Here is a 72,089-nt window from a genome sequence, read left to right as displayed (position 1 = left end):
ATGAATCTTAGAACGCCATTACGCTCCATTTTGTCTATGCCAAGTTTTTTGTTAGATCCAAGTACTCTAAGTCTTTTCTTATAGTCTCTTCCAAAGTTTTTTTAGGTCTTCCTCTACCCCTTTGGCCTTGAACCTCTGTCTCGTAATCGCATCTTCTAACCGGAGCGTTAATAGGTATTCGTTTCACATGTCCAAACCACCGTAATTGATTTTCTCTCATATTTCCCTCAATTTCAGCTACTTCAACTTTACCTCGGGTATCTTCATTCCTAATCTTATCATTTCTCGTGTGCCCACACATCCAACGAAGCATTCTCATTTCTGCTGCACTCATTTTATGTATGTGTTGATACTTCATCGCCCAACATTTCGTACTACAAAGCATTGTTGGCCTTATTACCGTCCTATAAAAATTTCCTTTGAGCTTTAGTGGCATATGACGACCGCACAACACACTCAATGCACTCTTCCACTTCATCCATTCATCTTGTATTCAATAGTTGAGGTCTCCATCCAACTTTCTGTTCTTTTGCAAGATATATCCTAAGTAGCGAAAGCGGTCGCTCTTTGGTACTTCTTGATCTCCAATTCTCACCCCTAACTCATTTGAGATTCCTTTCGCACTGAACTTGCAATCCATACTCTCTGTCTTTGACCGACTTAGGTGAAGATCTTTAGATTTTAACACTTCTCTCTAAAGGTTAAGCTTCACATTTACTCCTTCTTGAATTTCATCTATCAACACTATATCATTTGCAAAAAGCACACACCAAGGAATATCAACTTGAATATGTCCTGTTAACTCATCCATTACCAATGCAAAAAGGTAAGGACTTAAAGATGAGCCTTAATGTAACCCTACAGTTATGGGGAAGCTTTTGGTTTGTTCTTCATGAGTTTTTCGGTAGTCCTTGCTCCATCATACGTATCTTTTATAGCTTGGATAGATGCTACTTATATTTATTTCTTCTCTAAAATCCTCCAACCAATGTCTCTTGGGACCCTATTATACGCTTTTTCCAAATCTATAAAGACCATGTGCAAATCTTTTTTCATATCTTTATATCTTTCCATTGATCTTGGTAAGAGATAGATTGCCTCTATGGTTGAGTGCCCTGACATGAACCCGAATTGGTTGTCTGAGACCTATGTCTCTTGCCTCAATCTATGCTCAATTACTTTCTCCCAGAGCTTCATTGTATGACTCATTAACTTAATACCGCTATAGTTTATGCAATTTTGTACGTCGCCCTTATTTTTGTAGATAGGCACCAAAGTGCTCTTTCACCACTCATTTGGCATCTTCTTAGTTTTCAAAATCTTATTGAAAAGGTTTGTGAGCCATGCTATACCCGTCTCTCCCAAGACTTTCCACACTTTGATCAATATATCATCTGGGCCCATTGCTTTTCTATGTTGCATCTTTTCCAAAGTTACAACCACTTCTTCCTTCCTAATTCGGCGGTAGAAGGAATAGTTTCTACACTCTTCTGAGTTACTCAACTCCCCCAAAGAAGTACTCTTTTCATGTATTTCATTGAAAAGATTATAAAAATAACCTCTCCATCTGTATTTGACTACGTTTTCTATAGCAAGAACCTTTCCATTCTCATCCTTGATGCATCTTACTTGGTTCAGGTCTATTGTTTTCTTTTCCCTTGCTCTACCTAGTTTATAGATATTCAATTCTCCTTATTTGGTATCTAGTTGCTTATACATATCGTAAAAAGCTGTTAGCTTCGCTTCTCTCACAACTTTCTTTGCCTTCTTCTTTGTTATTCTATAGCTTTCACCATGTTTGTCGGTTTTATCCTTGTATAAAGGTTTACAACATTCCTTCTTAGTCTTAACTTTGTCTGTACCTCATCTTTCCACCACCAAGATTCCTTTTGGTGTGGAGCAAAACCCTTGGACTCTCCTAGAACCCTTTTTGCTACTTTTGGATACAACTAGCCATGGAACCCCACATTTGGCTAGCTTACCCCTTTGTATCCCAAACGTATTGGATGATTACTTTCTCTTTGAAAATGATTTGTTTTCTCCTTTTAGATTCCACCATCTAATCCTTGGGCACTTTAAGATCTTGTTCTTTTTTCTCTCTCTTTTGATATGTACATCCATCACCAAAAGCGATGTTGATTAGCCAAGCTATCGTCCGGTATAACTTTGCAATCCTTACAAGTTATACGATTCCATTTCCTTATTAGAAGAAAATCTATTTGTGTTTTTGAAGACCTACTTTTGTAGGTGATCACATGTTCTTCTCTCTTCTTAAAGAAGGTGTTGGCTAAGAAGAGATCACATGCCATTGCAAAATTCAAGATGGCTTCCCCATCCTCATTTCCCTCCCCAAAATCATGGCCACCATGAAAACCTCCATAGTTGCCTATCTCCTTGCCTACACGTCCATTTAAATCTCATTCTATAAATGCTTTTTCAGTCTGAGCGATTCCTTGCACTAAGTCTCCAAGGTCTTCCCAAAATTTCTTCTTCAAACTTGTATCCAACCTTACTTGAGGTGGGTATGCACTAATCACATTGATGAGTTCTTGTCCTATTGCAATCTTAAGTGCCATAATTCTATTTCCTACCCTCTTGACATCTACAACATCTTGTGTCAGGGTCTTATTCATGATCATGCCAACACTATTTCTCGTTCTATTTGTGCCCGAATACCAAACTTTAAAACCTGAGTTTTCGAGATCCTTTGTCTTAAGATCAACCCACTTAGTTTCTTGGAGGCACATAATACTTATCCTTCTCTTTACCATTACTTCCACTACTTCCATAGATTTTCCCATTAAGGTTCCTATATTCCACGTTCCTAAATGCATTCTACTCTCTTGACCTCTACCCTCATGTCCTAGCTTCTTCACCCTCCCCCGTCTAATAAGGTCAAAGTACTTCTTTCGTGTACCCTGTGTAAAGTTGATGGTAGCATATGCTTCCAAACAACTTTGAGTGGAGTTGTTAAAAAAGAAGTTTCTATGGCCCCCTTGCTCATTTAATATTGCATCTAGGCATCGATGGAGATATAGCGACCCATGCTCACTTATCACTATGCTTGGGCCACATAACGCGCCACTTATGGGTGACTGTCTAGCTTTAGCACAATTTCGTTTATGATTCATTATCATAAGGATTTGACGTAAGATAAAAGTGCCAGTTGCCGACTACCTAACACCCTCCCCCTCCTCCTTTATCTGGGTTTGAGACCGATAAAATAAGATAAACTTACACAAGCGGAATTTGTTAAATTAGGACCAAAATGACAAACATACCCTTTACTTGATATACAATGAGTCAAAATGATTTCACAAAAATTGATGGTATTTTGATCATTTTATCCTTTTTTAAGGGATATTTTTCACGGAATGACCATAATGATTGATGACAAACTCAGAGACCACTTTTATCAATTTCAAATTTCAGGGACCAAAGTGAAGAGTGATGTCAATCTCAAAGACCATTTTAGGTGAAAGGTTTTTTTTTATTTTTTTTATTTTTTTTTTACAATTACGATTCTTATCATGGATCGTGGACACAAACATTATTGTCCAATATTATTTTTTTTTTGTTGAACTGGAAAATATCATTAACCATGCCCGCAACCAAAGGGTAACAGAAAGCCATGGTGGCTAACATCAGTAAACAAGAAGTAGAAACAAGGGACAAAAAACAAGACACAGAACATCACCATGTCACCCTTAATCCTACCTAAACAAAAACTAAAACAGAGGGCAAGGGAGCCCATCTTTGTTAAGAATATTTACAAATGAAGATGAAGGTCTTCTAACCCAGACAAAGTTGCACAACTCCGCACCAGCATGCGACGCAATAAAATCCTCAGCTTCATTGGTTACCCGAGGCACCCAAGACCAGGCACAGGAAAAGAACGCGTTCCTTTCTATACTGATTTCACACAAAACCGAAAAAACATGCCATGAGCCTTCCTAGATACAACCATTCAACCACGTAATAATCGCCTTAGAATCTGATTTAACCATAATGCAAGAGTAACCCCGCTGCCAAGCCATTACGCATCCTTCTAAGATTCCCCGAGCTTCCACCATAAGGGCAGAAGAGGCACAGATCCTCATTCTCCTCACCATTAAGCAGCGAGACCCATAATCCTTTATAACAATCCTAATATGGCAGCCCTCATCAACCCTATTCCAATTAGCATCTACATTTACCTTGATGACCCCAAGTGAGGGAGGGGTCCAAACTCGAACATCATTCCTCTCTGAAACCCGTAGAGCCCGCTCCCTTGAATGAGCTTCCAGGAAAGTAGAGCTAGCATTCTTAATGGCCTACACAGTATGAGTTGGGGATGAGATTCTCGAGTTACAGACTCCATTACACCTAGCTTTCCATATAGACTAACACGAGAATGCAATATTTGACTTTGTTTTCATCCGCTCCACCACTCCTCCAGGCAAACTGCACCAAACAGAATTAAGCCAAGAATGTAGGGTAGTCACCTCACTTTTCTCCACCCTAAACCCCAACGCTCCACCAAACCACACCTGATCCACCCAAGGGCAAATAATCAAAACATGCTCAATCGATTCCTCCTGATCACCACAGAAGAGACTGATAGGAAAAAGCGCACACCGCCGTCGAAATAAATTTTGATTAGCAACTGTTGCTACCATCAGAGCTTGCCACATGAAGTTCTTAACTTTAGGATGAGCCATAACATTCCAGATGTATTTCCATACCCTTGAGTCAATGGACATTGATGAAAATGAGCGATGGCTTTGGGCCCTCCAGTTTGCTGTATAGATTCAATGGTAACCTGACTTCATGGTATATCTTCCCCATCTGTTAACAGGCTAGACTAGCTAGTCCACTCGTTCGACACATCCAATAGGAGTGTCAAAGATAGCCTGACGATCCTATGCCACCACATTTTGGATGATAGCCTCATGATTCCAACACTTGAAGATTGGCAAAATAAGGTCTGAGACACATTAATCAGGATGCACCGTGACTTCTGAGGCAGGAAATGGATGCCCCATAGTCACAGACGGGGTTCATCAATCAGACCAAATCCTCATTTGTTCACCACTCAAAATCTGCCAATGAGCTCCCTTAGCAAGGATATTCCTTCCTGCTAAAAGACTAGCCCACACCACGAAGCCCTCCCCCCTTCTGAGCCTCAAAGAAATAACAATCGAGAAAGCAACGCTATTTGATAACTTGGTCCCAAAGTGAGTCTGGAGAGTGAATGAGACGCCAACATTGCCTGGCTAGAAGTGCAAGGTTAAACTTCTTCAAATTACGGAAGACCATGCCCTCATCTTGCTTCGGCATCCCAAGTGTTTCCCTACTCACCTAATGAATTTTCCACTCCCCCACTTTTCGTTCCCACCAGAAATTGGCAATAGCAGCATCAATGTCATTGTAAATGTTGTCGGGGAAGCAAAAAATATTCATCGGATAGGTAGGTATTGCCTGCATGATAGCTTTTATGAACATCTCTCTACGGGCTTGGGAATAGAATCTTTGCTTCCAACCTTGAATATTTTCCATAACCTTATCTTTCACTAAGGTTAAAGCATCTTTTTTCAACCTTCCTTACATCATTGGAAGGCCTAAGTAATTCCCTGGGTCCATAACCTGAGGCATGCCCAGGATCTCAGCCAACTCATTTCGCAACCCTTCAGGAGCATTTGCCCGAAAAAAGATTAAAGATTTTTTGCATGCTTACCTCCTGACCAGAGGTCGTGCAATAGGCATTCAAAATGTAGCAATTAATCAGAAAATCCCGGAGGAAAATAAGCGTGTCATCCGCAAACAAGAGATGAGAAATAGTAAGCCGGTGCATGCTCAGCCGTATGCCTTCAAGGAACCTATTATGCACCACATCATGAATTAATCTCGACAAGACATCCATGACGACAAGGAAAAGGTAAAGAGAAATAGGGTCTCCCTGTCAGAGTCTGCGGAAGGGCTTGAAACGTTTCCCAGGTTGGCCATTCATTAGGACCGAAAACTCCACCGTGGAAACACTACCCATAACCATATTAATCCACCAACTATTAAAAATCATTCAAACTATCACCGCTTCCAAGAAGTCCCATTCAATTCTATGATAAGCTTTGTTCATGTCAATTTTCATAGCAAGCTCAAATTTTGTTTTTACCTTCCGAAGCTTAAGGAAATGGAACACTTCATAGGCCACTAGAATGTTATCTTGGATATGACGCCTTCCACAAAAGCGTTCTGGGCCGGGGAAATGATTGCAGGCAGCCACAACTTTAGTTTATTAGCTAATAGCTTAGAGAAAATTTATAGGAGTAGTTGCATAGGCTAATAGGTCTAAATTGGCCCACCGATGTCGGGTTTGTGATCTTTGGAATAAGCACAATGTGGGTAGAGTTTAACTTTTGAGGATTATGTCTCCCACCCGCAAAGTACTCCACCATCCCCATCACATCATATGCAATAATATCCCAGAACTCATGGTAAAATATCCTCTGAAATCCATCCGAGTCAGGTGCCCTTAAGCCACCTATCTGATACGCAGTATCATTCATTTCCTATATAGTAATTTGTCGACTGAGGTGAGAGTTGATCTCCTCTGAGATAAAAAGGGTGAATGCACTCAAGAACCTGACCCCACTCCTTTCGGCCCCTCGTCGTGAAGTGGTCTTGAACCACCCTATTAATACCCAATGTATCCTCCATCCAAAGCCCCTGCCCATCTTGGAGTTTCTCAATTCGATTAAATCTTCATCTTTGGACAGTGGTTTGATGGAAGAAACGCGAATTAGAATCCCTTTCCCTTAACCATTTGATCTGGGAACGTTGCTGCCAGAATGATTCATCATGCTCCTCCGTGGTGAGTGTTTCCTCACCGGGGTCTGTCTTTCTTTTCATCTTGTTGGCAGCTAAAGTATTTGTGCTCTTTTCTAGAAACAAAGTATATGTGCTAGTTCGATTTGGTTCTGATTGTGGTTTGGAAATATCCTATGTTGAGTTATCTTTATTACTGTCAACAACCCACTGTTGGGTATTAATGGAGAGTTATGAGGGTTTGTACTACAAATTAATCAATTGGATGATGTGGAGAGGAAAAGGGACAATAACCAAAGGGTTAGAATTTATTATAGAAGGTAAGAGATTTAATGTTAAGGAAAGAAGAAGGGTTCAGAGGTACTATTTGGCAAGAGTAGTGGGCATTTTGGCTTGTTTGTTGTGTGTGTAGGTGTTTTCTGAGTGAGTACAAAGGTTATTCTCATCTACTGGGTATGTACAAGAGTAAAACACAGAGCTGGACAAACTGCATTCGGGTCCCTTTATTTTGTAGATGTTGGGACTGGGAAATGGATCAGTCGGGATTGGATTTGCTAATGATGCGTTTGAAAGATTCATTAGAGATCTCGAGTATGAAACACGGTGTGAAGCTTGTTGGTACGACCCTAAATGATCAGCCTCTCAATAAGTGGTGGGGTTAGAAACATCCTTACAAGTGCTTGGAGGGAGTTTGGAAAAGTGAAGGTTAACTGGGTTAAAGATACTACCTTCGTCATTATCGTGAAGGATGAAGATGTAGCTAACCAGATCATTGGCCTGGTGCCGTAGGGTGTAATGAATAAAAACTTCTCGATCAAGAGGTGGCCTAACAACCTTGCATTTGAGGAAATTAAAATGGAGTTGGTACCATTTTGGATGCAAATTAGAAGGCTTCCCCTTAACATGTGCTCGTAGACAAATGCTAGGAGATTGTCAATGGAAATGGGTATGTTCATGGAGTTGGAGAATCTTGATTATGCTAGGGGTTTCCTAAGGGTCAAGGTTAAGGTCAATACAACGAAGCATCTGGTCACGGAATGCTGGTTGCCCAGGCGAGGAGATATCGGCTCATGGATTGACTTCAGTTACGAGCGGCTACAGGAATTTTGCTATAAGTGTGGAAGGATAAGGCACGTTAATACGGAGTGCTCATACCTACAAGCAAGGGGTGAAGCTATGGGGTATAAAGAATGGACCACAGCTAGGAGCCAAGGGAAGTTAAAGATGCTCGCCGGGGAAACCTAACTTTATCGGGTGCTCGTAGACAGGCAAACGAGGTACAACAAAGGTATAGGCAAATGCTACGAGGACTCCAAGAAGGTGATGAAGATGGAGCACGTGGGAGTGGTGCGTTTAAGGTGGAGATCTCTGACATAAGACATGATAGAGGTAAGGGGTACACAATCCAAGAATCTCAATGACTGAGCACCCTCTGCTGCGGTTCTGGCTCTTCACAGCAAGAAAAAGTCATAAAGGTTACTTTTGGTGGTATCATCCCAATAGGAGCTTAACAATTTCGGGTGGTAAGGGAAAGATACGTGGAAATATAGTTCTTACAACTGAGGCTTAATCATAGATCCAGGAGAGATGGGGTAATTTTAAAAGAGTTGGATGGAAGTGGACCAGTATCAGGACCCATGGCCCATATTAAAAACAAGATGGGGGAGTGGACTCAGGGATGGGTCATCCACCCCTATTACCTTAACCCAGGCCGAGATGGATATCCCACTACCTCTATTTTCGGGTACTGGAGGAGAAATGGAAACAGTGCAAAGGAGTCAAACTACAGTGGGCCTATAGTCTTTGAAAGATGGTTGTTTTTTCGAAGGGTTGGGCCTGAAGAAGAGTATTACGGATGTAGGGGACGACATGAGACACAAAGACTGGGAAAGAAGCCGTGAGTTAGGAAACCCTTGGAGACACGTGGGGGAAGGAAGAAAAACAGGTTTCATAGAATGCCTCTAAGAGAACAGTGCTCTGTATTAGAGAAAGCCATCCTAGCTAAGAATGATTTGCATGATGTTCGTGTTATGGAGGAAGACAACATTTGGGACTACTTGGATGAGGCTGCAAGGGTGGAAATAGAGGAGCTCAGGGCTAGAAGAGTGGGAAAGCAACCTCGGGGTGGTGGCGGCTGGCCTCAAACAGCTGCAAGATTGCCATGATCTACGTGGTCTTGGGTTTGACACTGTTCGGGCCCTAAATGGGCTGATAAGGAAGCATAGACCCTATGTGGTGTTCTTATAGGAAACAAAAATGTAATGCCACATATTGGATGGTATTCGAAGTGGTTAGGCTATAGCAGGGGGTATAACGTCCCCCCAGTTGGTTTGACGAGAAGGTTGAGCTTATGGTGGTACGAGTCAACCGAGGTGCAAATTCTTTTTACAGCAAAATACATAATTCATCTTGCGATATGGGAGGCAGAGGAGCGCGAATGGGTCCACGAGTCCTAGCTATATGGCACCCCGTATAAGCCAAAAAGAGAGAGTTATAGAGTTGGTTGTCATCTGTGTTAAATCCAATTGATGGGCCTTGGTTTTGTGAATGGGATATGAATGATATCTTGTAGGAATTTGAGAAGCAAAAGGGTTGTGATGATTTCCACACTAGGCCTTGGTTTCTTCATGAGTTTATGACGAATATAGAACTTCTTGACCTTAGGTTTTGTGGCTCAAAATTCATATGGAGAGGCACGAGAAACAATAGCCTTGTCCAATAGAGGCTCAATCATGGACTTGTGAATGGAAGTTGGCAGACCTGCTGGCCCTCGACCATGGTGACCCATGGCATTATGAGGGGCTCTGATCACTGTCCAATTACTGTCAACTCGGATCCCAGCCGAGAGAAAAGAAAAAAGGTATTCTGTTTTGAGGCTTTCTAGGATAAGGAAAAAGGTTACAGGGAGTTGGTGAGCTGAGTTGGTGTAGAAAGGGAGAAAGAAGTAAGAAGGATAAGGTGGAGAGATGGCTGCTGCACCAAACCTCATGTAAAGGGAAACTCATGAATTGGAATAGAAGTAGATTGAAGTGTGCTCAGGATAAGATTGTTGTCCTTATGTCCTGGTTGGGGAATCTCCAAAAGGATTGGGAGTTGAACGTTGAGGAAATTAGAATCCAATATTATTTAGTTTAAATATGGTCAAGCTAGCTTATGAATATTCCTTGGATTAATAGCTAATATGAAATTTGATTTAAATTTGATTAAGGGTATCCACCAAAAAGTTAATTAATTTGAAATATAGATTCTTGGAATCCATATTGTTATAAATAAGCAAAAGTTAAAGAGATAACTTTTGCTAAGGACATGAGCGAAGCAAGTGCAAAATATCACACTATAACTATAACACAAAAGTATTGTAGAGGAGGTGAGAGATGCTAATATTATTTTTCTTGCTTTCTTTCTTTTCGCAGTGTACATTTAGATAGCACACAGAGAGTTCTATTTATAGAGTAACTCCTGTAACTACAACCATCCAAATACAATGATGATACTTTTGAAAGTATTAAACACTATTCCTAAGTCTTTATTCATTTGAGTGGGAATTCACCCACTAATTCTACAACACTCCCCCTTAGATGCCCACATATCAACATCAGTTGCCTCGTTAAAACCTTGCTCGGAAAAATCCAGTGGGAAAAAACCATAGTGAAGGAAAAAGAATACAACTTTACTTGGATTGTTGATAGAGTGTTAAGCATGCTTATGTTGCCTCGTTAAAACCTTGATAGGAAAAACCCAGTGGGAAAAATCCTAGTTGAAGGAAAAAAGTACAACATGCAATTATCATGGATGCTCCCCCTGATATGTATCTCCCTTTGATTCCGCATTCTTCAAATTTAGTTGATTGGTAAGTCGACGTAATCCGATACTCTGCACTAGCTTCTGAAATGTGCACTTTGGTAGAGATTTGGTGAACATATTTGCTAGATTTTCATTGGAATGAATTTGTCCAACTTTAATAACTTTAACCTTCTAAAGCTTATGCGCATTGAAAAACTTTGGTGAACATATTTACATTATCTTCATGGATGATAGTTGGAGTGTCTGTCTTTGAAGTTAGACCACATGAATTCTGGATATGATGGATCACTGATCTTAACCAAAAACATTCATGACTTGCTTCATGTAAAGCAAGTATTTCCAAGTGATTGGAGGATGCAGCAAGTAGTGTTTGCTTTGTTGAGCGCCATGAGATCGTTGTATCTCCATTAGTGAACACATATCCAGCTTGTGAGCGGGCTTTATGCATATCAGAGAGGAAACCAGCATCTGCATATCCAGCAAGGATCTGGTCATTTGCGGATTTTTCTAAATAGAAGAGACCCATGTCTGTTGTCCTATGAAGGTATCGCAAAATATCTTCGATTCATTACCAATGACAAATTGTTGAAGTAGGGCTATACTTTGCTTGCAAGTTAACTGAAAAAGCTATATCTGGTCTAGTACATTGTGCTAAATACAATAAAGCAACACTCAGATATGATACTTCTGGACCAAAGACCATTTCATCGTCTTCTTTTGGACGGAATGAGTCTTTCTTAATGTCCAAAGAGCGAACGACCATTGGTGTGTTAAGTGGATAAGCCTTGTCCATGCCAAATTGCTTAAGGATTTTTTCAATATAAGCTGATTAGTGGACCAAAATTCCACCAGCACAATGCTCAATCTGCAGGCCAAGACAATATTTTCCCAAGGTCTTTCATTTCAAATTCGCTTTTTAGATATTCAGCAGTTTTATTGAGCTTTTCAGAAGTTTCAACTAGGTTCATATCATCGACATATATTGCCGCAATAGCAAATCCAGAATTGAATTTCTTAATGAACACACAAGAGCAAATGACATTGTTGATATATCCTTTTTTGATCAAATACTCACTGAGACGATTATACCACATTCGTCCAGAATGTTTCAGCCCATACAATGATCGCCTTAATTTGATTGAGAGCATACCTCATGGTTTGTTAGCTATTTCAGGTAACTTAAGTCTTTCCGGGACCTTCATATATATATATATATATGTCAGTATCTAATTCTCCATATAGATACACAGTGATGACATTCATAAGTCGCATGTCAAGTTTTTCTGAAACCACTAAACTTATTAAGTAACGGAACGTAATTGCGTCCATTACAGGAAAGTATGTCTCCTCATAATCAATTCCAGGTCTTTGTGAAAAACATTGTGCAACGAGTCATGCTTTATTTCTTGCAATTTCATTTTTCTCATTGCACTTTCTTGTGAATACCTATTTGTAACCATGGGATCTACATCAGGCGAAGTTTGGATTACCGCTCCAAAAACACTTCGCCTTTCTAAGGAATTTAATTCTGCCTGGATTGCATCTTTCCACTTAGGCCAATCTTGTCTCTGTTTGCATTCATCAACAGAGCAGGGCTCAATATCATCACTTAATATCATTTCAATCCCACAATTCATTAGTACATGCATAATTTATGGAGATTTCTTTACTTTCATGTACTTTTGTCTCTTTAGGGACATGTGTCTCATCAAGGACATTTTCTTTTTTGGAAGTACATAATCATGAATTGTGGATTTGTCATTCATTCTCTTTTCCTGAATGATTTCATTTGGATTCAGTTGTGCCTTCGTCTTTCTTTTTCGAGGGGCTGAATCTTTTGAACTTGGGGGTCTGCCACACTTCAGGCGGGCACCAGATGATTAATTCACTGCCATTTTATTTTGTCTAACATGGACATCAATTCTTGCAGGTGCATTTGCAGCTGGCATATGTGAGTTTGTGACTTTCATAGCATCATTAAATGCATATGTTATTTGATTGGCAATACTTTGATGTTGAACGATCATTTTCACTTCATTTTCAAATTGAGTGCTACGTGGATCAAAATGAGACAAGGTGGGTACAACCCATGTCAACTCTTGCAGTTCCTCTGGAATAGTCTTTTCTCCCCCTAACGACAGGAAGATTGTCTCATTAAAGTGACAATCAGCAAAACGAGCATATCACCTGTCAAGGGTTCCAAATATCTGATGATAGATGGTGAATCAAAACCCACATAAATTCTCAGTCTACGCTGAGGTCCCATGTTAGTGCGTTGTGGTGGTGCAATAGGCACATAAACAACATAATTAAAAACTCGTAAATGTGAAATATTTGGCTGATGCCCAAACACGAGTTGTATTTAAGAGTATTGGTGGTTGGCTATAGGTCTCAATCGAACTAATGATGCAGCATGTAAAATGGCATGTCCCTATGCAGAAACTGGTAATTTTGTTTTCATAATTAGAGTGCGAGCTATTAACTGAAGCCGCTTGATCAATGCTTTTGCAAAACCATTTTGAGTATGGACATAAGGAACATAGTGTTCAACATTAATGCCTAATGTCATGCAATAATCATCAAAGGTTTGGGACATAAATTCACCAGCGTTATCAAGTCTGATTGACTTAATGGGGGTAATATAGGGATTGTAGTCACAACTTAATTATCTGAGTAAGAAGTCTTGCAAAAGCTACATTTCGAGTAGACAAGAGACAAACATGTGACCATCGGGTAGATGCATCAACCAAAGCCATAAAATATCGAAATGGTCCATAAGTTGGTTGAATAGGCCCATAAATATCCCCTTGAATTCTTTGCAAAATGATGGGGATTCAGCATTAACCTTTAGTTGTGATGGTTTAATTACCAACTTCCTTTGAGAAAAAGCTTTGCAAGGGTTATCATTTGAGATAGCAATGTGTCTGCTTAATAATGGATGTCCGTTAAAGTTGGTAATGATCCTACGCTTCATGGTGGATCTTGGATGACCCAGCTGGTCATGCCAAAGCATGTAAATATTTGAATCAATGAACTTTTGGTTCATGACATATGTGATTCAACTATCTTTATGTATGTATAATATAATCCACTAGTCAAACTACGCAACTTCTCCAATATACACTTCTGGATATTATTGGAGTTAAAGCATAGATGCTCCACATTTTCTGCACTTTTCGTTTCACTGTGGTATCTATTTGAACATATGTCTTTAAAACTCAACAAATTTCGAGTAGATAGAGTAGCATACAACGCATTTTGTATTGACAATATTGTTCCATTTGGTGACATAATTTGGGCTTTCCCTGAGCCTTAAATTACATCTGATTGGCCTGATATTGTTGTTACCCTTACTTTTATAAGTATCGAGCTTGAGAAATACTTTCGATCTTGAAGTATTGTATGCATAGTTGCACTATCTGCAAGACAAAAATCTCATTCATTTCTCATGTTTTGAGAATAACCACATTTTTTATCCATGCTTTCTGAGTAAATGGAATCACGGTTAATAACAACTTATAACAGGAAATTTAAATGCCACTTTTATTTAATTGAAATGCGAGTTTTAAACTACAAGTTCAAAATAATAAAAATACATCAAACATAAATGATTCAGTTGGACCGATACACTTCATTCCCTCTTTCCACAATAAAGTCTGAGGCATCTAGGTGGGTTGTGTTCAATTGCCCTGATAAGTTGAGCACTGGATCAGGTATATCCATTGGTCTAGCCTGGTCGAGGAAATTAGTCTCGACACCCTTCTCTTTGAGGGAGGCTTGATATATATCCACCAGATATTTTGGGGTACGACAGGTACCCGCTCAATGCCCATTGCCACCACACCTATGGCAAGCTCCTTTAGAGTTTCTAAGAGCATTGTTCACATGAGCTTTGCCTTTGTGGTGATTTACATTTTTAAAGCTCGGGCCTGAATTTTGCCTTAGAACCTTAGAACCTGGTTATGAAACTAGACACCATGAATATTGCCTTTCCCGTTCCACCGACCTCGCTTGTGGCCACATCCTCGTTTATGATTATTGCCACCAGATTATGTGGCGTTCATTTCGAGGGAAGTAGCATTCACTTCTTGGAATGGTGCAAATCCAGTAGGTCGGGACTGATGATTTTTTATTAGGCGCTCATTATTTTGTTCGGCTGCCAGAAGCACATATATCAGTTGGTTGTATTCAGTGAAGCGTCGCTCTCTATACTACTGCTGCAGGAGAACATTGGAGGCATGAAAGGTGCTGAAAGTCTTTTTCCACATATCCTCCTCAGTGATGGTTTCCCCGCAGAGCTTCATCTGGGAGCTACTTCTGAACATCGCAGAATTGTACTCAGCCACTGACTTGAAATCTTGGATCCTTAGGTGAGTCCACTCATAATGAGCCTTTGGAAGAATCACCCTTTTTTAGTGATTGTATCTGTTTCTCAATGCTTTCCAGAGAGCTAACGGATCTTCAATCGTTAAGTACTTGCTCTTTAGTCCTTCATCAAGGTGGCAATAGATAAAGATCATGGCCTTCGCCCAATCTTGAGAGGATGCACTGTTTTCTTCCCTAATTGGTTTCTCCAAGATTCCCTGCATCTAAATGGATCTTGGTATCCACTACCCAGGTAAGGTAGTTATTCCTAGTAATGTCCAGGGCAACAAAATCAAGCTTTGCCAAGTTCGCCATTTTCTTTTCTGAAAGAAAGATGAGATGTGTAAGAACTTGTAATAATATGTATTCCTGGAGGAATATAGTGTTAGAACTTTTGGTTCTTACAAATTTTTCATTTTTGATCTTCAGACCAAAATGATAAGCACTTGAAACTTCAGGCTCGAGATTTACATAATTAATGAGAAGGGTGATTGTACCGCACCATTCTTATCGAAACAAGCGTAGGATGAGCGATTATTCCGCACCACTTAAAACAGCAGGAAAATTTAAATATGCATAGTAGTTTAAAAATGCAAAGTAAGATAGACAATTATACCGCACCATCTAAAATTGCAATAAAATTTAAATTTGCAGCTCAAGATAGGCGATTGTACCGCACCATCTTTGATCGCAGTGACATTGAATTTGTAGTTCAAGATGGGTGAGTGTACCGCATCATCTTTGATTACAGTAAAATTAACATAAATAAATACTGGGTTAGTAATCAGGAACTACACCAAACAAGAAATCAAAGATATAGGTAATTGTTAAATTTAGAACGAGAAGCAGGCATAGTGGTAGTAGGTCGTTGTGAAGGTACACTATGCAGGTGAGGCAGAGGAAGAAGAAGAACATGAGAATCCTTGGAGGAAGCATTTTTTTTTCTTTTCGGTGAAAGGAGATGGAAACTAGTTAAGGTTGGAGAGTCGTGCTGATAATGTGTTATAAATAGACAAAAGTTAGAGAGATAGCCTTTGCTAAGGACATGAGCGTAGCAGGTGCAAAATATCACACTATAACTATAACACAAAAGTATTGTAGAGGAGGTGAGAGATCCTGATATTATTTCTCTTACTTTCTTTCTTTTCGCCGTGTACATTTAGATAGCACACGGAGAGCTCTATTTATAGAGTAACTCCCCTAACTACAACCATGCAAATACAAGAACGATACTTTTGAAAGTATTAAACAATATTCCTAAGTCTTTATTCCTTTGAGTGGGCATTCAGCCACTAATTCTACAACACACGTGTGTGTGTATATATATATATTTATATTTCAGATTTAATTTTTATATTATGTATGTATTGAGTCTTTATGTTGTTAATAATCCATACCTAGCTAGCGAGCATCGACATGGTAAATGTGGGCTGGAACAGGAGAGATAGATATACGGTAATATTAGAACTGTAAATTTATTGCATTTTGGAAAGGGTTGATACATGCATGATCAATCAGCCAGCCCACTGCTTGATGGCGATTCCTTTTGGTGTTACAGTACTAGCAATCATATATATAATATACTAGTGGATGACGATGTGATCGTTTAAGAGCTGTATGGAGGGGGCTTAGGCGAATCCTTGACAATGCCACAGAGTTGGGCGGTTTCTGGGAGGTTGTACTCGTCCCTGAGGGAGCGTGCAGGGGACAGGACGCTCACGTAGAACTGTTGTCCGAGGTAGCGCCTCTCCGGTTGTTCAGACCTCACGTTCCACATTCCTGCGTTGTCGAAGGTCAACATGACGGCAGCCCAGGATTTGGGGAACACTTGGATGGTGTGCCTGCTCACTCCGTCAAGAAGGTTGTAGTTCTTTCTCTTTTCTGGGGTCCACCTCCCGGGTTCAATGCTGCCCGTAATAAGAGTAGGATTGATTGAATATATGAATATGTAAGTAAGTACTATTGGCTAGGTATAAAAATGCATATATACATATTACGTAGAAGAGAGACACTAGCTATGGACTTACGCGACGGCAAAGAAGGAGTATCCATCCAAATGCCATGACTGAATGCTCTTCTCGTGGTTCTCAAAGATGATCTCTACAAAGTCACGGAAGGTCTGGTTGACAACGTTGGGTGCCAAGGTGATCTTGTCCTCCACGGTGGCTGGGAGTTCATCCTCGATTGTGTCGTACTTGAAGACCTTGTCGGCCACACCAAAGTACTCAGCCAGCTTGAGTGGGGTTTCGGATTCCACGTGGGAGACTCCGTTGACGGCATACCGGAGCTTGCCATCCACCCTGGAGGCGGAGTTGATGATCTTGATGGTGCGGGTGATGTTAATCTTTCCGTAGTGGTAGGAGCCCTGAGGATTAGGCCTGGCAGCGCTGGCAGTGAGGTTCCAGCGGAAGGAACGGAACTGGTTAAGAGACCAGGCCCATCCTACGGGAGCCTCGGGGAGCTCGGGGGATGCAGGGCCGTTACCATTTTCGTAGCGGATAATGCCTTTGCCGGTGAGCACGGTCTTGGTGAATCGGGTGGAGGCCACCATGTAGTAGTCCTTGGGCTCTTTGTCTGCAGTGACTAGCAACGAGAAGCATTGCCCCACGTGCACGTCAAGGGACTCGTAGGTGTTCTGGACGGTGTGGGAGCCCTCCATCTCGACAAGCTTCAAGGGATGGCCTTGGATCCTGAAGTTGAGGGAGTTCTTGAGCCCCACGTTGCAGACCCTGTACTTGTAGGTCTTCCCTGGCTTCATGGTGAACAGGGGCTCGTCTTTGCCGTCTCCCTTGGCGTTCTTGCCGTTGATTAGGACGCCGGCGGGTCTTCCCATGGAGCGGCCGCTGTCCAAGATTTTCTTGAGAGCGGTGTGGCTTTTGGTGTACCAGTCGCCGATCATGACGGTGTATTCATCCTCGGGATCAGCATATGGGACGGGAATGAGCAGACGACTGTTGATGCGGAGTCCACCGAAGCCGCCTGCTGCCCTGTGCATGGCAGTGACAGGATAGTACATGTAGCTCCCGATCTGATCCTTGACTTGGAAGCGGTAGGTGAAGTTGGTACCAGGGGCGATGGGGCACATGGTTCCGAGGGTACCATCCTGCCACGAATTCTTCCTCTGCTGGACGCCATTCCATGTCAAAAGGAATGGCTCATCGAGGTTGTTGAAGACGTTGAGGACGATGTTGTTGTTGCTGGTGGAGTTGATGTTGGGTCCTGGGAACTGGCCATTGATGAGAATTGCTTGCTGGGGGACTCCGAGGGGAGAGATGGTTCCGTAGGTGACATTCCATGTGAAGAACAGGTAAGGGTCTTCACCCTGGACCACCGAAAGTGCTCCGGCTGAGAGGCACAGCAAAAGCGCATACATCACGGAAGCCATCTATAGCTTTCTTATTCCTATCGATCTATTAATTTCAACCCTTTCCTCAATCAATATTTAATTAAATTCCTATCGTTCTATGGTTTTATTCGAAGAAGACCGTTGCTTCTTCTTCTACGATCTTCCTCGTTCCTAATCCTTGCCCTTTTTATACACTTGTTTCACAGTTTTTCTACCGCTAAAATTAAACTTTCCGGAATCGTCTCTCTGCTCGCCCTTCTTTCTTGTCCCTTGCATTGCGCCCGCCCTTACATTTTCTTTTCCGAAAAAATTGTAGCAATAGCCCTTGAAGCTCAATTTTAGTTTTATTGCTTGAATTAAATATTTGTAAGTATTGGTTCTGAACTTTTTATAATATAGAATAATGGTCTTTTTGTTAACTCCATTAGAATTTTTATCCATTTTTGTACCCTTAAACCTTTTTTTATAAAAGTTATAACGGAATTAGTCGAAAGGACCATTACTTCACATCATCGAATTCATATATCAATATTCACGAATTTTTATTTAAGAGACTAACACTATAATCAAGGCTGGCCCTGAGAATTTGGGGGCCCTATGCGAGCCTTCAAAATGAAGCCCTAGAGTTCTCTAACTCCTGACCCTTTATACATTGATATGTGTAAAAAAAAATTCACTAAATACATGAAATGTCTATTTCTAAATTAAATATCATTAAACATTAATATCAAAAGAAGAAAGTTATACAAATATTACTCAAATATTAATCGTCTCACGTTTTTAGATGCAAATGCACTTGTTAAGTTTTCATAATCTAATTTTTCAACTAATTCAATCCGAAAGAGAAGTCTCTACCCAGTACATCGAATTCCAATCACTTTTCTATTGTTGCAATGTTACTTATTACAATCAATAAATGAATGAATTGTTGGATTACAGAGACAACATCTTACAACTAGAAAAAATACTAGAGTGAAGAGGATAGTAATGCTCATATACACACCTAGACGGACAAAACGGATTTAAATATTTTATTATATATTATATAAACTAATTAATTTGAACATTAAAGAATGCCATTTTTAAAAAAGGTGAGAGTTTTAGCCTTTTAGGTACATAATAAAGATATATGTGGTGTGATCTTAAAATAGAGTAATAAAACCCCATAAAAATAAACATAAGGTTATATTTAAGAGAGAAGCAAAAAAGTAAAAATAAAACGGTGGTTGTGAGCTTATGCTTTTAAACATAAGACATAAGAGCAAGTCCACCCCCAAAAAAAAGCTCCAGCACCCAGCCCATTTAATTCACTCAGTGAACAGTGATAAACCTCAATGAACAGTAATAGGCCAGAGGCATCTTCACCCCTAAAAAATGCGCTGGCACAAATGATCTCCACCCCTACAAAATGCGCTGGCACCCAACCCATTTAAAATATTATTAATTTTTTTATAAAATAATAAATTAAAAAATGTAGTTTTAATTTCGGATAAGATTTTTAACTAATATTGTCACTTCACGGGTCATGATCCGAAAGTACTATCTTGTTGATAGATGTTTGATAAGATTTTCAACCAATCTCGACGTGCCACATGTCACTATCTAATTACAATAATTTAGCCAAGATTTTGATAAGATTTTCAACCAATCTTGTCACGCCATAAGTCATTATCTGAACGTACTATTTGATGGATAGATTTCCGATAAGATTTTCAACCAATCCCGAAGCAACACGTGTCACTATCTGTTTACAATAATTTAGCCAAGATTTCAATAAGAGTTTCAACCAAACACGTAGTGCCACGTGGCATAGTCCATAACATCATCCTTTTTTTTTTTTTGTCCATATTCCCTGCATCCCTACATCCATTTTCATTCACACACCAAACTCAATCCTTATTTTTTAGCTCTGAATCCTTCTTTATCGTTTTTAAATCTTGAGTTCTTACAATGTATTCGTCAAGGAAATTGTATGAGCAAAAGAAAAAAGTGTTGGCACAACAAGAAGAATTGTTCAATCTCGAGGAAGGTGGAGACGAGGCTTTCGCAATGGAAAAGAATGAGGATGATGAACATAGAAGGCTTAAGGCCTCACATTCTCGTCGTGTCATAGAAGCTGTGGGTTAGATAGCCAAATCCAGACGTGCTGCAAACTTCGATAGAAAAAAGGAAAGGCGAGGTAAAGATCTCTTGCAAGAGTATTTTATTCCCAACAGCATATTCCCTGATCATATTTTTAGATGTTGTTTTAGAATGCAATGAAGTTTGTTCGACAAAACCATGAGTGCTATTTGCAACCATGATCTATACTTTCATGTTCTAGGTCTTATTCCTGAGCAAAAAATTACGGCTGCCTTGCGAATGCTTGCATATGAAGCATCTACAGATCAAGTGGATGAGATCGCAAGGATGGGAAACACAACTGTTCTGAAGTCCCTGATACGGTTTTGCTTTGCAATTGAACCCCTCTACACCAATGAGTACCTCCAGAAACCCACGCCAAGGGACATGCAAAGGCTTATAAGGAAGGGTGAGATGTGAGGCTTCCCTGGGATGATTGGAAACATCGACTGCATGCATTGGACTTGGAAAAACTGTCCAAGTGCGTGGCAAAGAGCTTATGGCGACAGAAAATGAGCCAAAAGTATCATTTTGGAAGCGGTGGCTTTATTTGATACATGGATTTGGCATGCTTTTTTTGGTGTTGCAGTAGCTCAGAATGACCTAAATGTCCTTGCCTAATCTCCAGTGTTCGACAAATTTTTGCAAGGAAAATCGCCAAGATGCACATATTGGGTTAATGGCCATAATACGACGGAGCATACTACCTTGTAGACGACATTTACCCAAGGTGGACAACGTTTGTCAAAACAGTGCCACATCCATAGAGTGAAAAAGAAAAACACTTCACAAAGTGTCAAGAGGGCTGTAGGAAGGATGTAGAGCATTGTTTTGGTATCCTGCAAGCTAGTTGGGCGATTGTCCTGCTGGAATGTTTGATGTCGAGGCTCTTCAATCCATCATGATGACGTGTATTATTGTCCACAACATGATTGTGGAAGATGAGTATGATTATGATGTCGTCGATGAATACAAGCTGGATACGATGAACAACTCAAAAACACGTATCTACTATGCTCGTGACCATGCCGAAGATCCCATGCAACACGAGCCATTGGAACGGGATGAATGTTACAATCAATTAATCGTTGAGCAGAAAATTTCAGTACAAGAGGCATACTGGCACATAAGCCGCCAAAGTGACTTGATTGAGCATCAGTGGGGATTGCAACAAGGTGAAGATAATTAAATGAGCTTGAGGTTGAAGAATAAAGTGTATTTTTTTAAGTTTGTGTAATTTTATTTAGTGTGTGTTTTTTTTAAAGTTTATTTGGTGAGGTTATGTAATTTTATTTGGTGTTTTTTTTTTTAAGTTTATTTGGTGAGTTTATGTAATCTTATTTGATGTGTTTAAATAAAGTACAAAAAATAAATTTGAAATTACATAAAGTTTTAAAAATAAATAGAAATTACATAAAGTACTAATAATAAATAAGAAATTACACAAAGTACTAATAATAAATAAGAAATTACATATGGTACTAACAATAAATACGAAATTACATAAAGTGCTAAAAATAAATAAGAAATTTAATCTATTAATAAAAATAAATAAGAAATTACATAAAGTACTAAAAATAAAGACGAAATTGCATAAAGTACTAAAAATTAAGACGAAATTAAATAAAGTACTACAAATAAATACAAAATTATACAAAGTATGTGGAGCTAGGATATGTGGTGTTAGGATCTTCGTTGTTAGGATCTGTGTAGTTAGAACCCCATCGACTTGTTTCCGCATCTCTTGGACGCCTTATTCGCACCATGTCTCTTTTTCCGATGTCCAAAAATATTTTGAATTAGGAGACAGTCCTATTAAAGGCTTGTTCATAGTGTCATGACCTGCTTGAGCCATCATTTCTTTTCTAAGCATCTAGTTTTCTCGATTAAGTGCTTCTTTAATCATCTCATTTTCTCGATTAAGTATTTCTCTTTGTCTTTTAGTTGTCACATCACGTCTCTTAATGGCTGCTAATATTGCTGCCATAATAGTAGTTTTTTCCTTATCTCTAGCCGTTTCCCGCGCCATGTTCAATTCACCTTGGTGAGCAAGTTCGTCCATATATTTAGTGTAGTCATTTTTGGAAGAACTGCCTTTTTTCTTTGATGCCTTTTTACCTTGAGGCCTGAGGGACTGACGAGTCAGCTGGGTCTCTGGCACTTCTTCAGGCGTCCCTTTCATCTCTTCAAATGTGTCGCTTTCTTATTCGGCTGTGTCTGCTTCTGGCGAATTGTGTAAACCCATGTCGTGCATGACAACTTCTGGACCGGTTGCCACAATTTTGTATCTGGGGCAATCTTTGACATTCCCATTTGCTGAATGATTAGTTGTGGTTCTTTGCATTGTAGAATGCTTGTGCTTGTAGTGTCTATAAATATGGGATAAGATAGTATTATAAAATGTGGGTGTAGCACAAAAAAATAAATTAAAATATTGATGCGAGTGGAATACATTTAAATAAACAAAAATATTGTCACAAGATCCGCTAAACTTGTCCCACTATGCATATTACCAGAAATATAAGAGATAGCGTTTTCCCAACAAGAAAATGATGCGTTGAGTTTTTTCCAATGACCTTGAAGACCTTGACTACTTCTGGCGTCTTTTCCATGTACATTGCAAAACGCTTCCGTAATTTTACTTGTCACATCCCGGCCCGGGGCGGACCACTTCCCGGGCCCGCTCTACTACCGTAGCATGATATTGTCCGCTTTGGGCTTACCATTCCCTCACGGTTTTGTTTTTGGGAACTCACGAGCAACTTCCCAGTGGGTCACCCATCATGGGATTGCTCTAGCCCCCTTCTCGCTTAACTTTGGAGTTCCTACGGAACCCGAAGCCAGTGAGCTCCCAAAAGGACTCGTGCTAGGTAGGGATGCGAATAAACATTTAAGGATCACTCCCCTGGCCGATGTGAGATGTCACAATCCACCCCCCTTAGGGGCCCGACATCCTCGTCGGCACACACGCGACTAGGGTTAGGCTCTGATACCAAATTGTCACATCCCAACCCGAGACGGACCACTTCCCAGGCCTGCTCTACTACCGTAGCATGATATTGTCCGCTTTGGGCTTACCATTCCTTCACGGTTTTGTTTTTGGGAACTCACGAGCAACTTCCCAGTGGGTCACCCATCATGGGGTTGCTCTAGCCCCCTTCTCGCTTAACTTCGGAGTTCCTACGGAACCCGAAGCCAGTGAGCTCCCAAAAGGCCTCATGCTAGGTAGGGATGCGAATATACATTTAAGGATCACTCCCCTGGGCGATGTGGGATGTCACATTACTCCACATTTCTCGCTTATCCATCTCATTACCCGTAATCGGGTCTTGAGTTGTTTGAACCCAGCATTCACATAACGTAACACCTTCGATGAGCTTCCACGTAGTCATTTTTTTCCACAAAATATATATATATATATATATATATATATATATATATATATATATGAAAGCTTTGGTTGAAAGTGTTGAAAATACTGAAATGTGGTGTAAGGATTTATAGAAAAAAATATTTAAATATTTTTATTAATTTTTATTAACTTAATTAATCGGGACCGTTGGATTTGAAAAAGATTGAAATCCAACAGCTCAGATGTGAAATTCGATTCCAGATTTCATTATTATAATCTACATATTTATATTATTGAGATTTTATATTATTTTTCGAGAATTTATATTTATTTATTTGGATTTAGATCTTAATTAAATTAGTTACAAAGTTTGAAGTTTGGAAGGTAATTATCTAAAATTCGTTGACCTTTCGAGGTCACAAGTAACATATTCGAATAGATCTCGAACCCACGAACGCATAGGCGAAAGCCGTTTGCAAGTCTGAATTATAACAGTATAGTTACGGACGTTTGAATTTGTGAACTATAGATTGTGGGAATTATTTCATTCCTGCATGTGGGTTAAAGGTTAAGTTAGTTTAATAAAAAGGGGGACCAATCAGATTTTTAGAGGGTTATAAAGGACCAATTAGGGAGGAGAGAAGCTGACATTTTTTTTCCCTCCCTATTTCGTGACCCGTGTGCTCCACCAACCCATTTTCAAACCGGCCAATTTCAGGCCAATTCCTCCATATTCAGCTGATTTTCCTATCTCCTTACCTGTAACTTGCTCAACTATCTTCTTCCTTCCATCTCCACCAAAAATCAAGGGTTTTTAAGGTCTACTTCGAGTAGAACTCCACCGAAGAACCCAGGGGTTCTCGACGGTGATTCGTTATTCCGGTGAGTATCACCATTCATCATCAGCCTTAATCAACTTCCCTTGGACCCCGGAACTAGACCCAACTGGTGGTTGGGGCGTTGGAACACCAAGGAAACCGAATTGAAGAACACCCACCTTAGGATTTTGATGGGTGCGAGCCACTTTGAGGGCCTTCCCGGCCAAATTGGACTCGGCCACAGGCAGTGATAGAACGTGATGCCTTGACTCCTATGCTAGGGTGCATTAGCGCAGGCTCTAGGTGAATGACTTTAATATATGTGATATTGGTGATTACCTTGTTTTCATAATTGTTATCCTGTGTGGATATGACTTGGTGTTATAAATATGTTTCCTATTGAATTGTTATTTTTTTATGCTTAGCCTTTGATTTAAGTTTATGAAATGAGAGTTGACTTATATATATTGAAATATGGTTTAATTTGTTTGATTGGCATGATGTGATGAAATGATGAGGGCTAGTGGTGGGCCGTTAACCCATTGTGATGGGGATTTGTTGCTTCGATGTTGTTTCATTTCCGCTTCGTTGATCCGTTCTAAATTTAATATTTGTGCCTTATTTCCCTTGGTTGAGCTGTTGTAAATTAAGTAACTTGTGCTGGTCTTATTCCTTTGAGTCGATGGACTTGCTCTTAAGAAGATGTTGATCCCTTATTTTACGCATGGAAAATAAGTAAATCCAATGCCTTCTTTTATCCATGGAAATTAGAGGATCCAATACTCATTTGAACCTGCTAGGAACAAATACAAGATATATGTAAGAAAAGCAATAAAGTATTCCCCTAGGGATGCTATGGCCTGATTCTACTTGAGAACACAAAGGCCATGTCTTACGACAATCCAAAAATGCCCTAACAATATTATTAAGGGTAAATTATATTTTATCCCCTTAGCTTTGGGTCAGTTACAATTTCTTATAACATCTTTAAAACATTTAAATCTCATACGTTTACTACTATTTCATTTCAATTTCATATATCTGTTACTTACTTAGTTTAAATTTACCATTAAATAGTGACGTGACAAATATAAAGTGGACCCCACCCAAATTTGTTCTTGTTGTCCTGTCATCGTTCTTCCAACACCACCATCTCTCCCTTTTTGACGTCGTCGTTTACGTCGAGCACGCCTAACCCATCATTGTCACCAGGTTTTCACTTAACTGCGAGTAGATCGTGTCCGCATACGTCTTCGACCCTTCTCACCAGCTTTGGCGACGTCACACCATTGTTACCCTCAATCTTCAACGGCAAGTAATTTGCATTCTTCTCCATTCTAACCCCCTTAGCACCATCACTGTCCGAATAGAGCCTTGCATGCTGCCCTCCTCATCCTCAGAAGCCTCACCACCGTTGGCTCCGGCGATGTCACTATGGCGCAATCAGTTGCTTAACCATTTAACAGTGGAGCTCGTCGAGATCGGAGGGAACAGAGGGAAGGGGAAGGTTTACATTAGGTGGTAGGGGTGGGTGTGGATTAGATATCCCACCATGATGCCTGATTCAGGAAGAGATGACATTGGAAACTCGGATCTAAAAGAAGTTGTGGCCATCGGGAGTCTGTGCTTAATTATGTGTTCGATGCACACATTCAGATCGGCGTGGGTATCGTGCTAGTTCAAGTAAGTGCGGCGCAAGATAGGAGGAAACTTGGGAGGCTTCTTTTTAGATTTGCAAGTACGTTGACGCGGAGAAGATGATGGTTTGGAATTTTGGGAAATAAAATTTCAAAATCCATGAAATATCTGGGGTTTTTTTCGGATTGAGAGCAAAAATAGAGAGATTTTTTGCGAAGATTTGGGGAAGAAGAAGAATCAGAAGAATTGGGAGAACTAGAGAATGAGGGTTTAAGGATTGGGAGGGTGGGTGCGCTAGTGGTTATGGATATTGGAGGAGATGGAAGCCATGTGGCCATGTGGCATGTGGGAGAAGAGGGGTAGGCCCTTTTATTTTGTTTTTATTTAAATTTGTATTTAAGTTTTTTTTATAATTAATTATTTTTTTTATATGCCACATCATGAAAATATGTGGGTTATGTTTTTGCCACGTCATGATTTAGCGATCAAATTAACGGTTTGACTAATGAATGTATGAAATTGCAACAAAATACAAATTTGTGTATGAGATTGAAATGTTTTAAAGATATTGTAAGAAGTTGCAATTACACTCAAACTTAAGAGGGTAAAATGTAATTTACCCTATTACTAATCATTAGTAATAAGTAAGAGTGTAACTTGAGTGGGTTAGATGGTGGTGTTGGAAATTGACAAAAACGAACCTTAAAATTACGAATTCTTACATGTTTGTGTTATATATAGGCTATAGCGGATCAGGGATGAGTGTCTGCGTTATTCCAAACAAGTATGAATTCGAGTATTCGTGAACTAGAGCACTTTAGAATGTTATCCTATAAACAAAATTTGAACTCCTTTATCAGAGCCCACTTCGAGTATTTAGGGGCTCTGTGCAAAAATTAGATGGAGGCCCTTCATTCTTCTAAGGTTGAATTGTCAATTTAGTTTCTGAATTATCAATTAAGTGAAAATTAGGTCCTTAGACTATTTTTTTTCTTCAAAAAATCAGTTTTTGAATTATAAAAATCTGTCAATTACATCCCTAATATTAGATTCAAAGTTACTATATTCAATCTTCCCTCAATTTAAGTTACATTACTTGCATGTGATACACATTGGAGGATAGATTGGTAATTTTATCATAAATAAATAGTGTATGGAATTAACTTTGGAGGGTAAATTAGACATTAGCTTTGCAACCTATATGAAATGTTAAGGGCTTATAAGCGAGAAAATGACGGTATTACACTCTAAAGTGTGTCAAGTGACTTAAGTTAACAAAAAAATGGATAAAACAACTTTAAATATAATAGTAGGGATGACATTAGCAATTTTTAATGAATTTAGGGACTTATTTTACCGAAAAAATAATTCAGGGACCTAATTTTCACTAAGGTAATAGTTTATGACCTAAATAGGCACTTCACCCTTCTTTTAATGTTGTATATTCTTTATTGTTTATTATTTTTCAATTTTGTTATCTATAAAATTGAAATATTGCAAGTTGGCTCACCAAAAATAAGTTTGCTTGATTGGGCACCAAAAGTTAGAAGTCCTATACCACTAGCGCTGAAACCATAATTAATATTATCATACACATTTAAATATATATCACATACATATGTGTACATGTAATAAAATTTTGGGGGCCCTTCCGAATCGAGGGGCCTTGTGTGGTGCCACGTTTTGCACACCTTCAGGGTCAACTCTGCCCTTTATCTTACATGTACATGCAACGAGTGTGAAAACAATTACTACTTTACTAGTTTGAATAATGTTATAGGCTTTGTAAGTAGAGGCCAAACAAAATGGTCTTTAGAATGTAACTTGAAAGATTTTTCAAATCAATAATACATATTTTTTTCTTTTACAACCATACATTATAATATGAAAAATGAGGTGGGTAAATATTGGTATCAAACTCTGCCATTTTTAATATTCGAATCTAAGACATCTCAGTTAAAAGTGAAGAGAAATATCTTGTAATACTAAGTGAATATACATCATTTTTTATTTAAATATACCTTGATTAGTGTTTAAATTTTTTTTATTGGTGGCCATTGATATGCAAATTTATAAAAATATTGATGGATATATCAATATATGTATCAGCTGCATTCGATGGAAATAATGGAATTTTGTTCAAAAATGTGGAAATTTAAGTCAAAACTTTAGGAAATGTTGTGGGACCATGATTTTTCAAAGTCGGAGTAAGGCATATTGAATACAGTTACCTTAGAAGTCTGGTCATAGACTCAACAATTCCAAGCGGAGTTGGATAACATAGCAATGGTGCCACCATTATCTTGTTTCGGCGCAGTGGGCGAAGTCCAAGCGACTTCGCTTTGAATGACCATGCTTGTTCCACAAGACCTGGGAACTGATCGAGTATAGAATCAGCCATATTCTCTATAAGTTTTGGAGTTTTTACAATATAGGAATTAGCGTGCATTGCAAGTATTCAAACTCATAAAGAGGATGCAATATCTACTTCTATAAATCCTCTAGGATTATCCAGACTTAGAATAAGGATTTTCTATCCTAAAAATGTCTATCTCTTGACTGATATAAATACACCCTTCTAAGGTTTGTCTCTGGTAACGCAATCATCGCACTCTGATTCTTTTGCCCATTTTTAGATTCTTATACTTGTTAATAACTTGATTGTCAAAGAGCCTTTGGCCAACACACACCCTGGTCCTAGGCTTGCTCAAGGTTGTGTGTTTTTTTACAGGTTATTTGGATTTGTGCCTCCACCATCTACGACGGTGCACGAATTTGGTTCCAACAATTGGTACTTTTATTAAGAGTGCACTTATATTCTTCTCGACCAAATCACTTTAACCTATAAAGACCCCTCCCAAAAAATCACGATGTGTCTGCACCTTCACCCTGTACAAAAAAATGTTTTCTTCATGGACCAGGTGTGGGAAAGCATGCTAAAAATACGTGCGTTTGTAAAAGACCTTCGAAGAAGTTCACAAGCCAAAGAGCTAGCGAGAGTCGCTAAAGTAGTAGGACATCCTGCATGAATATTCTTAGGAAATTGGTCATTTGCAGGTATTAGAAAAGATTTTTTTTTTTTTTTTTTTGGGGGGGGGGGGGGGGGGGGAGGAGTTGAAACTTCAACAAATTTGAGCTACCAATCATCCATAGTATAAACTATAGGGTCGGGCGACCGATCGTGCCCTACTAGTGAGTGGTTCTGCAACATAATCAAAACAGGTTATTATATTGACACATTCTAGGCCCGAGTTACTGGGTTTGAACTTGCTTCATAATACCGACTGATAATTGGCCTTCAAAAAGTCTTGTGTTGGCTCTAGTGACTGACTGCTAACTAACTAGGTTTTCTAAAAGTCGTGTGTTGCTTCTAGTGACGAATTACTGAATACCGAATGGGTTCTCGAAAAATTATGCATTAGCACAAGTATAATGACTTGACCGGTTCTTGATGTAAGGATTGGTTTCCCTAATGACCCTGTCCGAGGTCATTTGTGAGGGGGCTTGTTGTGGAATAGGATCCCACATCGATCATATTTGACAATATAATATACAATTAATATATAAGTGTTTCCACCTTTAATATCACCCTGCCTTTTGTGATAAAACTCAACTACTAGTAATACGTTGTTAGGTTGGAATAATATCAGTGATGTTGGTGGTGGAACACGTTGTGACTATAAGTTTATCAAGAAATGTTACTCTTACCACATTTTTCAAACCACATTTGTGCCACCTCTCTAATACATATGAGACCCATATATGTTTGTGTGTCTACCTCTATCAGAGAGGTTATACAAATACGGTATGAAAATTGTGATAAGTGTAGCATTAGTCTCTATATATGTACGGAAAATGCTAGGTAGACCTTATTTTTTAAATCATATTTTGTAAACCACATGACATGACAATAAAGTAAGACTTTGTGATTTAATAAAGAAGACAAACGGTGAACAATCACATTATGTAATTTACAAAATGTGATTTATAAAGATGATCTCCCTAAATTGACCGCATATATAGATAGAAGAAAATAAATAAATAGGCAAAATAAACCAGATGTAAAAAGGAGTTTTTATCATTAATAGCCAAAACTTAGCCCATCATTTCAAAAATGTCACTTTGAATAGTCCCAAGTACCCTCAAAACATAAGTTTAATTACATTATCTTGTGGATTGATGCTCGAACTTGGTGATCTGTAAACTAATGTTCTGAATAGAGATCTATAAAATCGTAAATCACCATTATAGTTCATAATAACATAAATCTAATTGTTTGGGGATAATGAAATTGGAATATTAGGATCTGTCATCCTAAAAAGTAAGACGAAAACAGGGGAACAAAAAAACCAGACGAATGAAACCAGAACTTCATCAAATTTACAATCAATAGAAACTTGATGTCTTTCGATTTAATTACACAATTTTTGTTGGTCTTTAAAGTTATGCGGTTAATTAAAATTTCCAACAATATCAATTTTTTTTTTATTTTTTTTATTTTTTTGAAACACAACAATATCAATGGTAATGGTGGGACACATAAACAATTCCGTATACCTTCACTGAAAAACTAATCCAAGGTAAATGAAAATTGTCAATATCCCATCTAAGAATAAAACAAATCTTTCTTCTTGCGACAAATAGATTGTCATGATTGTTTACTTATGCTGTTCACTGCAAAATGTTGCAAGTTCTCAACTGAAACAAATTGGTTTTCCTATTCGTTGGCTTCCATTTTTGGTTTAAGGTTAACCAAAATTAAGAGAATATCTCATCTAAAAGGTAGATTGACATTATGGTTTTGGTTTATAACATTGAGGGTACTTCGGTATATTCGTATATGTTTTCTGCTACATTCGAAAGTTTTTATGAAAACTGACATATAAAAATAATGTAAAAATGATGGGATAAATCATAAAATTTGGCTATTAATGATAAAATCTTGTACAAAAGGGAGATGATAAAAAAATTCCAAATTAAATGAAAGTACAAAAATTTAATGGGATTTCTTCTCTTTTATTTTATCTGATAGGAAAATTTAATGGCATACATTCCAGCCCTTATTCTTTACCGTTCCCTAACTTTGTTTGCTTAAATTAGCTGCGAAGAAATACATAAATTGTAATGATCTCTCCTGTCTCACACGCGCACACTATTCGAATCCCCCGCTGTCATCTCCATCCATGCTGGTATCTATGTCATATATAGCTAGTGTGAAGCGGCATAGCATGGCGGTGAAATATCTTACGTGCTGTAAGGCGGGGGCTTAGGCATGCCCTTGACGAGGCCACAGACAAGGGCAGTGTCTGGCATATTGTACTCATTCCTGAGGGAGCGTTTAATATTTTCAACTCCCACGTAGAGCTGTTGTCCTAGGTAGCGCCTCTCCGGCTGCTCTGACCTAAGATTCCACATTCCGGCGTTGTCGAATGTCAGCAGGATGGCAGCCCAAGATTTGGGGAACACTTGGATGGTGTGCCTGCTCACGGCGTCGAGAAGGTTGTAGTTCTTCCTCTTTTCTGGGGTCCACTTCCCGGGCTCCACGCTGACGATCAGTTAGAGATAGAGAAGAATTCATTAACAATATGATATATATTTATGGCCTACATTTATTCTTACTTAAAAGAGAAGTATCTACACACGCACACACACACACACACACACACACACACACACACACATATATATTTGTATAGCGCGTGCATGTGAGAGATAGAAAGAAAATGCAGGCATGCATAGCTGCACTTACGCGACAGCGAAGAAGGCGTATCCGTTCAAATGCCATGTCTGGAGGCTCTTCTCGGGGTTCTCAAAGATGATCTCCACGAAGTCTTTGATTGTTATATTAAGAACATTGGGTTCCATGGTGATCTTTTCTGCAGGTGTCGACTGGGGATCAACCTTCATGGTGTCGAACTTGAAGACCTTCTCACGGATTCCATAGTAGTCGGCCAACTTGAGTGGGGTTTCAGGGTCCACGTGGGAGATTCCGTTGATGGCATAGCGAAGCTTCCCGTCGGCCTTGCTAGCAGAGTTGATGAGCTTGATGGTGCGGGTGATGTTAATCTTTCCATAGTGGTAGGAGCCCTGAGGGTTAGGCCTGGCAGCGCTGGCAGTGAGGTTCCAGCGGAAGGAACGAAACTGGTTGAGAGACCAGGCCCATCCTACGGGAGCCTTTGGGACTTCAGGGGAGGCGGGTCCCTTACCATTTTCGTAGCGGATGATGCCTTTGCCGGTGAGCACACTCTTGGAGAACCGGGTGGAAGCCACCATATAGTAGTCTTTGGGCTCCTTGTCAGCTGTGACAAGCACCGCAAAGCATTGGCCAATATGCACATCAAGCGAATCGTAGGTGTTTTGGACGGTGTGGGAGCCCTCCGTCTCAACAAGCTTCATTTGGTGGCCTTGGATCCTAAAGTTGAGGGAGTTCTTGAGCCCCACGTTGCAGATCCTGTACTTGTAAGTTTTGCCAGCCTTCATGGTGAAAAGTGGCTCGTCCTTGCCATCTCCTTTTGCTGATTTGCCGTTAATGAGGACGCCGTCAGGCCTGGCCATGGCGCGGCCGCTGTCCAAGAATTTCTTGAGTTGACTATGGCTTTTGGAGTACCAGTCACCGATCATGACAGTGTAATCATCCTCGGGAGCAGCGTAAGGAACGGGAATCAAATTACGGCTGTTGATGCGGAGGCCTCCAAAGGCACCGGCTGCCCTATGCATGGCCGTTACAGGGTAGTACATGAAGCTTCCAATCTGATCCTTGACTTGGAATTTGTAGGTGTAGTTCGTTCCGGGGGGGATGGGGCACATGGTTCCAAGAACTCCATCTTGCCATGAATTCTTCCTCTGCTGGACACCCACCCTGCTTGCATGCAATCAAACATATATAACTGGGGTCGATGGATGTGATGGTTATTAATTAATTTCTTGGTAATTAATGGGTGAGGGCGTAGGGCTGGATTGCATTGGAAATTTGCGAATCTGAAATTGCATGAGTAGTAGTAACTAGTAAGTTAATGTACGTACCATGTGATGAGGAATGGCTCGTCAAGGTTATTGAAGACGTTGACGATAACGTTGTTGTTGGTGGTGGAGTTAATGTTGGGTCCAGGAAATTGGCCATTTATGAGAATGACTTGCTGGGGAACTCCAAGGGGTGAGAGGGTTCCGTAGGTCACATTCCATGTGAAGAAAATGGTAGGATCTCCACAGTGGACTACCGACATTGTCCCCACTGAAAGGCATAGCAGCAGCACAAGCATCATCCCAGACATCTTTTTTATAATTTATTACATGCACATCCACACGCACAAATCGATGCCTCTTTCTCTGTCTCTCTCTATTTCTATATATTTTGTATCAGTAGTGAATTGGAAGACGATGATTGTCTTCTTTTGCTATTGTTGTCCCAAGTAGATCTGTTTCGTCTTATATACTTGCCTTTGACATTTTCCTATCCATTCAAACTCCCCGTTATTGTCTCCAAGCTTACCCTTCTCTCTTGCTCCTTGCAATGCGCCCTTCCTCTCATTTGTCTCCACATCCCTTCCCTTCCCTTCCCTTCCCTTCCGACCCTTTCTCCCCAAGACCATTAACAAAATTAATTAATTTTTCAACGGGAAATATGAAAACTAAGTTGATGGTAGTTGGAGGAAAGCAAATATGTATTTTATTTCCTTTGATTCGTTTTTGTCTGAATTTGCTTGACTTTTATTTTAAGTTTGTCACATCGTTAGAAAGTTAAGGGCAAATGTACTGACACCCAATATTATTAAAAAAACTCTTAACACAATTTAGGTTTTCTTTACTGCTAATTTATTGTCTTCTTTTTTTATTTGTTTGAAAAATATGAAAAGCTATACGTTCTTCAAAATGAATAACTTGTAGATGACAACGAACCAAATAAACAATTTATATTAATTAAGATATTTGTACGGTGAAATGGTCTCATGTGAGGAAGAAATGTGGATTCCTATCACGGGTAAGAAGGAAAGTGATGATCGTGGTAGTGACGGCAACGGTGGCAACATTAATAGTGGTGATCGTGATGGTAGTAGCAACTATCTTGGTGGTGTTCTCTAAGGAATAAAATGTGTGTAGAAATATAAATAATGTCATTTCAAAAACAAAATGAAAGTATTACAAGAATTGAAAATGTTCATTAAAAGCTCAACTCATTGTCTTATGAAAACTTTTAAAAGCCACCTACATGTTGTCTTTAAAAAGGTGCTACCTAGAGGCCATTACTTTAAAATAGGTAGGATATTTTAATTTTACCAAACACTTTTTATTGCTTAACTTTAAAGTGAAGAAGTTTTATGGTAAAAGAAGCAATACCAAACGGGTCTTTCAAGATTAGGTTGGTATTACTCTGCTTTTCTTTTTAAAAAGAAAAGAAAAAAAATCCCTTTTATAGTAAGAATAAATAACTGTAAAATAATGCAATTGAGTGTTTGATAAACTTTTTTCGTAAAACTGATTTCAACAAAAAAAATCAGTATTTGAGTTTTTGGTAAACTATTAAAGCAAGTCCACCAGGGACATTTAGGCCATCATCCAGACCCAGCAGCCAAAATGGCCCAACACCCAGCCAATCCCCTCTAGCCCAGACCCATAGGCTTGGTGACAGCCCAAGCCATCCCATAGGGTGACCCAGAATATGCTGAGTCAAGGCTCGGCCTATGTGACATCATGCTAAAGCCAGCGTGACGTCATAGGCCCTTTTAAATTTTTTTTTTTTTTGCGCCAAGCGCGCGTCCTCGACAAGAAAATGCGGGCGGGGCCCGCATGTGCAAGCAAACTAACGACTCTTATAGGGAGGCCACGTCGCTCGTTCTGGCTGTTGGATTTCCAACAGCTAATTTTCTTTACCGTTAGATTTACAACGATAAAAAAAATTTGAATTTGAAATCCAATGGCTAGTGAAATGGAGTGATCCGGGCAGTCTAATCCAGCAATCAACGGTCCACGTTTTTCTTCCCAAAAAAATTTAAAAAAAAGGCACAACAGTCAGAATTATGATTGTTGGCCACGTGTCAGCATATGGACTGTTCGATTTGAATCTTTTTCAAATCCAACGGTCCAGATTAATTAACTAAATCAAACTTAATAAAAAATTATTAAAAATTGTTAAAAAATAAAGAAAAAAATTTCTATAAATACCTAACCCTCATATTCCACCTTACACCACATTTCAATATTTTTAACACTTTCTACCAAAGCTTTCATATACTTTTTGTGTGAAAAAAATGGCGGGTGGAAGCTCATTAAAGATGTTACGTTGTGTGAATGCTGGTTTCAAGTCACTGATGACCCGATTATGGGCAATGAGATGAAGTTGAGAAAAATGTGGAGTAGAATTATGGAAGCATTTTGCGCTATACATGGAAAAGACGCCAGAAGTAGTCAAGATCTTCAAGGGTGTTGGAAAAACTCAACATATCTTTCACTTGTTTGAAAAACGCTTTCTCGATTGCTTCTAGTAATTTGCGTAGTGGGACAAGTTTAGTTAATCAGGTCACAATATTTTTATTTATTTATATGTATTTATCACATCTAGGCCCGGGCCCCCACCACATCCTGGGCTCTACTTCACTGTAGCACGATATTGTCTGTTGTGGGCCCCTACCACGCCCTCACGATTTTGTTTCTGGAAACTCACACGAAAACTTCCCAGTGGGCCACCCATCCTGGGAATGCTCTCGCACGAACTTGCTTAACTTCGGAGTTCTGATGGAACCCGAAGCTAGTGAGCTTCCAAAAGGCCTTGTGCTAGGTAGAGATGAGAATATACATATAAGGCTTACAGGATCCACTCTCCTGGGCGATGTGGGATGTTACAGTATTCCACCCGTATCAATATTTTAATTTATTTATTTGTGTTACACCCGCATTTTATAATATTGTCTTATCCCACATTTTGTAGACACTATAAGCACAAGCATTCTACAATTCAAAGAACCACAACAAATCATTCAACAAATGGGAATGTTGGGAAATTCTCAAAAATTGCCCCAGATACAAAATTGTGCCAACACGTCCAGAAGTTGTCATGCACGGCGTCCTTCTACACAGTTCACCAGAACTGGACACGACCGTACAGGACAAAGACACATTTGAAGAAGTGCTAGAAGGGACGTCCGAAGAAGTGCCAAAGAGTTAATCAACTCGTTGGTCCCTAAGGCCTTAAGGTAAAAAGGTGGCAAATAAAAAATTGAGTTATTCCAAAAATGACAACACAAAATATATGGATGAACTTGCTCGCCAAGGTGAACTGAGCATGGTGCGGGAAGCGACTAGAGATGAGGAAGAAGTTGCTACCATGGCAGCAATATTAGCACCTACTGAGAGATGTGATGTGGCGGTTGAGAGACAGAGAAATACTCAATTGAGAAAACGAGATGCTTAGAGAAGAAATGATGGCTCAAGCAGATCGTGACAATATGAACAAGCCTCTAGTAGGATTGTCTCTGAATTCAAAACATTTTTGGACATCGGAAAAAAAAGACGTGGTGCGAATGAGGCATGTAAGAGACGCGGAAACAAGTCGAGGGGGTTCTAGCTACACAAATCCTAGCAACAAAGATCCTAGCACCACATATCCTAGCTCCACAGAGTTTGTATAATTTCGAATTTGTTTGTAGTAATTTATTCAATTTCGTCTTAATTTTAATACTTAATGTAATTTCTTATTTATTTGTAGTACTTTATGTAATTTCTTATTTAGTTTTAGTAATACATGTAATTTCTTAAATATTTTTAGTACTTTATTTAAACACACCAAATAAACTTAAAAAAAAACATACATAAACAAAACCAAACAAACTTAAAAGAACATACAAAATAAAATGACATAAATGAAACCAAATAAACTTAAAAAAAAACACACGAAATAAAATTACATAAACCAAGAACTTTATTGTTCTATCACAAATTCCTTTTAATTATCTTCACCTTGTTTCAATCTGCACTAGTGCTCAATTAAGTCACTTTGATGGGTACAGTGCCAATATGGCTTTTGCATACACTCAACGATCAATTGATTATAACGTCCATTTACACGAGATATTCGGTGATGTCATGAGCACAATAGATACGTGTTCTTGAGTTGTTCATTGTGTCTGACTCGTGTTCATCGATGGTATCATAATCATACTCATCTTCCACAATCATCTTGTGGAGAATGATACATGTCATCATGATGGATCGAAGAGTTCGACATCAAACATTCTGGCAATTGACCTAAAAATCACCCAACTAGCTTGCAGGATACCAAAACAACGCGCTACATCCTTCCTATACCTCCCTTGACATTGTGCGAAATGCTTTTCTTTTTTACTTTGTGGATGTGGCACTGTTTTGACAAACGTTGTCCACCTTGGGTAAATGTCGTATACAAGGTAGTACGCTCCTTCGTATCTATGGTCATTGACCCAATACGTGACTCTGGGTGCTTTTCCTTGCAGCAATTCATGGAAGACTGGAGATTAGGTAAGGATATGTAGGTCATTCTGAGTTCCTGGAACACCAAAAAATGAATGCCAAATCCATGTATCAAATGAAGCCACCGCTTCCAAAATGATACTTTTGGCTCATTTTCTGGCGTCATAAGCTCCTTGCCATGTACTTGGATATTTTTTTCCAAGTCTAGTGCATGCAGCCAATGCTTCCAATCATACCAGGGAAGCCTCATATCTCACCCTTCCTCAGTAGCCTTCGTAGGTCCCTTGGTGTGGGTGTCCGAAGGTAGTCATTGGTATAAAGGGCTTTGATTTGCGGAGCAAAACCGCATCAGGGACTCCAGAACAGTTGATTTTCCCATCCTCGTTATATCATCCACTTGATCTACAATTGCTCCATATGCAAGCACTCGCAAGACAGCAGTAATTTTTTGCTCAGGAAAAAGACCTTGAACATAAAAAGCATCTTTTTTTTGCACAAAGTATGGATCATGGTTGCAAATAACACTTATGATTTTGTCGAACAAATTTCGTTGTATTCTAAAACGATGTCTAAAAACATGATTAGGGAATACACAGTTAAGGATAAAATAATCTTCCAAGAGACATTTACCTCGTTTTTCCTTCTTTCTATCCAAGTTTGCAGCACGTCTAAGTTTGGATATTTAACCCACAACTTCCAATTTCAAACGAAATCGAAATCGCAGCTGCGTTCCTTGTATACCCAACAACGACACTCTGATTCGAGCAGGACAAGGAGAGAGTGGGAAAGGACGTGATCTGAGTTGGGTCGTGCAAATTGGCTTGGCATCGAATAAGACGAGAAAAAGAGGGAGAAAACGTGATCTAGGTTCAGGGTGAGGAGAGAGGGAAATGACGCAAGCATTAGTGAGAGAACGAGAGTAGTGGATAGAGCACGCGAGAGTAGAGAGAGAGAGAGGGAGAGGGAGAGGAAGAGACAAAGAAATGAGGAATGGCGAAAGAGATAGAATTGTGAGGAAGGCGTTCTTAGCAATCCCATGGTTCAACGCCGGACTAATTTAGGCGATCTAACGAGGCCTGAAGTCTACACAAGTCTGGGCTAGTCTCATTTAAGTTAGTCCCAAAGTATACCAAACATGGGACAATAATCTTAGCTAGTTCAGTCCTACTTAAGAAGGTGAAACAAATGCCCCCTTGGGGTTTTGGGTTGGGTTTTAGAATTAGGAAATTGGGTTAGGTTTATGTAAATGGGCTAAGGGGTTTAGACCTAAAGGGCTTTGGGTTTCTAGGGTCACGGGTTGGGCTAAAGGCCCATGGGTTTTGGGCTGGTTTCAAATGACTTGGGTCGGGTTGACTCGTTTTCAAGCTAATGAATTGGCCAGTTTCTGGGCACCACTTCGAACGCCCATCTTTGATACTCAACCAAATTGAGTGAAACAAAAACAAATGTCATAGTTCTCGACAAGACGAAGAGAATGGTACCTCGCACGATGGCTAACTCTCCGTGTTTTGGCCGAAAAACGCCTCGAAAGCCGCGAATATTGCTAGAAACTAGGTAAGATTCAAATGAATATAACTTCTTCAATACTCAATGAAATTGTGTGATAAAAAGGGAAAGTTGTAGTACTCAATGAGACGAAGAGATTAATACCTTGCACTTCAGCCAACTCGCCGTGGTTTGGCAGAAAATTGCCTCCAAAAGGGGTGATGCTCATAAAAAAACTGGATTCCTTTAGTCCCGATTGTTCTTTGTAATGAATGAGTGAAACCACTCAACAACTACTTCATTCTAACCCCAAAACACAACCCAAGAGGTTCATGGACTCACCTAGGAGAAGTATTCGCCAGAGAGGAGACTGCACAGTGGCGCAGTCCCGATGTATACGATATGATGAGGGTTGAGTGCTTTTCCTTGCTCCAGGATCCGTGGAGCTCACGAGTGCAAATGGTGAAGATGGGGAATTGTGATTGTCTATGTGTGTGTTGTTTCTCGGGGGAAAAAGGGTTGAGAGAATTGTCGAGATGGAAAGATAAGGGAGAGTGAGGGAGAAGAGAGAATTGAGAGAGAGGAGAGAGGTGGAAGATCGGAGACAGATATCAGGGGGTGGACCCCTTGGGCTCACCAATTAAGACCCAAAAACTATTTTTTATATATATAAAACGGGGGTGGGGTGTAACAAGTTACCCTCACAAGTGTCCTTTTTCTTGTTCATCCAAGCTTTAATATGTAGTCGCGCTTCATTGAGATTTGTTCCGCTCCATAGAGATAGTGAGTAGAGTTTCGGTGTTTCCTTCAGTTCGGGTATTCCCAACATCATCACTTTCTCTCTGTCTGCCTTTGTTGACAGTGTTGCTCATGGAATCCCACAAACTTCTTTCACTTGGTCGTTGGTTCTCTTCACTTTGTGGTTGTGCTCGAATATATGATTAGGGTTGGATGATGCAATCGGCGAGTCACTGCTTGGTTGGTGGCGTGGATTTGTGTAGGTTGAGCTACACTCTTGCAACAGTGGTTGTGGTGTATTTCTCGATTTTTTAGCTTTCTTTCTGCTTTGGGCCTCAACTTCTGGTTGGGCTTTTTTTTGGTTTGTTTGGTTGGCCCAATTTTGTTTGTTTGCCCTCTTTTGTCTTCTGGGCTTGTAAGTTTTGGTATTGGTAATGAGTTTTACCTTTGTATCAAGGGTAATGGTAGGGAATAACTCCAATTAACGTTTAAATATTAATGTATTTAACAACATTTATGTCATTTAATTTATAAAATTTTATACTAGGCGCTACAGGTAGCAAAACAAAAAATAGAAATTTCAGGAAATACGCGTTGAGTCAGGCTGTAAGTATCCAACTCAAATCAAACCCGTCACTGAAGAAGAGAGACGAGTGAGTGCTGAAATCCCGGTCCGTCCATCCATCCTATTCCCAGGCCAATCGTGTGGCTTGATCGGGACTAGCAGTAGCAGGGGTGTGTATCGTTGTTGAAATGCATTCTTTTAATTAATTAATTAATTTAATTTTTTTATGATTTTCTTGTCCTTGGTTGTTGAATGGATTGTTTTAGAATTTAAAAGAAGGTAGATTATATTGTGTATGTCCCTGAAACTGCTGTGTGTGTTTTTATTCTGAGAATTGGAAATTTCATTCAGTAGTCTGGTGTGATTGTGATCGGTGAGGTTGTACCGTCGAGGTTTCCCAGAAAAAAAAAATTGTAATTGGTGAGGTTAAATATGATTAGCTAATAAGATGGTTGATTTACTACTAACGCTATATATGATTCGATGCCTCCAATGTCGAATTGAAGTTGCTTTATCGCACCACCGTGTTCGCTAGCGTCATAGTGTGTACCATTTTCTTTAATTTGGAAGATTTGAGAGCTGTTGCTTGTTCGGAATCTAAATGTTTTTATTCAGTTTTTGCTGTTTGAGAGATTTAATAGTTTCATTTTTAATGATGTATAATGTATTGTTGAAGTAGACATCTCATTGTATTAATACTCTATTGTGTTAGAAACTTTCTTCTTTTTCTCATACTAAAAATCTTCACGCCTACACCTCCTCTCTCCTTACACACAGACATCTCAATGTCTGCATGGTTACCAACTTACTCTACACTATTCACTGGTTTTCAATTGTGTTGTAAATTTTGTTGCACTCTCTCTGTACCAACCTTCGAAATCAACAAATGCTGCCATGGTGCCACCATTCCGTTAAGTGAAACTGAAGAGGGTGATGCGAGTTATAACTGTAGACTATCTTAAAAAAAGAGTTATAAGCCTCAATAATCTTGTAGAAATCTACTGTGTTCATCATCCTAAATACTTACTTGATTATGCTGCTATGATGTCCATACCTTGTGTGGAGGTTCTGAGACTTCTGAGTCTGACAGGGATGGAAAGAAAAGTGACCTTAGATGATTTCAAAGTTGGATCTGTTCCGACTTTAATATACATCCCGGACTTCATTACGGATAATGAACAAACCATGCTTCTAAATAAGGTAGAAATCCCTGTTCCTTACATATTCCCTTCATCTTTTACAATGCTTATTGATTTTTTTTAATCTGAAATTCTTTGTATGTTGGCTTCATCCTGCTTTATAGATTTATGAAGGCCCAGTATCAAAGTGGAAATCATTAAAGAATAGGAGGCTACAAAACTGGGGTATGTGTTCTATCTAGGTAATAGGTATATGTATACTGATTTTTCATGTAATGCCTTTGAATTTGACTTACATTATGCATATACAAATAATGGAGTTAGTTTTTTTCTTGTGACTGACAGGCGGTATTGTCCATGAAAAGGGTCTTCTGCCACAGGATTGTAAGTTAGAAAATTATTTATTTCAAAACATTCAGAGAATATCTGTCTTCACAAATTGATATTAACATTGATATCTTTATGTTGATTATCGTTACCCTTTTTGGTTTTGTGCGATTTGACATTGATATCTTTATGTTTATTATCTTTAACCTGTTTGGTTTTGTGCGGACAAATTTATTGTCATTCGTGTTTTGTACTTGGTTAATAGTTTGTATCTTATCTAATAAAAAGCTAGTAGTAGAAACATGAATAAGCAGATAGTATAACTTGGAACTTCCTTGTTAATATCAAGAAAGAAAAAAACAAAACCAGTGCAACATGAATAAGCAGATAGTATAATGTGGATGGAAATTGAGGAAATAATTGTAAATAAGATGGTTTTCTTCAAGAGATTTTGTGCTACAGGTGAGGAACAGGGCTTAAGGTGGAGGGTCTAGAGTGGTAACCGATTAATGTAGACGTAATTAGGTGTCTTGAAAGGTCTTTTGAGGAGGAATAAGTTTAGAGGCAGTGTTTGATTGTGCTAAAGAAGTCTCACAGTTTGTATGGTTCTCTTATGGAAAGATTTAATGATTCTTGGGAAGTAAACTAATCAAGCCATAGTAGCGAAAACCATATGACACATCCTGGTTTATTGATTGACCTTTGGAACTAGCTTTTGACCTCATTTTGTAGATTCTGAATGGTGGTTGTTACCAACTCCCACCAAAGGAAAATATACTAATCAAACCGCTCATGCCCAAGAGCATGCTTATCATATGTAGTATTCATTTTCGGCAAAGGTATCCTTGGAGTTTAGGGATAGTTTTTTTGAGGCTATATCTTATGATTGGAGTCTAGCTTTGTTTTGCAACTACTTCTTGAGTAGTATAGACGTCATAGATAGTGCACAATTTTCCCCTATATTATATTGATACTATTTCTTTATGAAAGTAAATTTCTTTTCGGAAAAAGTATAAAGTGCACTAATATCTCATGGACAGCGTGTGAGATTTTGCCACCCCCAAAGAAAATAGATTTACAATTGAACAAGTCATGAAGTTATTGCCTCCACATGGGAAAGAAAAAAAAAACTATTGACTCTACAAGCCATAAATCATCCTGAAATATGTACAACTTTCCTGGTATGTGAAGACTTGTTTGATTATTACCTTGATATGTGAAAATAATTGTGGTGGCACTCCTTGTAGTAAGTGCAAAGCTACTGATGATAAAGCAATCTTCAGACAGTTCTAAAATTCTATGTGATTAAGCAATTGTTAATAGTATTTTCATTGTTTGTTAATTCCTTTGCTCAAAACAATAAAATCTCTTTCTTGCAGTGCCATCATGGCTAACCAAGATTACATGCAAGATATATGAAGAATCAGGGCTGTTCCCATTGCCAATTAATCATGTCCTTATCAATGAATACCTTCCTAACCAAGGCATAATGGTACGCACTAGGCATTTGTTCTTGTTAATTTTTGTCCTTGTACTTTTATTCAACTTTTGTTGCGTCCTTATAAATATTTAAGTTTGTAGAGTGACAAGTCTTTTGGAAATGAAATAAAAAAGAGAGATTAAATATTTTTTTGGATCCAAACCCATAAAATGGACAATAAAATAATATTTATCGAGTTCATCTCTGACAAGAAACATCAGTGGCCACCGCATTTACAACCCACGTGTAAGTTTCCAGTTTTATCAAAATAATTATTAATTTACAGTTACTTCAAAATTGTATATATTTATGAAGTGGATAAGTAATGCGCAGATCTGAAATAAGGAAATTATGCTCGTGGTTTCTTATCAGAAACTTGAAAGAGGAGGCTTTGAGCAAGACATGAAAGTGCCTTTGAGTTTCTCTAAATGATTTCATCTATGAGTTTGAACTTAAAAGTGGCTTTTTAATCTCCTAGTTCATGAAGATATCTGTCTGTAGTTTGTACTGCAACGAGGTTGGGGTCTAATTGGATGGAGGAAAGTGCGGATTAGGAAGAGAACTTTGTTTCCGAATCCCAAAATGCACTACACATCGGCAAATCCCGTTCATGTCTGACAATGGTTACAGAATTTGAACCAAAAATATAATCAAGGGCATCTAAGAGTAACCAATTTTAAGGGCCTAAGGTGGGGCAAGATTCAGTGACCGGAAAGCATATTTTGAACTCTTTGACTAGTGATTATTATTCTTGTGTGACTTTAACTGTGCCATGCATTTGCTTCGTGATGGATATTTCTTCACAATTTATTATTGCTTTTCAATTGTCCACTGAAGGAGTGTTCAAATGATATTTTGTTTTTGATGCCATGTTGAGGTTACTTTATCTGAAATACTGAGCCTTTACTTCTTACATTATTTCGCATTTTAGCTGCAAGGTGGATCTGTGTGTCTCTTATTTACAATAGTTTGTTTTTTGCTTTGCCGGAGCATCTCTTACTGTAATTGTGTTCAAATAGGCACACCAGGACGGGCCGGCTTATTATCCGGTTGTAGCAATTCTGTCCCTCGAGTCACCTGTTGTTATGGACTTTACTCCCCATTCAAGACTGACTTTGTGCAAAAGTACTTGTGCAAATGCTGTTGAGAATACAAATTCTGATGCGGGGGTCATTAATATTAATACAGATAAGTCAATGAATGAACTTCATCCATTTCCTGTCATATTAATGCCTCGCAGTTTGCTGATATTCAAAGATAAAGCATACTCAGGTTTGTGTCTGTTTGTTTAAGTAACAGCTCAATCTCTTGTTATGGTGCTGCTTTATTATAACAGAAAATCTGAGAAAGTCCTACTTGTGATTTACAGATTACTTGCATGCAATAAAAGACTGCGAGGTACAATGTTATGATGGGGTAAGATCAGATTTTATTTTCCCTTTTTTGGTAAGAAACAAAAAAATTCTGTTGAAAATATAGGAACAGTTAGAAGTTCTGAAAGCACTGGTAGGCATACCTCTCTAAAAGAACAATAATAAAGAAAGTAACACAACACATTTGGGCAAGAAGAAAATCAGTAAAGAGATAATTCTGCAATCCCTGAGCCTGAGGTCGGGACTTCCAGATATTTCTGCTAAAATAGATCAAACTGAATCCCGTGATGAAGCAAAATACATTATTCTTAGCCAGTCAATCGTTAAGTTGTGTTTAATTGTTTTGACAGGTTGGTTATGATTCATTAGCCAATAGAGTTCCCATATCACTCGGTGTGCCAATACAATTTGACATAAATATTCTTCTTTTCCAGGCTGTAAATGAAGTACAAGCTCTACAGCATGGTCAAGTTATAGATTATGATGCTTCACAATTTGATGGAGCTGTTGGTGTAATGAAAACTGGGGATTTTAAGAGAATTCATAGAACAACCCGTAGAATTTCATTGACATGTCGATTAGTTTCAAAAGTTCATAAAAATTTGCTCAGGTTTTAGTCTTTGGAGTTCTGAGAAGTAACTAATTTGGCAAGTCTAATGTTGAAGGTTTCGCCTCTAAGAGCTTTCATGATAACCTAGTTTGAGCTACATCACCTGTTTTGTAAATGCTAAACAATGTTGGATTATTTAAGATTTTCTGAAGTGTTATTCTTTCTCTAATATGAAGACGAATGCATAGGATTATAGAGTAAAGAGCAAAAAATGAAACACTAAGAAATTAATCCTAATTACAATATAACTATCCAAATTTGTCTAGAGTGTTGTAAAACACCAATTGTAAAAGACTGTGATGTCTAGGTTTCAATTGAGAAAGACAAAAAGATCTCATGAACCATTGCAAAAGGAAAGGGAGCAGGGACATCATCTTCACAACCACCTAATTAAGAAGAAAAAACAATGGAAACCATCATGGGATCTAAATTGGACATGATCAAGGGGACACACTGATGTTGTTTTTGGGACATTTTTGTAACATGAATCATGTCTTGTGTGATGGTAGAGTTGGTACCCTGTTTTGTGTGGCAAACTATATATATATGGTTGGTAGTATGCTTTGTGTAGTAAACTTTTTATCTAACCGGTAAACCAAATCTAGCTAGGAGATGATGTTTGAATGCTTTTGAGGATCTTGAATTGGTCATTGGTACTGATAATAGAATGCATTTCAACGTTGTTATGTTATTGATACTTTTGGTGATCCTTGGCACATGTTTTTCAGTACTAATTTGTTATTATTGTTAAACTTAGATGGTTCTTGAGTTGTGCAGAAAAATTGCATATGATAAACAATTAGATTATACCTCAATAAAAGAAAAGAGTCCTTAATTAGAGGGCAACACTAAGTTGCTAACTCATATGATAAACAAGTAGATTATATAGGAAAATTGCATATCAGAATTGGACTTTTTTTTTTTTTTTTTTTTTGGGTGGTAAAAGCATATCATAAGTGGCATTTTTTGGTGAGGAAATTGCATTTCTCAAGAACAATTGTGAATTAATTTGGCGGGAAAAACTAATTTTGGGAAGAGATATCAATTACATGGTGGTAGTCCTACAACCCAGACCTTCAAAGATCACTATATCTTTAAATTTGATTGTAAAGAAGAAGGATTTGACGGAAGGACCACTTATGTAACACAAAGTTAAGTTAGAGGATGAGAGAAACAAATATGAGAGTTCGATGAAAACTAATCATGATGCAAAATTCATGGACTTTACTACCACACGCTCTTCTTGAAATGTTTGAATGTCCATTCTATAAAGATTAAACACATAAGTTTAATACATTGAACTCAAGAATCATAATCTCTCTCATAAAACTCAAAACCTAATATAGATGTTTAAGTTAATCATTTTTTTTTTTTTAAATTTTTGAAAAAAGGGAGACAGCTGACAAGCCACGATTATCCACTCATTCCGAGGCCCGGGATAACTCACAGAAGTATTTCAACCTCCTCGATCACAATCAGCCAGACTCACTGGAACCTCGAAACAGTCATACATCCTTTTTCAAGGCTACAGAACACACAAACTAGGCCTTGGTTGGTTAACCGGGTCTCATCCCATCTGGCCCCCATGTAATTCAAAGCCCATTCGGAGCCTGCAACCGAAAGGCCCAAGAGAAAACCGAAATTTATCATTAACAGAAGTAGAAAAGAGGAAATTCGGAGCTCTTGTGTCTGTACAAGCCAACGGAAAAATAAAGAATTAAAAAAAAAAATTAAAATCATTAGGCAGTCGCCGTAAACGGGGTTGGGGAAGAAACCAAGGCCACCGTGGAAGGTTTGGGGTGTTCACCACCCGGATTATTAAAAAAAAGGCCACCGTGGAAGAAGGAAGGAGAGACACTAGGCTGCCTTTATCTTGCACTTGTTCAGGTAAGTCGTCTCGCCCGTGCCTTCGCCTCCATCTGAGGTGCTGATTACTGCGAGTACTTCGATTGTTGACACTTAGATTGTTAAGAGTTGGGATGATCTATTATGGCCCAGCAGTCCTCTCGTCTCCACCGCCTTCTCACTCTCTTGGACAGTATCCTTTCAACCTTTTCCTTTTCTTATATTTTCAGCTTTATTAAATTAAATTAAATCAAATTATTGTTGAATGCATGTTGTTTGGTTTGGTTACATATTGAATCACCCTCTTTCCTCGATCTCCTAATTTTTTGGTTTCAATTGGAATTTTTCTTTAACCCAATCCCGATAGCTGGTTCAACCCAAGCGACGAGATTTACGGCTGCTCAGCAGATAGGGGACATTGCCAAAGCGCATCCTCAGGACTTGAGCTCTCTGTTGAAAATGGTATTACTGACTTCCACGATTGCTTTTGTGCAGTTACACCGTGCACACCATATCATCTGCATCTTTGCTGCCTTGAAAATGTAACTAAACCAATGAGGAAGTTGAGGTTTATTCGAAAATCAACGTTACAACAACTTCATTTCTCTGGTGGCTAAGCTTAAATATTTTTGCCATTTTATGTGTTTAGAGAGCTAGGTAGATCTTCACTTTTTCATTCAGGTCTGATATATGTTAATGAAAAGATCGAAATCCAAGAAAGAATAACGTGAGGGCTGCTAAGAGCTAGCATCCACTCATATAAATTTCTAAGATAAAAGTATTTTTAACAGTATTGTGTGCATTTCAAATACCTCCAAATGTCTGGTTGTGCCTTTCATGCAAAATTTGCTATTCTTATTATGATGACATTGGCCCTTCGAGCAAATCAGCAAATGTATAACTCTATTGAGCGCACAACACACTGGATACCAAATAGATGGAGCACGGCACCAGAAAACCAGCAAATGTACAACTTTAGTGTCTTACATGAAAATTTTGCTTCCCATTTTGTTTAAATATTCACCACCAAGTAAAGTTAAATTATTTTCACTGTACTTAAACAAGAGCCTTATATTAAGAATGAATTTCAACAGTAACATTTCTATTTTCAGGAATCCAAAATAAAAAAGAAACATTTCTTAAAAGACAGCTAACCCAAAGGCATGCCAAACTGCACAAGAACTACTAAGAGAATATGAAATACCACGAAACCTCAAAACCTGTCCCAACCATTCTGATTTTCTTTTACAATAACATAACGCATCTACATGTTTTCCTTCCATCTTTAATTAAGGGTTACAAATGCGTGAAACACTAAAAAAACAGGGTTAATCAACTACGAGTTGAAACTGACTGCCAATGATTTTTGCATTTCCTCTCAAAAGAAAGGAAAAATATATGAAACACTTTTCCACTAACTGTTGTATTATTTTCTCTTTGTTTTGTTTTTTGTTGATGTTGTACTTTTATGTGCAAGCGGAAGTGAATTCAAATAAAGTACCAAATATCGACGTTGTAGGCAAGAGCGAAGAAACAAACAATCTCAAAATAAGAACACAAGAGATTAACATGGTTCGGCGTCCTATGTCCACGGGCAAAGCACGTCGAGGAATTTCACTAAACAAACGGAGATTACAAAAGAGTGTTTAAATTCTCACAACCCAAATCCCACAAAATACAAACCCTAAACCAAATGAGTAGAGAGCCCAAAGCAATCAAACGCAGGAGATTCTCCCAAATTGTTCTCTAACTCGCAAACTCACAAATCGATTCTCACCAAATTGCCAAATGAATGAGCCAAGAATTTGCCGCCCACTCATGACTTCCAACGGTAACCTCCACCCAAAACCCAATGAGAGAAAATTCCGTACACTCATGGTAAGGCACATAAAATAAACTAACTCTAAGGTCCTTTTTATAGTGCATAGGTCTTAGGTTACAATGAGAATAATCCTAATTCGAAATAAATCCAAATCCTAATCAAATAGGTAATTAACAAAATGAAATAGGTAACACAAATCTAATTTCTGCATCATCCTAATTTTGAGTCGTAAATCACAACAGTTGATAGATGCTTGTACGTTTTATGTCAGTTTTTGCTATAGCTTAGATTTTTGTTTCTTACATATTCCATTTTGAATTTATTGATTTCTTTTTTGTGAAAAATCTGTCTTTAACTTATGTAACTTGCAAGATTAGGTTTCACAATATCTTCATAGCAAAAACTGGGATACAAGGGTTGCTGCCGCTCATGCTGTTGGGGCTATTGCTGAGAATGTGAAGCACACCTCTTTGATTGAACTCTTTACTTGTATTAAATCGAAGATGTCTGATGCTGGGATATCTGGTGCTGTTGAAGATATGGTTGCTTTCCCTATTTTTGATTCGAACATTGCTGGCACATCATTTAGAAGGTGCGACATTATTGTATACACTCGTAGTGCCCCTGTTTGGTTGGCTCTTGATTTGTGCCTGTGAATACACGAGTCTTCTTGGAGGCATGGCTGTTTATCTAACTTTGAATTTTCTTAACAGCTTCGATCTCAGAAAGGTTTTGGAGTTTGGTGCTCTGTTTGCATCTGGGGGACAGGTAATGCAGTGTCTATTGTATGTTTGTTGACATAATTGCACTTATGTCAATGAGGGAAGATGTCTAAATTTTACTGTTTGATTATGTAATTTAAATAGGCTGTTTCTTCAAATTGTCCATGTCAAGGTGCAATTCTATTATTTATGTGTGTGTTATTGTTTGTTCATATTTACAACAAGATAATTGTGGGAAACATTAATAGGCCAGTCTAACCATTTTTAACTATTTATTTATGTCTGTGCCACATTGTAGACTCAAGATATATTAAATAAAATAAAGAGATCAGAGATGGAGTTATAGTGCTCTCCATGTTTTATTTTTACTTTTGTTCAATTTAATTTAATTTAGTTTAATGATTATTCATATCTAAATTTCTAAAAGGAGTTCGGTTGCTCATTGATTTGTGCTATTCGTAGATGACCTATGGCTTCATAAAATGAATAGATAAGTTGTCTCATTACTTAATTAAATGATATATGAAAAGGCTGACACATTTTAATAATTCTTGAATGGATCACTTTTCTGATTTTAAATAACATCTTTGCTTCTTATAAAAGATAAAAAGAATTGTGGATCCTGCCTTTTGAATTGCAGATGTTTGTTTGTGCAAGAGGATGGCCTAATTTGGTTAATATCTTCTGTGAGCTTTTGATCATGCTTGTTTTCTGACCCAAAAAAATATGCTTTGTTTGAGTCTTCATTTCTTCTTTATAATGGATACTTTCATTTCTGGAACAGGAGTATGATGTTGCAAATGATCATATGAAGAACCCAAGGGAGAAATTGGCTCGACAGAAACAAACACTTCGATGTCGTTTAGGTTAGTAATGGTTTAGTTTATTGCACTTATAATATACCTGGGCCAAAAAGGAAAAACAGATAAATCCCCTTTAGGTTGGTGTCTTTGTAGCATGGACAGTGTATGATTGTTGGGGAGAGGGTAATGGTTAATTTTTAAAGTTCAATTCAATCTACTAGTACTGATAAGATGATTGGCTCTTTGAACCATTATGTTCTGTAGTGATTGTATGGAAAAAGACAAAATCTGGACGCTGTCCACTTGAGAATAAGTTTAGCTATCAGTGAGACAGGTATCTGAACTGCAGATCTGATGATTCTTATTCCTTATTGCTGAGTTTTGCCTTGATGTGGCCTTTTGTTGGCTGGCACATGGCATGGTAGGGCCTAACTTTCTCTGTCTTAGCAAACACACACCACCATCCAAATATCACCTACCCACCCTTCCACCCATTGGAACTACCATCCAAATCCGACGTGCAAGCCAATGACCATGTACCAGATTATGATTTCTAATGTGGAAATTTTTTCCTTAATGTGTTTTCTTTTTGATCTCGGGCTAACATCTGGAGTTTTATTTTTCGCTGACATGTGATAAGGGTATTAAGAGAGAAGAAAAACAATGAAGAGGTGGTTCAAGAGGACTAACTCTGAAACTCACAGAAAAAAAGAAGACACCCAACACAAACAGCTCGGAAAAGACCTAAAAGCCATTGTAGGACAGCCACCATCCATTCTAGCCTAAGCAAAGAAAGTGAAATTCCCATGAACTCTGAGGAAACAAGTTCAAAGAATAGCCAGAAACAGAATCCTGTCCCAGAGCTCCATGAAACCAACTCAAGAAAATCTTCAACATCCTTCTGTTTATCTCCATCCATATGACCCAAGTCACCGCATGAGCAAAGCTGATATGTTGCAAGCCTACTCGCTTTCACCCCAATATACACTATACAGCTAGCATACAATAGCTGTCCAGTCCCTGTTTTTCCCTCTTCTGAAAAGAGACAAAATCTTCATGCTTAAACAATAAACTTACAAGAGCAGACTGGATGTCCACAAAGTAAAACAAAGCAGAAACGTGAGCATAATCATCCTAAACTCAACACCTCTCTGGAACTCCATAAAACTAACTAATAGCAGCTTTTCAGTTAAGGCAAATATCCGGAAAAGAACAATCTCTTAACTCAGGAAACCGAAGCCCATTATGATGACCATTATGGCCTTTATCCCACAACTCCTTATTCATGCTGCCTGTGAGATCCCCAAAGATCAGCCTATTTCTTTCCATTAATGTTGCCCAAAAAATCACTGATACCATAAAACCTTGGCTTGCTTCTTCCCATTTCCTGGTAATTTATGCTTATCTAACATAAAGAACAAACAATCTCTGGATATAACCCAACTTACAAACCTTGGCTTTCTTCTCTATAACACTGATGGCAACAATGAAGCCAAAAGTCTTGATATGTTAGATCACTCACAGTTTTGCTAATCCACACAGTGCTGTACGAAGGGGGGAAGACCATTGTGAAATACCAGAATATGTAGTTAGTGGTGTTTTATTATATTCATAATGTAGTCATTGGGAACATTTTGTTATTAATTATGGTGTGCTAACTTGCAATTCAATCTCTTGGATCTAATAGAAATCTCACTGTTTATTATACAGGTTTGGATATATGTGAGCAGTTCATGGATGTGAATGATATGATAAAAGATGAAGACCTTATTTCACACAACTCGCATGGGAACGGGATATATCCAAGAGCTTCTACATCACATAATATTCAGCAATTAGTTGCAAATATGGTTCCTAGTGTCTTATCAGAAAGGCCAAGTCCCAGGGAATTGAATCTTTTAAAACGAAAAGCAAAAATCACTTCGAAAGACCAGTCAAAAGGTTGGTCTGAGGATGGGGATATGGAGGTTCCATATGCTCAAAATATACCACCAAAGGGGGCATGTCCTGACTCATTTGGGACTAACAAGGTACTAGGTTCCCTACTGATCATTTTTTTTTTCTTTTCGTGCTAGCTGATTTGATGTTGTATGCCATTTCACACAAACACTTCTTAATTGGTTGTAATAAAATATGAAGCACTTGGTGTATCTCTGTTATTGTATTTTTTATATTGTTGTGTTGAGTGATATATATTTTCAAGGAGTGTCATTAAAAAACGCTCATGGAGTAAACTTCAAGTGTAGGCAATTGAGGGACGCGTGTTACAATTCTGACTCTCTTCTGGATCTTGCTCTTTGATGTATCTCTGTTATTGTATTTTTTATATTGTTGTGTTGAGTAATATATATTTTCAAGGAGTGTCATTAAAAAAAGCTCATGGAGTAAACTTCAAGTGTAGGCAATTGAGGGACACGTGTTATAATTCTGACTCTCTTCTGGATCTTGCTCTTTGATGTATCTCTGTTATTGTATTTTTTATATTGTTGTGTTGAGTAATATATATTTTCAAGGAGTGTCATTAAAAAAAGCTCTTGGAGTAAACTTCAAGTGTAGGCAATTGAGGGACACGTGTTATAATTCTGACTCTCTTCTGGTTTTTCCCTTCCAGTTGTGATTTCCCTGGGTAGAGAAATCACGGCCTCTTTGATTAATAATGGAGTTACAGTACTTTTGAAAAACTCTAGAACTAATACTTCTTTGTCCCTCTCAGCTGTCTCTGGCTTTTCTCTCTGTTTCCCTAGCCTTGCCGCATCTTATTTATAAGTATAGGGTGTGGTTTACACGCCTATTTTCTGATTAAGTCTCCTATTCTATATGGAATAGCCTCATAGGAAAGCACACTTCCTTTCCTTTTTCCAAACTATCTTCTAGTATTCCCAATCTAATTGTACAAGGAAACTTTGATCCCGTCCTAGTCCTTTTAGGAGAAGTCACCTTGAATTTCCATAATACAATCCCACACAAAATAGGACACTAAATTTGATGAACCAAAATCCTAAGAACACGCTGTATTTGTTGGATAAATTTTGCATGCAATTTTCATAATAAGGTTTCTTGAATTATCATTTAAGTTTTTGATTTATGACTAAGCCTTACTTGTTAAGGGGAGATTGGATTATGAAGGGGATGATTATAAGGGTGAAGAAAGAAGGAAATGTAATTAGTTATCATCGTGGAAACAGCCTCTTTGCAAAGCAAGGGTAAGCCTATGAACTTAGGATGGCTCAAAGTTTACAATTTGAAGGTTTAGTCTTCTACTAGCTAGGATATATGATGCACTGGTTTGCTTGTGATTTGGTACTAGGTTTCACTAGACTTTTACAGGCTGATCTCTACATGCTATTATTCATTTTCGCATTTGCCATTGTTTAAAAGGTTTCACATCTTATGATATTCAGGTGTAAATTTCCTAACCATTGTTCTGTTGCCGAATTAATTTGGTTACTTTTTTCTCACAAGTTTCGTCCTTTGTGGGGGGGGGGGGGGAATAAGTTTCTGCATTTAATGTTTATGAGCTATGCAGGAAATTTTGGACTTCGATAATCATGAAGAAAAAATTGAACATGATGGAGAGGGGCGGTGGCCTTTTCAAAGCTTCGCTGAGCAACTAATCCTAGATATGTTTGATCAAGGTTGGCTTCTGTTATTTTTATTTCTAGCAGGGCATAGGCTGCCTTCTTGGTGTATCCTTTTAGTGCCTGTCCTGTTCTATCTATTTGTATATATGTATCCATATATTTCTATCTATGTGTATATATGTATCCATATATACATATATTTTGATAATATGCGTTTAAATGGTATTTAATCTTACAATATTGTTTGTAATTTTTTGTTTTTCCAAGTTTGGGAAGTACGCCATGGTAGTGTGATGGCTTTGAGAGAAATTTTAACCCATCAAGGTGCTTCTGCTGGAGCATTTATTCCTGATTTGAGCCTGGTGGGTGCAATGATTGGGGAGTTAGAAAATAAATGCACATCATCTACAATGAAGAGAGACAGAGAGATTGATTTGAATATGCAAGTTCCCATTGATGAATCTGAACCAGAACTGAAAAAGCTGAAGTTTGAAGATGTTACATCTCCATTTGTGGATACAATGGTCTCTTCCAGCAAGTGTGGGGATTTTGATGTCAGTATACAGGTAGAAGACAGTGGTTGTAAGTTGCCTTCTGCGCAGGTTAATGGTCAACTTCATTTCAGCTCTGTTAAGGTGGACCCATGTGAGCAACTAGCTCAGACAACTGAGTTAAAGGGCCAGTCTCATAACAAGGGGTCCTTTCAGAAAATGGATGTGCTGAAGAGGCTCTCTGAAAATAGTGATATGATGAACTTGGTTAAACTGGCTAGGCATTCATGGCTTAAAAATTGCGAATTCCTTCAAGATTGTGCAATTCGTTTCTTGTGTGTCTTGTCACTAGACCGGTATGGCTTTTTTCTTTTTAGTCAAGTCTGCCCTTTTTCCCAAAAGAATTTAAAAAAAAGGAAAACTAATGAAAATGGCTTGAAAACTTTGAGTTTTAACAATAAGGACAAAATAAAGGGTAAAGTGAATAGTACCAGGATTGACTTTTTATTGTAAAAATGTGGTTTTTCGTTAAAGTGAACAGTACCGTGGGCTATTTGTTAAAACTCCCTGAAAAAAAAGAAAAAGAAAAGTAGGTATGATAATTTATTAATTTGCTTAGTTCTAAATTATGTGGCTGTTAGTATGAAACTCCATGCATCTTCAAATGATAAAATATATGTTTTTTGTTTATTTATGGGTGCAGTTTTGGAGATTATGTATCTGATCAGGTAGTTGCTCCAGTACGTGAAACCTGTGCTCAAGCATTGGGTGTTGTGTTCAAATACATGCATCCCGGTTTAGTTCATGAAACATTGAACATCTTGCTGAAGATGCAGGTAAATGTCAGCTATGGCATTACCATGCTTTTAGTGCTGTACATTGGTTCTACTTGGGTGTTATTATTGGTGTTGTGGTTTTTACGCTTCTGATATTTTGATTTGTTCAGTGTAGACCAGAATGGGAAGTTCGTCATGGAAGCCTATTGGGTATTAAGTATCTAGTTGCCGTACGGCAGGTAAATATTTGTTTCCATTTGCATTATTTTGAGATAACTTGCGATTTGCTGGAATACCATGCATATTTTGGACATTACTAAAAAAAACCATGTGTTGGTTGATATGTTGTGTTATTTTTTACTATTTTCCATAATATAGATTATAGAGCTCAAATTTTTGTGATGCGGAATGATAGTTTTTGTGGTGGTTCTTTGTATTTCAGGTATTTAGAAATTGAGGTATTAAGTGATATTTTGATGTTTGAACATTTATTTTTGAGCTGGAAATGGATGCACAAACAGGATCCATATAGGGAATGGAATACATAGATTCTTTTTCTTGATGGATTTCTTGCATCATTTTAAAGTTCTTGTTATTAATTCGATTAAAGAAATGACATGCAAATAAAGGGTTTCTCACATGTAAGTTCTTGATAACATTACACTTTAGAGGAACACACTTCAAACCCGAACTTTAGAAAACAACCTGCTGATTTTCCAATGAGGGAAGGACACCAAGGGAATTCACAAGTAATAATCACTTAGAAGTTAGAACATGGCAAGTGGATAGCCAAGGGGTTTTTCCCTCCCTCCAATTGAGCTTTGTTAAGCGTTTCTTTATAGCACTTATTGTTGTCATGAGGTTTGTTCTAATCTACTTATAATGAGCCGTGGGTTTATTTTTATCTATTTTAGTGGGAGGTATGGGCAGCACAACTGGTATATTTTCTGTTACTTTTAAGATTGTTATCGTGACTAGAAGCACTTATTTTCGATCAATTTTAATTACTTTCTCAATAAAAAAGGAAAGATGGGTTGCAGTATCTATTGGTTGCTGCTCCCCCGGTTTGCATTGTTATTGTTCCTAACCTTACCAACTAGGTCCCTTATGTGGTCTGGTCAGGCTTTATGGACCCATATATGTGTTAAATTTTATCCTCAAAGTCGTTAGTGTTACTTAGGAAGACTCATTCTTAATATACCCCAGTATGGACATTCACTTCTCCAATATGGGACAATTTTATTTGATACACAATTCCTAACATTCTGCAACTTGGATCAAATCACAATTCCTCGTTCAAGTCCCACCTTGAATTATCATAACCGTCCATCTCTATGTATCATCATCCCAATGCTAAAAAATCTCACAGGCCAATTTGCTCCACCTATTGGGTAATTGGTTAGCCATCTGAGCATATGTCTGCTCCACCTTGATGATAATAATGAGCCTAGTGTCCCAACCTAAACTGTGGGCTCTGGTTCCACTTATTTGCAAACCACTTCTTTCAGTTGTTCCCAGGTTTCATCAGTATTTCCCTTGCTTCCCTGCTTAGGTCTATGTTAGGGTTGTGTCACGGACCTATGGCCCATTGCCTCATTGCCCCATTCAGATATGAGGTTTTATCTCAAAACATCTTGGTGAAATTTGCTCCACTTTTTTTATTTTTTTAATTTTATCGGAGTGCTTTCACTTTAATACACAGCAATATGGACATTCACTGAACGTGGGACAATTATATTTGATCCACAGTTTCTAACAGTATTCTATGGGTATGTTTAAGGAATTTTTTTTTTCTTTGGTAAGAAATAGAATATATGTATTAATAAAAGGAGTAAGCACAATATTAAAAACTGGAAAGGAGCTCCAAAAGTTGAAGTCCTTGCGTGGTTAGTGGCTATTGGGAAGGTCAATACTTGTGATCAAATTCAAAAGCGACAGTGGTGTTGTCTCGGTAAATCAGCAGAGGAGAGCGTCAATCACTACTTTGTTCTGATTTGATACAGCTGTGGTGGAAGTTAAGGAAGTTAGAGCTAGTTGTTTAAGGAAGTTTTTCGATACAGTGTTGTTCTTATTCGAAGCACCAAGTTCGAGGTTCTAGGTAGGGGGAAGAAAGCTAAAACTTTGAGGGGGGCAGTCTGGCGTTGGCAGTTTGTTGAACATTTGGTGGAGCGTAATAGAGAATCTTTGGGCTTAAGTGTTGAATGAGGACTATTCTCATTCTTCTATATTGATGGATGCGTTAGCGGCTTAAAATGAGTTCAGGTTCAGATTTTGATTTTTGTAAATTAGTCCTTGAGAGGTTTTGGCTAGTATTTTAGGTGGTGAGTTTCTTATCCCATTGCTGTAAATCCTTCTGTTGTTGATAAAGGTTCTGTTTCTTGTCCAAAAAAAAAAGGGGAGGAGCACAATCAAATTTGACCAGAAGTCTACAAAAGCTGCAACCCACCAACACTGCATCTAAAGTTTCCCAACCTCTCACAAAAATTCTTGCAAAGGTAACCCTGTACCAGAATCTCCTGCAGGTCCTCCCTAGGTTGGTTGGTTTGGCAGAACTATGGCTAGAACTTTGTACAAGCTTGAAACTAGACTGATGGGCTGATAGTCATTTATCCTCAAGGAACCCAAATTATTGTTAAATGAGATATGTTGGCTATTGATGTAGACCTCTGTAATACTATCATGAAATCCTGTTTCATGATATCCCAACATTGCTGAAACGCTGCTTATGGAAAAACCATCTACAACCAGGTTTTTGTCTTTGTGGCATTAAAAACAAATTTCTTTCCTAACCTCCTCCTTAATGGGCCTTTTCAACCAGCTGCTTTCTGTTCATGAGTTGTTGCTCCCATCCATACCTAAAAGTGTTGCCTTCAGTTTATCCTCACTGGAAAGAATTTTTGATGAAGCTTCACCACCCCTATTGAGGTGATTCAGGAATTTGGATGATAGGAAGGATATGTATTAGAATAAAGTTTGATAAAACTTACGATCTTGCTGATTGGCCTTTTGACATCATGTGTCTGAAATAAATAGGGTTTGGTAGAAGATGGAGAAAATGGATTAGTTGTTGCTTGAGTTTGGTTAACTTCTCGGTGATTATGGGGAGGTTGAGTGCCTCAAGAGGATTGAGGGAGAGATATGCTATACCTGTTTCCTTTTTACTTTAGTCGTGATTTGTGAAGAAAAATCTACACTCATCACCTGACCCAAACCTTAAAAAATCCTGCTGAGATTTTCTTGAGATGCTTCTCAGTGGCTTTTACAAACTCTGCGTACGCTTCATTATCTGTGAATAAGCGTCTCTCTTTTGGTTTGGTTGTTTCTTCTTGCATTTTAAAATTCTTGTCCATGAAGCACGGACACAGATACGGATATGGCGATATGATATGGCACGGCACTATGAAAAATCTCTGAAAGTAGGATACAATACGCGATAGGTATGGCAATTAAATTATATTATAATACACAAAAATAAAAATAAATAATTTAGAACATATTTTGATAACACAAGAATTCGATTTCATCGTTCAAATTCAATTTCATTTGATTTGTTGGAGAAGAAAAGTTGTAATTCCTTGATATATATAGAAGAAGTGTGAGAGTTGTATTCATAGTTTCAATTAGAGGCTAGCTCTTCATATACGTCAGATTTCAAATAAAGCTCCGTCTCATTAATTTTTTCCCTTTAATTTCTTATTTGAAAGTGTAAAAGTATCCTAAAAGCATGATATATGTATCCCAAATGTGGGATACATGTATCCATCAAGTCAGAGTTGTATCCGTTGACCATGATATGTATTGGACGAGTATACGACAAGTATCGTATCCGACAACCAAAGTGAAATATCCGTGCAATTATTGATTGTTGTCAATCACATTTTATAGTTACTATGATTCTTTTTATGCTTAGGATAGACTGGAAAGCGGCTTTTCTCTGATGACTTTTATGTGAATGTTTGTACTGGGTGTTTTCTATGTTTTTGCTTTCTAGTCGTGTTTGTTTTCTGTTTCCTGGTTTGGTCTTCTGGACCATCCTCTTTGTTTTATTCCTTTGATCTTAATACAATCGTTTCTTTATAAAAAATGATTCTTTTTATGGCACCAGGAGATGCTTCATAATTTTCTTGACCGGGTCCTGCCTGCATGTAAAGCTGGCCTGGAGGACCCTGATGATGATGTTCGAGCAGTAGCTGCAGATGCTTTGATACCTACCTCAGCTGCTATTGTTGCTTTAAAGGGTGAAACTTTGCATTCTATAGTGATGTTACTATGGGATATATTACTTGATTTGGATGATTTAAGTCCATCCACTAGCAGGTACTCTTGTTTGTTGATTATTTTGTAGTCAATTAGCCTTTTTGTTTTCTATTAATATATGCTTCATAGTCTTCTCAAGGTAATATGTCTTACTAGATAATTTATGTGTTGCACACAAATAAGGAAAGTCTTGAAATAAGGAAAGTCTTGTGCGCTCACTTCACCGAACAAAGAGGAGAGAAAGGATGGGGTAGGAGGAAGATTTGGAAAATTGGAGAGAAATGGGAGAACAGAGGTTGATATAAATGTCTTTATTGGTGGTATTTGTGCATGGATTTTAAAAAGACAGTATTTTTGGAAAAACTTTGCAATCTGGTGGTACATACGGCAATTTTCCTAAATGATATGGTATGATATAAATTATGTGAAAAAAAATAAAGATGAACCTTTATACACAATTCATCTTGATATGGGGTGAGTGTGACTTGAATTTAGTTTGTCTTCTTCGGTTTGTATATGCATCTAGGAAGGATTTCACAGACTTCTTGTCATTTAGTTTGTTGTCTTCTTCGGTTTGTAATTGCATCTAGGATTTCAGACTCTCGGAGTCTCGTCTTATTTTTTTATAGCTTCTCAATTGATCTAAAGCTATTATATATTTATGAAACCCTCTTTGTCAACCAAAAGAGGGTGAAAAGACAATTTTGTCTTCTATCACAACACAACAGTTAAGGACAATAGTGTAATTTCACAAAACAAAATTTTGCTATTTTTTGTTTAAGCCTCACCTACATATGATTTTATTATCTCTAATTTAAAAAAAAATAAAAAACAAACCTCTCTCCCTTTCCCCCACTCTCACGTTCCCTCTCACTCTCTTCCTCTCTCCTTCAATTTTAAATAAAAAAAGTAAACAATCCACAGGCACTTTGTGTGTGGGCAGATACTAGTTAGTAAAAAGTCCACATGCACTTTGTGTGTGGGCAGATAGTAGTCAATAGAAAAAAACTTAATAATCAGTTGTGTTTACTGTAATTGATGAGAGATTCTTATTGGCACATTTCTTATCCGCCTAAGACAGATCACACTTGTAAATTTAGTGAAAATCTAATATATAGCTTATAACCAACTTCTGTCATAGGAATATTAGTCCTTACTCCTTATATCAATCATGGATATTGTTTTTGCAGCGTAATGAATCTGTTGGCGGAAATATATTCCCAGGAAGACATGATTCCTTGGATTTTTGAGGATTTGACACCGAAGGAGTTTGGTTTAAATGAATTTGGTAGCATTGATGATACTGGAGAAGGATTAATTTTGCATGATAATCCTTTCATGTTATCAACACTTGCACCACGGTTGTGGCCCTTTATGAGGCATAGTATCACATCAATTCGTTATTCAGCTATCCGCACGTTGGTAAACTTCTCCTCTTGGTCTGTAGTAGTTTTGTTATACAATTTTGTACCATTTAAAAAAATATATAAATTGTCTATTAAAGTCTTTAGACTATTTTGTCTTTTGTCAATACAAGTGTTTTGTTACATATAAAAGCATACAAGGATGGATTTAAGTTTTATTTAGATTAGAGCAAGAAATAAAAAACCCAAAACACAAAATCTGTTAATGTCATATTGACCTGCAACCAAGTTATGAAAGCATGCTTATGATTCAATGCATAAATCAGGCAGTTTCACCCTCTTGTCTTTAGCAAAGGCACTCCTACTGGCGTTGCGAGTGTTGTAACTATTTAAAATACTAGATTTCCTGGTGTGCACACCACATTTTGACTGTTAATTATGTTCATTGGACAACAAGATAACCATTACAAATAATGAGAAGCTGATCGGATCTAGCAAGACGCTGCCAATCCCCATTGACCATAATGTGACTTGCTTTGACTTTTGGTCTGGTATATTAGTAACACTAGCTTTATTACCAAAGCCAGACTATTCCTGTTGTCCCACCACAAGTGACGTGATTTTGCCATTACCATCTATCTAATGTTATATTTTCTTGTGTTTAAACAAGTAAATGTTTTATTGGTACTAATCCGTCTGTGACATTTATAAAATGCTTACTTGTGCATCAGGGTTCAGATGTTCTTAAGTATGTGTAATTATTTGTTTGCATGCCTGTAATATGTTTATTTACAGTTAATTCTCTACCATGCATTTTCATTTGCAGGAACGACTACTTGAAGCAGGATACAAAAGGAGCATCTCTGAGTCTTCGAGTACTTCATTTTGGCCATCTTTTATTTTGGGTGATACCCTTCGGATTGTTTTTCAAAATTTACTGCTTGAATCAAATGATGAAATTTTGAAACTTTCAGAGAGAGTTTGGAGGCTCCTTGTTCAGGTTCTTTACTTTGTGATAATGAATAGGTTTCATTGTACTTTTGTTTATTTCCCCTTGTTGAAGATGTATTTATCTGCTTTTTTTTTTTTTTTTTTGTTAACAAAAGGATATGAAAATGTGACCTGCTCTCACATTAGCGTGACTGTGTGGGACTTTTATATGGAGGCGCAAATAATCTAAACCTTTTACGGATGTCTTTTTTACTTTTACCTGGATATTGTTTTCCACATTTCTACATTTGTGTATGCAATTGACACACCACGTGCTTCCAGTTTCTTGATTTTATGCCTTTGCTCTTGCTTGCTGTTTCTTGCTTTTGGTAACATTTTACTAATTCTTATTTGCAAAAATTTGTGCTCATTCTAACTCTCTCTCTCTCTCCCTCTTTCTCTCTCCCTCGTTATACTAGTGTCCATTAGGTGACTTGGAAATTGCTGCAAGGTTATATATGTCCTCTTGGATAGAACTTGCAACTACTTCGTATGGTTCAGCATTAGATTCTACAAAAATGTTTTGGCCTGTTGCTCTCCCACGAAAGAGTCATTTTAAAGCAGCAGCTAAAATGAGAGCTGTGAAGCTTGAAAATGAGTCTTGTAGAAACATTGGGTTGGAATCTTCGAAGGGATATATTCCAGAGGAAAAAGGTGGAGATGCTTCAACCAATAATGTTCAGATAGTTGTTGGTGCGGATGTTGAATGTCTGTGACTCATACCCGAGTGGTTACTGCAGCAGCATTGGGAGTTTTTGCTTCTAGATTGCACGAAGGCTCAATGCAGTATGTAATTGATCCACTGACTGATGCCTTTACCTCTTTATCTGGTGTCCAGCGGCAGGTACCATTTGATTTTAAATCCAAGTTCCACCATCATTCCCTTCCTTTTTCAGTATTTGTATATTTAATCGTTACTCATATGCAATCAGGTGGCATCTATGGTTCTTATTTCTTGGTTCAAAGAGATTAAAAGGGCAGGTGTGTTTGAAAATGCTGGAGTTATGCCAGGTTTTCTGAACCATCTCAAAAATTTGATGTTGGATTTCTTGGCATGCCTTGAACCTGCATTCCCTACAAACGATCCACGTCTTCCTTATGCCGAGCTTTCGAGAACGTATTGTAAGATGCGTTCTGAGGCTAGTCAGTTGTTAAATGCTATTCAATCATCGGGTATGTTTCAAAGTTTGTTGTCTACTACCAAAATTGACTTGGAAAAGTTGAACGTGGACAATGCAATTAATTTTGCATCGAAACTTCCAATGTTGTGTAATGATATTGGGGGGAACAATTCTTTGGAAAGGCACATTGTTGATGATATAGAGTCAGCAAAACAACGACTTCTGACAACTTGTGGATATTTAAAATGTGTTCAGGTAATTGTGGGACATAATTGCATATTCTTGATATGCTTCTTTAAGTGCTAGGCAGAAGGATACATCTCTTTTTTTTAATGGAATTATTGGAACGGTGTCCAACGTTTTTCATTTTTATTAAGGGTTTTGTATTAGCTTTTCCCCAATTCTATAATTATATTTGAGAGTTTACCTTTTGCTCGTTGTTAATTATATTTGAGTGGTTTACCTTTTGCTCACTGTTACATTCTGTAACAATCTGCAGAGCAATCTACATGTTACTGTCTCTTCTCTTGTTGCTGCTTCTGTTGTTTGGATGTCAGAGCTTCCTGAACGACTAAATCCCATTATTTTGCCTTTGATGGCTTCTATCAAAAGAGAACAGGTAATCTTCTATATATAATTGCTTTCTTAATCCTATGGTTGCTTAGTTATTTAATCTGATAATCTAAAATCTCTTGGGAAGGAGGAAATACTACAAGAGAAGGCAGCTGAGGCACTTGCAGAGCTTATTTCTCACTGTATTTCACGTAGCCGAAGCCCAAATGATAAGTTAATTAAGAATATATGTAATTTAACATGTATGGATCCTAGAGAAACACCTCAAGCTGCAGTCATCTGTTCCATAGATATTATTGATGACCAAGATCTCCTATCTTTTGGGACAAATACTGGTAAGCAGAAATCAAAGGTCATTCTGGCTGGAATCGAAGATCGCTCAAAGGTTGAGGGATTTATTAGTAGACGAGGTTCTGAACTTGCCTTGAGGCATCTTTGTATGAAGTTTGGTGCTTCATTATTTGACGAGCTTCCAAAACTTTGGGATTGCCTCACTGAAATGCTTAAGCCTAGTAGTATTCAGTCCCTTAATCCTGCAGACGAAAAGAAAATTACACAAACTCTGGAATCTGTGAAGGATCCCCAGACCTTGATAAATAATATCCAGGTTCTTATCATTCTTGATTTTTTTGGTTGTGTTACTTCTATTAAATCTTGTGGCTGCATTCAGTATTAATATTTGACTGCATTCGGTACTAATATTTTTTGCGTATGATATTGCATATACATCAGTAAATGTCAAAAGGTGTTACAAATATGAAAATTGTCTATTAAATTGTTAAAAAAAAAACTATGAGAATTGTTCGCTCTTTTGTTACTTCAAAATGACGGGGATTCAAGATCACTAATAGAGAGATAAAGGACCAGAGACCAGTCAAGGTTTCAGAATTAAGGAAAAGTATTTACATGAACTGAGATGTTGTGGGTATGTGGAATGAAAATTGGAAGCACATGCAATTTCTTTTTCCTTTTCCTTTTTATTTTTTTGATATTGTCTAAAATAATAGGAGTGTATTGACCCAAAAAAAAAAAATATGAGTGTGGGTTTGTAAATAATAAGATCAGGGAACTAGAAGAAAAGGGGAAGATAAAATTTAAGAAGCATATCCATCTTTACTCAACATGACAACTTGATGCTGCTTCACTCACTTCTCGAATGGTTTTGTGTTTTTAATACTTTCCTGGTTAATAATGGCCAACCTTAATTTCTTGACTGCTTATTTTTCTGAAGGCCAAAGGTTAAAAATAAGACTTGCCCGATCTTATCAGAAGTTTTGTTCGTGCTCTGTTTCAACTATTTGGGTCATATTGTTGCATTAGCTGCTAATGTCTTTTTTATCCATAACAATCTAGGTGTATTGATAAATGACATTTTCCTTTTCTTTGGGTTTTCTTTCTAGTTCTGAACTATCTACCTTTACTTGATTGTAAATTAGGACATGACAATTTTTGGAATTTTAGATTGTAACATATGAGTTATTGCATTACAAATGGTAAACCGTCAAAATTTGGGGACCTACGGACTTGAAACCTAAATTGTCTCAAAACTTGCAGGTAGTACGTTCTATTGCTCCAATGCTAAATGAGGATCTGAAACCAAAACTGCTCACCCTTCTTCCATACATATTGAAGTGCGTTCGTCATTCCCATGTTGCTGTTAGATTGGCTTCCTCTAGATGCATCACCACAATGGCCAAGTCAATGGAAATGCATGTGATGGGAGCTGTAATTGAAAATGCCATACCCATGTTAGGGGATACGACATCTGTTGGTGCCAGACAAGGTGCAGGCATGCTTATTAGTTTGCTTGTCCAAGGATTGGGTGTGGAGCTGGTTCCATATGCTCCTTTCTTAGTTGTCCCTCTTCTAAGGTGTATGAGTGATTGTGATCAGTCTGTAAGACAGAGTGTGACTCACAGTTTTGCTGCTCTTGTACCTCTTCTTCCACTAGCACGGGGCCTCCCTCCACCTGTTGGACTAACTGAAGGTTTCTCCAGAAGTGTAGAAGATGCAACATTTCTGGAGCAACTACTTGACAATTCCCATATTGATGATTACAAGCTTTGTACTGAACTGAAAGTGACACTGAGAAGGTAGCTAAAATACTTAATGTTGAATGAATTCGTGGCTAAGACTTTTGAAACTTGGCTTGATATTTATCTTTGTAACAGCTAAAGACTACAACTCTAAATGAACTGGGGACATTTTACATATGTTTGTGTCTGGTTTATTCACGATGTGTAGCTGTATACTAAACCTATGTTTATAATGTATACTGGTTAGAATTGCGGAAAAGAGAAAATATATCTAAATTGTTGTATATCTTACTGGTAGAGTCATGTAGAAGGTTGGTGGCTGAGGTTGACTGTTAGTTGGGTTGATACAGGAGTACTCTATTTTCTAAGGCTTACTGGTATAGGTATAAATTGGTTTGACTTTGCAGTGAATCAACATTCTGGTTCCTAACAGATTCTTTTGGTTATAGGTATCAACAGGAAGGCATAAATTGGTTAGCCTTTTTAAAACGTTTCAAGCTTCATGGAATCTTATGTGATGATATGGGTCTTGGTAAGACACTTCAAGCATTGGCTATTGTGGCTTCTGATATAGTCGAACATCAAACTTCGAATGGCGGCAATCTTCCATCATCTTTAATTATCTGCCCATCAACACTTGTTGGACATTGGGCCTTTGAGATAGAGAAGTACATTGATCTTTCCGTAATATCTACTCTCCAATATGTTGGTTCTGCTCAAGAGCGCATTGCACTTCGAGAACATTTTGGAAAGCATAATGCGATAATAACATCATATGACGTGATCCGCAAAGATATTGATTATCTTGGGAAGCTTATCTGGAACTATTGTATCTTAGATGAAGGACATGTGATCAAGAATGCAAAGTCAAAAGTTACACTTTCAGTGAAGCAATTGAAAGCCCAGCATCGTTTGATATTGAGTGGAACACCAATCCAGGTTGGTCTTTCACTGATTCATGAAATTACCTTAAAACTGATTTTCTATTTTCTTCTGAAAAGGACCTACCTTTTGTTGTAGAATAATGTCATGGATTTATGGTCCCTTTTTGACTTCCTAATGCCCGGCTTTCTTGGAACAGAGAGGCAGGTGTGTTTTCGCCTTCTTCTGTTATATATTATATTTTTTTGTTTGTTTTTTCCTTGAATTTTTTTATGTGGCAGATAGAATTCTCTTATAGAAGTAAGCATAAAAACAAACTCTGAAAACACATGGTGGCTTTCAGGCTAAACCCACATAAATAATTTTCTGATAGATACCCACATAAATCTTTACAGGAACTCAAATAAATGAATTTGGCCATGTTGCTTGGTAGTTTAGAAAAATCTTAAAACCCTATATTCTGGGAGCAGGGGCTCAGAGTATCTATCTTTGTAACTTTTGATCTCCAAAGACTCTACTTATAAAGTGTTGGCTGGCAATAATTGAAGCAGAAATCTTGACTAAAGATCAGACAAGAAATCTCATATAAAGAATAGAGTTGATTCTATAGAGTAAATGTAGATTGTAGGCAGTAGATTCATAGCAGTCATATTTGACTTATTGGTTTCATACTTGATCTGGATTGTTTGTATTGCTATATATATCCTCCAATTTGGAGAATAACATAATCAAGAGAGAAACTACTCTGATTTAACACTTAAAAAGTCTAGAATGAGGGTTCCTAATAGCGTACAATTATTTTAAGAGCGTAACTTACATTGTGTTTTCTTTCTGTTAAGAGTGTACTTATAAAGTTATTAAGAGTCTGGTTTGACGAAGATGAACATCATCTATCAGAAAGTAATATTATTTAAAATTCTGTCTTTCCCGTAATCAACTCTATGTTTGGATAGTCTCCATTATCAGTTTAAGTGATTGTAATTTCTCTTTCATGATTTGCTAATCTCTTGAAAAATTTAGATGTATGTACATTCTGTGTGTAACACTGTAGTACACATTTCCCCGAACAATTGTCAATCTGACATGATAAATAAATAAATCTGTTGTTTTAATGTTATTTTGGGCAGTTCCAAGCCACTTTTGGGAAACCACTGGTGGCAGCCAGAGATCCTAAGTGCTCTGCCAAGGATGCTGAAGCAGGAGCACTTGCGATGGAAGCATTGCACAAGCAGGTAAATTTCCTTTCTTCCTTTTTTGTGATACCACTCGTTATTTTTTTGCAAATCAAGCATCTTGAAAAAATTGTGCCCCCTTGGTAGTTGACCTTGCAATCTCACTGGATACTGATGTGAAAAATAATACTATGGTCAAACTTTTACAAGTATGTATGAAATTTTCTGTGCATTCCAAGTTCTGGAATTTTAAAGAGTGCAAATTGTTCACTGAGATACTTCTCTGGTGAAATTAGCTGGCTTAGTACTAACTGTTGGCAAAAGTGATAAGAGTTTATGTAGAAATTGTTGACTTTCCTGACTAAAAAATTCTGTCAAATAGGTCATGCCTTTCCTCCTCCGTCGAACAAAAGATGAAGTCTTGTCTGATCTTCCTGAGAAAATTATTCAGGACAGGTTCTGTGACCTGAGCCCTGTACAATTGAAATTGTACGAACAGTTTTCTGGGTCACATGTGAGACGAGAGATCTCAAGTATTGTAAAACAAAATGAGACAGCAGATACAGGAGGGCATAGTGAATCACCTAGAGCTTCATCCCATGTTTTTCAGGTAATTGTGTTGTTTATTTTTGTGTTTAGTTCTCTTTTGCTTCAGTATGTTCCTATCATTGAATGGATGTTATTTGTTCTTGTTTCAGGCACTTCAGTACTTGCTTAAACTTTGCAGTCACCCATTGCTTGTTCTTGAAAAAAAGGTCCCAGATTCAATTGCATGCCTTTTGTCAGAGCTACTACCGGGAGGCTCTGATACAATTTCAGAATTGCACAAGCCATACCACTCTCCCAAACTAGTTGCACTTCAGGAGATTCTTGAAGAGTGTGGAATAGGTGTTGATGCTTCTAGTTCTGAAGGTGCCATAAGTGTGGGGCAGCACAGAGTCTTGATATTTGCTCAACATAAAGTATTGTCCGTTTATGTTTGACTTATTCTCTTTTAAGCTATCTGTGCTTAGCTTTAATTCATGGTTTATAATGCGCAATGGCTTCTCATGCAGGCATTTCTGGACTTAATAGAAAGAGACTTATTTCATACTCATATGAAGAGGTTGGTCTCGTAAACCTCTCTCATGCATCTTTGTTAGTTGTTGAAGTCTGCTAATCTTATTAAAGACTGTTTTGGAGTGGAAAGTTATTCTAGTGTTGAGTTCTCTCACAATCTTGTCCCACAATTGTGATAAGTAACAGTATTACATGAGTTCTAACTGTTTCAGTTAGAAATCTGGTTTTTGGACCTAGAAAAATTAATATGCCAGAAATCAGGGGGTTGAGTACATGTGACGAATAAATTCTAGATATGGTGGGTATAACCTGTAGAAGAATCATCCTCTAGTATAGTGAACTTGTGCAATTGCTTTCACAATGTTTATCCTCTTGTATGGTATGGTATAGTGATCCAGTGGTCTTATGTGTTTCTTTAAAGCAGTGTAACCTACTTGCGGCTGGATGGGTCAGTTGAACCTGAAAAACGTTTTGATATTGTCAAAGCTTTCAATTCGGATCCTACAATCGATGTCCTGCTACTCACAACCCATGGTTGGCATTTTATCCTTTGCCTGCGTACTAGATTCAATCAGAGTGTTACTAAAGTTTAATCACTTTCTGCAGTTGGTGGGCTGGGCTTGAACCTGACATCTGCAGACACACTCGTCTTCATGGAGCATGACTGGAACCCCATGCGGGATCATCAGGTGACTGTCTTTTGCTGTCTTTATCCTCTAAGGAGTCGAAATTTTAATCTCTTGAAATTGGAAGCAGAGGCCATCTGTCACATTTTGAGTCTAGCATTCAGGAAAAGATCTCTGAGATGAACTTCAATAAAGCTCCCTAATTGCACATCATCGTCTCTTGAAATTGGATACAGATGCCTTCTATCACATTTTAAGTCTAGTTTTCAATAAAAGATCTCTGAGATGAACTTCATTGAAGCTCCCTAATTGCTCAGCATTATACGTTGTTATTTACCCTTTTTTTGACCTGCAGGCAATGGACAGAGCACACAGATTAGGTCAGAAAAAAGTTGTCAATGTCCATCGCCTTATTATGCGTGGCACTCTCGAAGAGAAAGTTATGAGCTTGCAAAAGTTTAAGCTTTCAGTAGCTAATGCAGTCATTAATGCTGAAAATGCTAGTATGAAAACCATGAATACAGACCAACTGCTTGATCTATTTGCTACTGCAGAAACGTCCAAAAAGGTATTGCTGGCTGGTCTATTTTCTGAATTCATTTTGGATGCTGTGCACGTTTACAGAAGCTAATATGAGTTTCTACAAGTTGTAATTGAATTGTTACGTGTCTGCTGCAAGTTCTTAATTGATGTCAATGAAAAGTTTCGACTATTTGTTTGTTTTCTAGGGAACTTCTATATTAAAGCATCCCGATGGAAAATTTGATGGAGATATGAAATTAATGGGCACTGGAAAGGGGTTGAAAGCAATTCTTGGTGGGCTGGAGGAGTTGTGGGATCAATCACAGTACACCGAAGAATACAATCTCAGTAACTTCTTGGCAAAGCTTGATGGTTGATGCGAAGCCTTCCTCCTAGTACACAGTATATTTCTGCAGCATGTCAGGACCCAAATTTTGACATTGTAACTCTAGCCGTACCCTTCCCTTTCGTTAGTTCTCCCATATCTTTATGATTTCAGGACTTGGGGACAAGAGTTGAATGAGTAGTTCCAGGAGTGAAACCTGGCATCAGGGTTAATGATGATTGGTGACAGATGACCAAGAAGTTTTGGAGGGAAAGAGAATTGTATAATCCGTATCGTGTAAATACAATCAGCCTCTTTTCTTATTTAAGTTGGCCATAACCAGGAATTATTTTGTTGGGTAAACAATCTATTAAATTTTTGGTTATTCACAATATACTTAAGGAGTGAAGTACATCATCATATTTCATACTTGATTGCCAAGGCATGAAAAAAGGTAAAGCACAAAAATCGCAAATGCATGGCAAGAACAAGCATGTCATGGAGGACACATTGTACAGGACAACCTGAAAAACACCTTTCATCTTTTATGAAACTATAGACAGATTATGTTATTATTGCAATTAATAAGCTATTAAGTAGCGCATTTGGTTGCTTTTGGTTAGTAAAATGCTGCATGTGTTGGGTCTCTGGCCAAGCAAGAGGAGCCTTGTTTTGTGTATGGCCATGGAATTGGCGCCTTGCGTAATAGCAGTGCCTTTGGACAAGTAAGTCGCGCCTTTGCATTGCCTAGTGTAAGAAAGGTGGTCGTGCATTGACATTGGTAAAGTGGGGCCTTGTGCTGTCTTTGGCAATGCAAGTTGTATCTTTTGTTGCCTTTGGCTTTGAAAGGGGCATGGCTATAATAAAGCATCCCCCATGACAAGGCATCTTAGCTTTGCAATGACACAAGAAGGGAAAGGCACCATATGACTTGTAAAGGAACGAACAAGAATGCCACGCCAGTGCATCACAAAGGCAAGCAATACTTTGCAAAGGCATGACTAAGACAAGGTCTTTACAAAAATGGCACACCAGGGAATGAAAAAGGCACAACAAAGGGAAGGCATGCACATACATTCCACTTCATGCATCACAAAAGCACAATATCCCTAGCTAAGGTGCAACAATCGCAAACTGTGAACAAGAATGCCACATCAGGACATATTGAGGGAAAGTTATGTCTCGAAAATGCATGACAATTGGAAAGTAAAAAAAAATGGTGTGTGGTGGTTTTATAAAGGCTCCACATGCCTTTAAAAGGCTTGAACAAACCCTAAACCCTTAAAGAAAGGCTTGAACAAAGGTATGCAAAAGGCATTCTAGGCCTTCAAGTTGTTAAACCCAAAACCCAAGTAAAAGGCAATGAATGACAAGCATGTCATGCCATGCTTGAGATTCACTGAAGCTTAATATGACATTTAAAGGCATGAGCAAGTATGACTTGCAATGACATGCTAAAGGAAAGCAACCAACAAGTATGCCATAACAATGAATTCCTTGCAAAGGTTTAGACGAGCATGCCGTGGCACCACTTACATTGCCAAAGGTAACGTATGTAAAGATACTTATAACAAAGATTTTCTTGGTTTTGTTATTATGTTACCATCTAAATTAGTTATTATCAAAATCAACTCACAATGAATTTTTTTTTTCCCAATCATTTCAAGTTATTTTGGGTCACTTGTCTAATTTATGAATGGTTTTTCAAAGTACCTTTA

The 72,089-nt window shown here is 38.1% G+C and overlaps 4 protein-coding genes across 4 annotated transcripts; 2 read left to right on the top strand and 2 right to left on the bottom strand.

Moving 5' to 3' along the window:
* Positions 1-16,424: 16,424 nt before the first annotated feature.
* On the bottom strand, positions 16,425-18,467 carry LOC103931457 (L-ascorbate oxidase homolog). The gene is made up of 2 exons (XM_009340945.3): positions 17,001-18,467; positions 16,425-16,880 (listed from the first exon to the last, which is right to left on the bottom strand). The coding sequence occupies exons 1-2, from the start codon at positions 18,356-18,358 to the stop codon at positions 16,580-16,582; spliced, it is 1,659 nt and encodes a 552-aa protein (XP_009339220.2). The 5' UTR covers positions 18,359-18,467; the 3' UTR covers positions 16,425-16,579.
* A 12,694-nt stretch (positions 18,468-31,161) lies between these two features.
* LOC103931458 (L-ascorbate oxidase homolog) lies at positions 31,162-33,650 on the bottom strand. Its single transcript, XM_009340946.3, has 3 exons — positions 33,272-33,650; positions 31,998-33,107; positions 31,162-31,793 (listed from the first exon to the last, which is right to left on the bottom strand). The coding sequence occupies exons 1-3, from the start codon at positions 33,517-33,519 to the stop codon at positions 31,493-31,495; spliced, it is 1,659 nt and encodes a 552-aa protein (XP_009339221.2). The 5' UTR covers positions 33,520-33,650; the 3' UTR covers positions 31,162-31,492.
* A 6,813-nt stretch (positions 33,651-40,463) lies between these two features.
* LOC103931459 (alpha-ketoglutarate-dependent dioxygenase alkB homolog 6) lies at positions 40,464-45,561 on the top strand. Its single transcript, XM_009340948.3, has 8 exons — positions 40,464-40,645; positions 41,566-41,675; positions 41,779-41,839; positions 41,960-41,998; positions 43,321-43,433; positions 44,441-44,693; positions 44,791-44,837; positions 45,229-45,561. The coding sequence occupies exons 2-8, from the start codon at positions 41,568-41,570 to the stop codon at positions 45,409-45,411; spliced, it is 804 nt and encodes a 267-aa protein (XP_009339223.2). The 5' UTR covers positions 40,464-40,645; positions 41,566-41,567; the 3' UTR covers positions 45,412-45,561.
* Positions 45,562-47,284: 1,723 nt separating this feature from the next.
* Positions 47,285-70,717, top strand: LOC103931460 (TATA-binding protein-associated factor BTAF1). The gene is given in 29 exon segments (XM_009340951.3): positions 47,285-47,442; positions 47,617-47,711; positions 49,449-49,663; positions 49,785-49,839; positions 50,578-50,659; positions 52,307-52,626; positions 54,123-54,231; positions 54,445-55,024; positions 55,372-55,504; positions 55,615-55,683; positions 59,550-59,761; positions 60,892-61,123; positions 61,892-62,065; positions 62,475-62,757; positions 62,760-62,899; positions 62,988-63,431; positions 63,676-63,795; positions 63,877-64,356; positions 65,304-65,842; positions 66,235-66,724; positions 66,806-66,874; positions 67,795-67,899; positions 68,222-68,449; positions 68,538-68,801; positions 68,895-68,944; positions 69,323-69,432; positions 69,505-69,587; positions 69,880-70,092; positions 70,253-70,717. Coding segments are annotated over 29 exon segments (6,114 nt in total). The 5' UTR covers positions 47,285-47,393; the 3' UTR covers positions 70,424-70,717.
* The last annotated feature ends 1,372 nt before the right edge of the window (positions 70,718-72,089 follow it).

Source organism: the organism of the source record quoted next, unplaced genomic scaffold (genome assembly GCF_019419815.1).
Source record: "Pyrus x bretschneideri cultivar Hongxiangsu unplaced genomic scaffold, Pyrus_bretschneideri_v1 Contig51, whole genome shotgun sequence".
In the NCBI taxonomy this organism is placed as follows: Eukaryota; Viridiplantae; Streptophyta; class Magnoliopsida; order Rosales; family Rosaceae; genus Pyrus; species Pyrus x bretschneideri.
The sequence above is the reverse complement of the archived record's forward strand: the minus strand, read 5'-3'. Positions and strand labels throughout refer to the sequence as shown.

Coding starts and splice junctions, on each gene's coding strand:
- LOC103931457 (XM_009340945.3), bottom strand. CDS start 18,358: ATGGCTTCCGTGATGTATGCGCTTTTGCTGTGCCTCTCAGCCGGAGCA. Junction 16,881..17,000: donor TACTCCTTCTTTGCCGTCGC/GTAAGTCCATAG, acceptor TATTACGGGCAG/CATTGAACCCGGGAGGTGGA.
- LOC103931458 (XM_009340946.3), bottom strand. CDS start 33,519: ATGTCTGGGATGATGCTTGTGCTGCTGCTATGCCTTTCAGTGGGGACA. Junction 33,108..33,271: donor GAGCCATTCCTCATCACATG/GTACGTACATTA, acceptor GCATGCAAGCAG/GGTGGGTGTCCAGCAGAGGA. Junction 31,794..31,997: donor TACGCCTTCTTCGCTGTCGC/GTAAGTGCAGCT, acceptor ACTGATCGTCAG/CGTGGAGCCCGGGAAGTGGA.
- LOC103931459 (XM_009340948.3), top strand. CDS start 41,568: ATGGAAAGAAAAGTGACCTTAGATGATTTCAAAGTTGGATCTGTTCCG. Junction 41,840..41,959: donor TAGGAGGCTACAAAACTGGG/GTATGTGTTCTA, acceptor TGTGACTGACAG/GCGGTATTGTCCATGAAAAG. Junction 43,434..44,440: donor TTCCTAACCAAGGCATAATG/GTACGCACTAGG, acceptor GTGTTCAAATAG/GCACACCAGGACGGGCCGGC.